Source organism: Anabrus simplex, chromosome 13 (genome assembly GCF_040414725.1).
Source record: "Anabrus simplex isolate iqAnaSimp1 chromosome 13, ASM4041472v1, whole genome shotgun sequence".
Taxonomy (NCBI): domain Eukaryota; kingdom Metazoa; phylum Arthropoda; class Insecta; order Orthoptera; family Tettigoniidae; genus Anabrus; species Anabrus simplex.
Genome location: NC_090277.1, coordinates 10,521,337 through 10,593,425, shown reverse-complemented (window position 1 = coordinate 10,593,425; position 72,089 = coordinate 10,521,337). Strand labels below are relative to the sequence as shown.

Sequence of the window (72,089 nt, the reverse complement as noted above, 5' to 3'; positions counted from 1 at the left end):
AATTCTTATGTGCTTGTGTAATTTACAAAACCTCATTTTTGAGCGTATTTATTTTATGCTTTATTTTGCGAGCGTTTCGTCCTTTGCCTACGTGTATCATGTTTCCCGCTCACCACAGCAGCGTGTGGGCTTTATACAGCTGGGGGTTTGGGACGGCAATCGTCCTGCAAGCAAGAGAGACTAGTGCGCGCTAACGACTCACTTAATCGGGACGAAAAAATGAGTTTCTTATTGTGTTGTTCGTACGTTGTTGACATTGTTTCTGTTTGTAGTTTCGTCAGAGTTGTAGGCCACTTGTGTTTTCTTGCATTTCTATGCTTTCCTCCTCTGTCAACATCATATGATAATATTGTATGGGACATAATGAATTGTTTTGTATGTGGAAGTTTCGCGTATTTAAGTGCATAATTTTAATGAGTTGAATGTTTTTAAGGGGGTCGTGTCAGTGCCAGTTTCTGGTATTTTCTCTTCTCGTTACAGCCAAAAAAATATAACAAACGTTATCTCCAAGTCATCAGACATATCTATAAATTTCTGTTCATTTTACCGTCTGGTAAAGGAAATTACCATATTTTCTCGCATAATTTACGCCCTTGCATAATTTTCACATCCCAATCTTTTTGGGCCCAAAGTGGAGGAAAGGAAATGTTCACATATTTGACGCACCCACAACTTCCAACATCCATCATGCAGCTCCGGATGCGTTTCGAAATAAAGATGTCAGCTACTCAAGTAGCAGCCTTCCTGTTCCGAAACTGGGCATTCCAAATACAGGCAATGTGTTGTTATTAGCTGGCAGGAAATCCCACTCCACTAGTTCAGTGAGAGAATCAGCCCAGAAGTGACTAGTGACACACTATTCCAGTCTGATACAAATATATTTTACGAGTGTTCCAGGTACGGGACATTCTGTGATCTCAAAATTGTTTGTTAGTCCACAGTATTCGAGTAATACTGCATCATACAATCTCGCGGTGGTCAGTTACGCCGAAACATACGGAAGTAGGGAAGCGGGCTGCTAGTATTCAGTGTCCAAATGCAACGTGCGCTACTGCAGTAACAGAAAAGTGCATTTCAAGCGACCAGCAAATCTCCGCAAAGCATTTTGCGGACCAAGAGGCAGTAAGTTTCAGCAAGTAGAGGAGGATCTTCCTAACACATTGCGGACCAGTCCCGAGAAAACTCGTGTTTGCCTAGCCGAGCGTTGCGGACCGGTCCCGAGTTATCTCTTGTTAGCAGCAGACCCAGCAGACTGAACTTTAGTGCTATCTTTTGAGATATACGGGAACTATTTGGAGGTCAAGGGTGATAGAACTCTGTTACGTATGGTTCTACACAATCGATAGTCGCATTTGTTTTCGAGTATTCTTCATATCGTAGATTTTCTTTGCATTTCTTGACAACATGTTTACAAAGTTCGTCGCGAATTATGTGCTGATACAGGCTCCGAATATTAAGTGATGCTGAGTATTTAGAGTTCGACGATGAAATATCCTCTAACGGAAATGTTTCAAGTGATGACGAGGCAAGGTGTGGAACGCACGTAGTGCAGAATGAGTCATATATTTGTGTTACGGGTGTAAATATTCTAAATATTGTAAATAATGCAGTGTTTTCTGACGACTGGGTTATGGACAACAATGAACCTAGGTTAGAGGATTTTGAAGGTGCTCCTGGTATAAAGGTATGGCCTAATGAATCTGGAAACATAGGACAAGTAGCAGGACTTATGTTTGGTGAGGAATTTTTTCAGTATGTAGCTGAAAAGACAAACTTACACTATGAGCAGAAATCACATTCTCATAACTTATCCCCTAAAACACTAAAGTGGACTAATGTCACTAGCAGGGAAATTAAAAAATTAATCCTCTGTGTATATTGATATGGCAGGTGAAGAAATCATGTCTGAAAGATTACTGGCCAACCGATCCCCTAATAAAAAGACCAATATTTCCGAAAACTATGAGCCAAAATAGATTTCAGGAAATACCCTCCATTTCAACAACTATTCAGGAAGGCCAATAGAAAAATACACAATAGTCCTTCAAAAGCTATTGAAGTTCTGACGGTTTATTTGTATGCATGCACTCCAGCTTAGAGGTAGTTAGAAAGTGGCCGGGAACAGGGCTGTGTATGGGGCGAACGGCACCCGGTCCGCAATGTGTTAAATATATGATTTTGTTACGCAACGTTGGATAAGCCGTTTGTCATAAAATGCTGTATTTTTAAGAATGAGAAATAGCTGCTGTACTTAGAATCAGTGTCTCATATTTGAAGGTTAGCCAAGGCTTGATTATTTATATGAAGAGAAATGGACTTCCTCTTCGATGAAGAACAACATTATGCCAAAAAGTGTTGAATGATTTCCACCATTTTCATCGCTTTGTGATTGAGAAGCGTAAAGTGAAGGAATATTTAATCTCCCAAATATGAACCGCAGGTCAGACTCCAGTCACTTTCCATATGCCATAGAGTCAAACAATCTATACAAAAGGAACCCATCGAGTGTTATCGTACGCACTACCGGAAGCGAATACAACGATGTACTGCATTGCTTGCTGTAACAGCTGTTGGCAGAGGGCTTGCACCTTACATTGTTCTGAAATGGAAAACAGTGCCTAAAGCAAAATGTCCACGAGTGATCTACGTTCTTATTCAAGGAAAAGAGTGGATGGTCACGTCACTCATACAAGATTGGATACAAACGGTTTGGGGTAATCTAGCAGGGTCCCTCCTTCAATGCCTGGCCCTTCTGGTGTTGGACAGTTTTCTTTTTTGCCGGTATGTCATTGTTATGACATTACATAAATTGTACTTGTATTAGTTCATGTTTATTTCACTTCAGGACGTATTGTCATCTCATAATGGAAAGTAGTGATGGGTCAAACTAGCTCTTTTGTGGGAGCTAGCTCATTCGCTCCCACTCCTAACTGAGAGTCGTTCAAAAGATTCGACTCTTGAGAGCGGGTAGGTTGGAGTGAGCCCAGGAAGACGGCGCTCTCTGCCTCCAGGTTCGTTTGTTCAATCGTTCTTCTGGTTTAGGGTAGACGGCTCTTTATGACTTCCGGTCGCTCTTCATGACGTCCAGCCGCTCTGTATGACTTCCGGGAACGAACAAGATAGCGCAAATAGTTTACACTTCCCACACCAGATGGCAACACAATGTCCAGTTTAGAACGCTACTCTTGAAATAAAACAAATGACTGGTAATATATGCACTACTGGCAACATTGGCAATTAATCTAACGATAAAGCTTTATATACAGTAACGAATAAATGTATCACAAATATACAGTATTAATGGATTACATCTAATATTACTTTATCTAAGTTCCATTCTTCTTAAAATGATGTCTTTCAAGACTGAATGCGCCGTAACAAGACATATTTTGAGATATTGGCACTACTTACACATTAATAAATAATTGTTAAAAAATGTAATGTGATGTAAGTTACTATAGTATATACTAAGGCATGAGTTATTTATTCATGAAAACCCAAAAAGTGTTATTTTACATTTTCTAGATTGCTCATGACTTCCGTTTTTATTTATAGGAACGAGATAGCGCATGATAGTTCACCTTTCGCACAACAGATGGGAACACAATGTCCAGTTTTGAACGCTACTCCTCTGGAAATAAAACAAATATATACACTGCTGCAACATTGGCCATTCATCCCATGTTAAACCTTTATATACAGTAACGAAGAAACATATCACAAATATACAATGTTAATGGATGACAGTTAATATTACTTTGCCTAAGTTCCATTTTTCTTAAAATGATGTCTTGCAAGATTGAATGCACCATGGGGGACATACGGTCAAGACATTGGCATTACTTACGTTCGATCCCGGCAGTCTATTAAGACGAGTCTCTATTCCTGTTCACGTAGTTTACATTTCACTAAATAGATGTCATCAGAATATCCTCTATCGACTGGAGCTACAGAAATCAGAAAGGTTTTCGCTCACGTTGGAACAACAGATTCTTTCATTAAATAATGCAGTGTAGGAAACATAACTGATTAAATGCGATCACAAATGCGATCAGCGCAAATGTACATATCACTATGTATAAAATCTCTTAGTACGGTACGCACATTATTTTTTTCATTTTTTCACGTACAGTATGTTACACTCTCTTATGTTTTTTTTTTCAAGAACGATTACACAGTAGGAGACGTATGTGTTCGATATATTAGCACTCCTTACAAGATTACACTATTTCTTCTTCTACCGCTTTTCCAACACTTGTGGGTTCGCGGCTGCAAACTGTTTCGCACATGTGGATTTGGCTCTGTTTTATGATAAATAATAATGTTATTGGCTTTACGTCCCACTAACTACTTTTATGGTTTTCGGAGATGCCGAGGTGCCAAAATTTAACCTCGCAGGAGTTCTTTTACATGACAGTAAATCTAACAACATGAGGCTAACGTATTTCAGCACTTTCAAATACCACCGGACTAAGCCAGGATCGAACCTGCCAAGTTGGGTTCAGTAGACCAGCACTTCAACCGTCTGAGTCACTCAGCCCGTCTGGCTCTGTTTTACGGCCGGATACCCTTCCTGACGCTAACCTTATGTGGAGAGATGTAATCAATATTGCATGTTTCTGTGCTGGTTGGTAGTGTGGTGTGTTGTCTGAATATGAAACTGTTAAAATTAGGATAAGAAGAAGCAAATGGTGTATCTTCGTTGAGTTGAATTGATATAAGAAACACGCTGGTGTTTAACAGTTGGAACACATAATTTAAAACAAAATTCATCCTCTGATCTACTTAGTAGCAACCGTGGCAAATATTACTGACTTTCAATAAGAAGAGAATCCATTTCAGTTCCAGATACATGCCGATTTTAAAAACTTCTTATCATTACAAACAATTTTTTAGACAATATTGTAAAATATACTACAATAATTTTAACATGTGCTTATACTTCCCATGCTAAATTTCTTAACTACTGTTTCAAATAATTTTTTTAAAATATCACAACATACCTCATCTCAATTTTTCATAAACAATAGTGTCATCATTCTTAATATAATTGTTTGTTTTAAGATTAACTAATGTGCTGATGATGCCCAATAAGAAGGGCGAAACATGTCCACAACTTTTCGATCTTTTATGATTATGTAACCACAAAACGTGGTACTGTAGGTATTGAATAGGTGAATAATAAGTTTATACTTTGTAAATTGAATGTAACAGTTGTTTCTTTTGTAAGTGACTCCCCTGTGGTTACTGTCGTTATTGTATTCAAGGGTGACTTGCAAATGGATTTATGATGTCCTGTGTTATTACAGACTCAACATTTCTGATCTTTCTTTCTACAGTCTTTCATTTTGTGGTTTTTGGCTAAACAGATGAAGCATCATCCATCTTTCCTTAATTTTATGATGCCCAATAAGAAGGGCGAAACATGTCCACAACTTTTCAATCTTTTATGATTATGTAACCACAGAACATGGTACTGTAGGTATTGAATAGGTGAATAATAAATGTATACTTTGTAAATTGAATGTAACAGTTGTTTCTTTCGTGACTCCCCTGTGGTTACTGTCGTTATTGTATTCAAGGGTGACTTGCAAATGGATTTATGATGTCCTTGTTATTACAGACTCGACATTTCTGATCTCTCTTTCTACAGTCTTTCATTTTGTGGTTTTTGCCTAAACAGATGAAGCATCATCCATCTTTCCTTAATTTTTCTGATCTGGCTGCAACTGAGACTATTTTATGGCGTTCATTACTCCAGTGGCCTCTTCTATCGCAAAAGGCGCATGTGATTGGCTTTGTTTTTGCTTCATCAATGTACGTTAGTTTAGGTGGATTATTTTGCTGTTCAGCATGCTTACTCTTTTTGTATTATTTCTTTCTTGTATTGACTGGTGTGTAGATTCATTGTTGTAGAGAGCTCTCCTCCTAAACTGTTACTGAACTCGTTCAACTTCTCTGATTTTTCTTTGCTGAGTACCCATTTGTCCAGGAAATTCAGCAGGGCATCCAAGTTACCATCATCGCCCTGCGTAGTGTACCAGGCAAATTTTGTTTCATCTGGAAAGACGTGTAAAATTTCTGCAGATAGAAAGGAACCAAGCATGCAGGCATCAAAGCCAAGTCCTTTAAGAGCTGCAGTATTCATCTGGCAACTGGTATATATGCTTCTCAACTTGGTAGTAGTTGGATCTGAATTTTTTCTCAAGGTACGGAAGAAATTGATATGTTCCTATTGCTGTAATTTAATGTTGTCGAAGCGTTCCTTCAGCTTCTGAAGTGCAATCTTGTAATTTTCCTCTGACATTTTCAGCCCACTGATGAGATATCTGGCTTCTCCTTCTACCAAGTTTCATAGATACAGATGTTTGTCAACTGGCATAATTGCCAAATTATTATGAATTGCTGATAAAATCTTGGCCAGTCTGAAAAGGTGCCAATGAAAGGTTTAATTTCAAGCTTAGGTAAGCGTGGTCTCACGATTGCAGACTGAAGAATAGTTGTGTCATTCTTTGCGTTTGATTGCTGCTGGGGGAAACCTAATTTCTTTGATCTTCTTGTTTGCTATTGCAATTAGTTTTCGACCTTCTATTTGACGGTTTTCACACTCTTCTGCATCCTGTTCGTTCGCATCATCTTCCATCAATGCCTGTATCCGTTTCTGAATTTCGCTCAAATCTAGTAGTATTTCATGTAATCTTTGCACTAATATTTCCATTTCGATGTCATCATATCCCTCTTCGATCGCTGTTCATAGTCTTTGAATAAGTCTAGTTTCTGACAATCTGGTTCCTGTTCGAATGCGTCTTTCAGTCTGTAAAATGTTTGCATTTGAAACTGTAAACTCAGCAGTAGGTGCATTAATATTCGTATTTTCGTTGTTTCACTGAACTGAATTATGCACGAATACCGTTAACGAACAATACACACACTTGTACATGGACATAACCATATTCCTGTCTTTAAAATATATCTGTAATGTAATTAGTATTTCACTGCAACCTGAAGTTACACTGCATTTGTAAACAGTCCGGGTTTCCGCATTATGTTTTTACGATGGTTAAATCTTAAGCGTTGGTTTCGTATAGTACTGATCCTGTTAACAAAGGCTTTACACACTTGTAATATTCACAGTTTTTGGGACGCACTTTGAAATGTACACTGATGTTTCGTAACACTTGAGTCTGTTCGTAATGTACATAATTATGTATGTTCCTTCAAATGTATATCCGTTGCTTAAGAAATTGAATGTAAGTAGAGATCTTACTTGCGTTAGCTGGTTTCTTGTTGATACGGGGATGTTGAGTGATGCTGCTTACTGTTTTCTGTCTGCGTCTTTCTTGCCACTGATCGTTCCACAAACGGGTTTCGGCACCATTATGTAATGTTTTACTTAATAAGAACACTGAAATGTCATAGGTTGCTGATTTATTTTTACAAAATAATCATAATCTGCTACAACATCATCAAAACATCACCATGACTACTATACTATTACTTTCATGGAATCCATATTAAGCAGATAGCAAAGAGTATATCAACGCCCATGGAGGCTTAAACTCCTTAGCTATGTAGCGAACAGGTACTGTCAATTAGATAATTCTCCACAAGAGTAGCCTTCTGTGGCCATACAGTAAGACTGCCTTCCAAAAGGCTGACCAATTACCTCTCTATCTTCTAGCAGAACAAGATCTGTACCACTTAACTGACAGAAACTTGATGTTAAAGAAGTGGGAATATCAGATCTTCAAGATAGATGGTTTGTACAATGTACTCTGAAGGAATTTCATGGATTTCAGGAAATGCCCTGGAAGAAAGGTCCCCCTGGACTGATGAAAGAAAGTAGTTACACCGGCAGAAAGTGCTCCAAGAGTGGGCGAAGATCAAAGCCCAACATTTGAAGAAGTGTGGTCCAATGTAGGCCCATTCAAACCAAGAAGAAGAAGAAGAAGGGATAATGGGAAAAAGGGTGGAAAGAAATTTAGAACAAGAGCAGTAAGGATTTCAATAAGTCAGGACCCTACATTCACCTATTATCACTCATGGATAAATGGTGGAATTATCGCAAAGATCTGGTGGTAGTATTTCTTGAACTAGAGAAATGATCTGAGGAAATCCTGGGAAGAAAAGGATGTGAAAGGGAATCAAGGGAAATAGTGAAAGCAATGTATAAGAATTGTTCCAGTTGTGGCCAGATTCTAGTGGAGAGAATAGATTGGTTTAGAAACCAAGCTGGACTAAGACAGAGAAGTGTGTTATCTCCACTTATGTTTATTCTGGTTATGGGTGAAATTCTGAAGGAAACAAAGGTAAAATGTGGAGGGGATATGAAAATATCGTTGTTTGAGGCTCTATAGTACAGAAGTGCAAATCCAACTAGAAGATTTCAATGAAAATATTGAGAAATGTGGTATGGAAATCAGTGTGCAGGAGAGCAGAACTGTGGTGATGACAAGAGGAAAAAGAGAAGGAAAAAGAATCGCTAACTATCAGTGAACAAAAGCTTGAGGTTGTTGATAATTCAAATATTTGGGAAGTGAAATAATGAAAGATGCATGGTTGGATAAGGAGATCAGCAGGAGGGTACAAGTGGGAAATACATTCTACCAGAATGTAAGGAACCTGATGTGGAACAGAGAAGTCTGTATGAAATGTGAAGAGATAATGTACAAGATCCACTATACCGCTATATTACTGTATGCATCAGAGACTTGGACTTTGACAACAAGAAATGAGAGTAAAATTCAGGTCAGCGAGATGAAGCTCCTCAGGAGTATGGTAGGGAAGGCAAGGAGAGACAGAGTAAGAAATGTTGAGGTCAGAAAAGATTTAGGGGTAGAAAAAGTGAATGATGGGACGGAGAAAAATGCAATGAGATGGTGTGGACATGTTATGTCGATGGAGGAGGGAAGGATACCAAAATAAGTGTTGGATGCTAAGAAAGAAGTAAAGAGGGTAAGAGGGAGGTCCAGAACAAGATGGATGGACTCTGTCAAGAACAGTATAAGAAAAAGAAAACTGGACTGGAATACAATTACTGAAGAAAAGTGATGAAAGGAGAGGCAACGGTGGAGAAGTGCCATCATCACCCCAACCTGGCAGAAGTTGGACAAGGGGAAATGAAAATGATGATGATGATGATGATGATCACTCTACAGTATCACATTTATCCCAGGCCTGAAATTGTTGTTTTTCATCCCTTGTTATTTCTAACACAGATAAGAATTGTGGCCACAGGAGGCCATTTGGGGAAAGTAGAGTTCTTGTACATCACAGGGCCATTTGCACCTTTGGGGAGCAAGGTGTGAGCTTCAGGAAAATTTAGTTTTGCTTGATTGATGACCTGCATGAATGCTGACTTATCCAGTGAGATTGTACTTCTATTTTGCTTTCCAGCTTATGTTAGAAATTGATTTTGTTTTGAGATGAACTGTGAAGTATAGTGAATATTTGCCGCATGACGGCCTACTTATAGACTTGGAACATAATTGTGTGAAGTTCATTACCATGGTACATGATAGCCTAGTTACATGTAGGAGAAAAGTCTTCAAACATGAAGGAAAGTTTCCATAGTTAGAAAAAATACTTTTGAAACAGTTTAACTAAACACATGCTGCGAACAACCCAGTAGAGTGAAATATAGCTCACGAGAAAGTATCTCACCTTGCTGGTCAAATGTACCTACTGACGATATTGCTGTTTTCACTGTGTGGAATGAGCATGGTCTACTTTACAAATTTGTGCAAGGAGAAGCGGTCACTGCTGAAGATATCTCCGTCTCAGCTACTGAAACACCATCATTATTGCTAGTCCAATGATTTCTTCATTGCTGATGAAATGGGACTCTCTTTTTAGCCTACTTCCAGGCAAGACTCTAGCATGTAGGGAGAGATGCTGCAGTGTGGGTGAAACACAAACATTAGGAGCTTGCCCTGCCATATAAAGACAACACCAATGTAAGGATGATGTTGTCCTTATTTGAAGAATTTTTGCATGCACACTGTGCCACAATGGGGTCCAAAATCTGCAAAGTATTACTGTTTATTGCGCAGCGTGCTGCACATCCTGTAAACATATTTACAAAGAATTTAAAGGTGGTATTTCTCCAGGAAAACTGCACGAGCCGGCTTGAGCCTCTTGATCCGAGTGTTATTCACTCTGTAAGTGTCAAGTACCAGACAATGTACCTATAAACAAGGTTGCCCAACATTGACATTGTTGGAATGTTGGGAATGGTGCTACGCATTTTACACTTTCTCAAATGTTTCTGGTACTCTGTTGATCAAACCACTTTAGCAGCTGTTTCCATATGGCAGGACATAACTGTCAGTAGTGTGGAGAATCATTTTGAAGGTGCTAACGAGCATGGAAAACTTCACTTCGGTTAAGTGTGGCAATAATATTGATGTTACATTCAGACAATCTGTAACATTTTTGATGACTATTTGAAGGAGACGAATAGATGGAAGGAGTAATATATCCGGCTCACCAACTGTAGCAAATGTATTAGAAGTGGGGGGAATAGTAAGAAGATATTTATGGTCTGTATATTAGTGTTATCATTTTGTACATATCATCATTCATCATTCTCTTTTCTCCTTGTCCTGCTCCTGGCAGGTTGGGTTGTTAATGGCACTTCTCCACTGTTACCTATCTTTTCACCACACCTCTTCAGTAACTGTATTCCAGTCCAGTCTTCTTTTTCTTATACTGTTTGCAACAGAGTCCATCCATCTTGCTCTGGGCCTCCTTCTTGCCCTCTAATACCTGTTTTGATATCCTTCCCTCTTCCATCCTCATAACCAGGGCCAGGATATTTTAAAAATTCATTTGCGCATATGCAAATGCATATTTTGAATGTTACCGCATATTTTGAGCGTTAGTGCATATACGGACATATTTTTCTCTTATGTGTGCTCGATTATCTAAGATTTCTGAACGAAATGAAAAAATCAATGAACTCTGTATGTTGTACATCCTTTGACAACATGAAAAGCCTTCCCTGATCAAGGAAAACGCTTTCACTGTCGCAATATAAGCAGGTAGACGGATGACACTTTTCATAATAGCTATTTCCTTCTTTCAGACATTACTCTTTCCTTCTCCTTACAGTAGTCTCCCGAGACTTGCTTAAACAGGTGCGTTCATCTGTTAACTTGCTCTTCGTCTGCTGCAGCGTTTCACCTGATAACACTGTAAAAATGCCTACATTTTTGCCAGAAGAATGTTCCGAGCTGTGAGAGCCAGTGTTCAAGTATTACCCATTTACGCCCGTCGACGTAGAACGATCATTTTCAGCATATAAATTAATTCTGGCCGACAGCAGAATGTTATTGACTCGTGAAAACATTGAAGAACTGTTGGAACTTACTGACATGCATCATTTTGCAAGGAATTAAAGATGTTTATCAATTTGACACTGAGTTAAAATTAAATAATGCATCTGGTAATTGTATTTTATTTTATTTTTAGTGCATATGAGCATGCATATTTTCGGAGTTTTTATTGCATATGAATCCGGGCCCTACTCATAACATATCCAAACTATACCAGTATATGTTTTGTCCATCCCATCACTAATTTTTTCTTCCCCTATCTCTTTTCTGACCTCCACATTTCTTACTTTGTCTCCTTGTCTTCCCTACCACACTCCTCAAGAACTTTACCTTACTCACCTGAATGTTACTCTCATTTCTTGCTGACAAGGTTCAAGTCTCTCATGCATATGTTCATATAGGGGTTTAGTCATGTATATTATCTCTTTACATTTCATAGGAACTTTTCTGTTCCACACCTGGTTCCTTACATGCTGGTAGAATGTACAAAGGAAAGTTTTGCAATAAGCAGAAATGGCTGGATGGACACACCTGTTATGGTGGGGGATGAAAAGAGGGGTGAAAGCCGGTCTGACAGACAGCAAGACGCAACCTTCACACCAGTTGTTACCAAGCACTGGGATTGAAAGTAAGTTAAGGTGTCACTGTGGTCCAAAGGTAAATATCACGCAATTATCCGCTACGATTTTGCTCGTGGATTAACTGTTGACCAGTGCCTGAAGGCTAGGGAAAGATTGTCCATATCGAACAACAGTTTTCTGCAGGTATAAAGAGTTCCAGAGGGGAAAGTGTAAGAAAGGGCCAGGAGCCCTGACTTTGCCACAGTAAAATCGCTTTAATAATAATAATTTTCTACAACTATAAGTAGCACATTAATGATGGGAAACACAGAATGTATCAGCATAGCACAGGAAATGTTCAAAAAGCCCTCACTTAGCATTGATACATGAATCAGCCCACCATCAGCACATCTGGGATTCAGTGTGACGGCCAAGTGAACCCAGTTCCAAGAATATGTCTTCTGTCAAAGAAATGGTTAGAGGGAGTATACCAGGGTATCCATTCTGTTAAGACAGCTAGTGATAAGATTCAATGACAATACAAAGGATCAATCTGCAGGATGTCAATCAATATTCAACCTTACTTTCATCCACCAATAAGAAAAAACCCATAAGTGTTGATTTTTAAACACACAAAATTGTTTTAATTGCCTACATGGCTGTGGGGCCCACACGAGTCTCTCCAGAATATCTGAAAATTATAGGAAGCACAAAATTATTTTGGGCTTATGCATGTATAAAGAAAGGCATCACATCGTAAAAGCACATGTCTAACACACCACACTAAGTGATGGAAAATACAAAAGGCATTGCCTTGAATTTGAACATGTGCTCACGTTCATGGATCTGTGATTGTCTGTGATAATTTTGCACTGTTGTGAAACTTGCATCCTCATACTGCCTAGACAGTGATTGTCAATCTCCTGGAGGAATAAGTATTTAGTATCTATTAAGAAGTGCATTAATTTTCTGATATTGAATGCAATCAACAAATGGATATCATGATATTAAATCAAGAAACTCTTGATTAATACCTCATTGGTGCTACTCGAAAACCAAACATAATAAGTTAATAAACCCTAAATTCAATGGTCACTGCAGATTTCTTTTGCAGAAAATCATAGCTGTGTTGCCCATGTGTAGCTGCTTTCATAAATGGCCATAACTTGAAAACGTAGCTTACTTTTTTTACTCACCCTCGTATATAGAAGGTAGAGTAATACTTCCTTGAGGAATTCCCCTGTTAATGATAACAGTATCAGATAATGCTTCACCTACTCTAATTCTCTGAGTTCTATTTTCTAGAAATATAGCTACTCATTCAGTCGCTCTTTTGTCTAGTTGTAGTAGTAGTAGTAGAGTAGTAGTATCTTTATTACTTTTCTCCAGATCTACAGTAAATTACCCAATTGATCTGTAAAATGAGAAAAAATAACAATGTCCAGCCTATAAGCCAGAATAAATTAAAATAAAATGAACAGCATACACTGTCATATGGCCCATGATCAACTCCTTATCGGGGATCTGATGGGCATGGCAATATGGCAACAGGATAAAAAACAATAAAATGGAGCAAAATAAAAAAAAAGAACATCAGCAAGCGGCACATGTAGTTTAAAAAACCGTGATATCTCTTCCGGCTGGGCTCGCAACATAGCATATTCCAGACCACAGACTGACCTCACTGCTGACCTACTCATTTTGCAAACCCAGCTTTAGCATTATGCCACCTGTGATGTTGATGTGCCAGAATCTCCTCACTTAGCGTTTTAATATGAACTACTTCCTAATTACCAAATGCCATTACCTGACTAGCTCACCAAAATAATCTTTTCTCGTTCCAACCTTTAATTCCGCATAGCATTCTTCACCCAAAATTACCTTCACACTTTCCTTACACGTCAATCAACATTTTATAATTTAAAATCCAAACAAACTCCACATTTTCAAATTCTCATCCATCTCCTCAAATAATCAGTCCTCCAATTGTCTTAACTACAATTACCAGAGCAACTTTACATACCACCACATCTGCCTCTTAATCATAATCACTCTTACCTTCACTTGTAATTCAAATATGCTCACAATCAAATACCACACTTAAATTCTGCCATCACGTGTAATCACTCTTAGCGAACTTCATTCAAAAATTATCATCAAACTTTCCAATCTCGTATCCATCCTAATCAAACTCTTATCCTTCAACTAATCACTCTTTTAAAACCTTAATTATACTCAATTCATTAATCATTTCAATTACAGTACACTCTATCCTAACTCAGATGTAGCCACAATCAAACTCCATATTAAATTCACTAATCATTACAAAATCATGCAAAATAAATTTACTATTTCCCCTCATCTTGGACCAAAATGAAGAAGTGATACTAAGGTGATTAGAAAAACTGCACAAATCTGAACTGGATTCTGTTTTCTATTGCTCCTGAAAAATATTATTATTTGTGTTTCAGTGTGGAACACCCTGCAGAAATGACTGAAGGGATGTTACATTCGTGTGTCCATTGCTGCAAGGCATTCCAAAAGAAAAGTGCTTTGACCTGCCATTTGTTGGGGCACACAGAAGAGAAGCTTCATATTTGTACAATATGTAATCGTAAGTTTGCTCTGAAAGAAAATCTTCAGAAACACCTGGTAACTCACTCTGATACAACGCCGTTCATGTGCTCAATTTGTGGAAAAGCGTTTAAAAGATACAAGTACTTGAAGACCCATCTTTATACACACGCTGAGAGCCAACCTTTTAAATGTTCAATTTGTGGACGTGCCTATAAAAGCGCCGTAGATCTAAGGCGACACAACACTATACATAGCGATAGTAAGCCATTCTCCTGTTCAATATGTGGAAATTCCTTCAGAAGATCGTCTGATATGAGACGGCATCAGAAGACTCATGATGAAGCCAAATGTTACTCTTGTTCAATTTGTGGATGTTCTTTTAAGTTTGGTGGAAATCTAAAGAGACACCAGTATGTGCATACCAAGAAGAGGCCGTTTTCCTGTTTAATATGTGGTTATAGTTTTAAAACTGAGAGAGACTTGAAGATGCATAAGACCACACACAGTGATGTCAGACAATTTAAATGTTCAATGTGTGGAAATTCTTTTAGAAGGCCATCCGATCTTGTCAGACATAAGAAGAACACACACTCTGAACGGTCTATTTCTTGTTCGATTTGTGAAAAAGAATTTAAGAATGAGCGTACATACAAAGCTCATATTGTGACGCATACTAGATAGATATTGTATCTTTATAGTACTTGATTCAATGTGGGTCCAGTTTTGTCTAATATTGTTTGGTGGTTCTAGTACCTTTATCCTGTAGCACGTGGAACAAGGCATCTAGAAATCAGATTTATTTTCCAAAACATTACAATACATACTGCATGATGGTTTGTACAATAATGGTACAGGAGAATTATGTCAGCCAGCTTGGCTTGTATTGGCTGCTAGTGAAGAGCAGTAAGTGAAGTTCATGTAGTTCAATTTGTGGGACATAGCAGAGCATTTGCTTTGTTATATTATAGTTTGATCACTGAAACCCAGTGTATGTTATTACTACTACTTGTTTTTTAATCTGTCAGGATCATGCAGATTGAACTTCATGCAGTATTTGAACAACAAGGAAAAAAAAGCCGTACTTGCTATGTAAAACAAATGTTTCAGTTTTCACATGCATCCCACTGATAATATTGTTACTCCCATTGTTAAAATGGAATGTCTCATGTTACAGTTGCCAAATTGAAATATAAAACTAGATGATGCCTTGCTTATTGTGAAATTGTTGGACATGTTATTGGTTCGATATGAGGGATGATGCATGGCCTTTTGTGCAGTGAAATCAAGCATTTACTGTCGGCACAGAAAGTATGTGTGGTCGAGTTGAAATGCTAATAAAATTTGAACCACTCCACCAATCTAAAATGCAATCACATCTTCGTAAATCTTGTTTTATTCTGCATTCTTTGGTGGTATGTTTTGTGTACTTTTATTATGTTTCTTGTAAAAGTTATATTAGGTGGAATGAAAAAGTTCTTTATTATCTTGCCTGTTTTTTGTAAACAAATGTTTAGAACCATTATATTAAAACACACTGTCTGATATTCATGAAATTTAGATGGATTATGGAATGGAATATTATAAACACATTTATGAAGTTTACAAACTTTGGCAAACAAGTTGTGATTGTTTTTGTAAAAGGCTGCCTGTTTGATATTGGGTGGCCTTCCAAAACTGAGATGAGTTCATCAGAAAGGTCTGAAGTTTTTGTTTCAAATCGTTGTGTAGCAAAAACATACAATAATTTATGTATTTTATACCTTTTCTTATTTGAAAGCTAGCAATTGGCGCTCCGGCGTAAAATCGGCTTGCTTTCACCAGGGGTGGTACAACTAACAGATAAGGCCAGTTGGCAGAAGCCTGAATGTGTTCGCTGATATTCTGGCGCTCTCGTGTTACATTAGTGAAAGTTTCTAATTGACTTGTCACATATTAACATATTCCGACCTCCAATGGCAGCTTTAAAAATGTTTTTATTTTATTTTCATAGTTTTTTTTATTTTTACATTTTGTAATTTAGAATATTATGTACAATGTATATACAGTACTGTGTAATTGTTACTATTTACAATGTAAGCATATGTTTGCATAAGACATTTATTCATCTACATCTGATATATCATCACTGAAGGGGAAATTATCATCGTCAGTTTTGGAACCCTAGTCGCAAGATCAATAATTAGAGGCTGTATCGTGAACGTATTTTCTGGGAGATGATCTCCCAATATTAATTCTCCATTATCTATACTTGCATTACACACTTTTTCCAAAATTTACGTGTCACGGAATGTAAAGTTTTCTCACACAGATCTCTGATTACATTTCACGGTTCCCTTCTTGTGCATTTCCCATATTAACACTTGCTATTTTACTTTTCACATAAGCCCAAATGAGTTCTATGGCATTTAACTTGCAATGTGCGACAGGCAACCAAACCAATTCAACAGCTTGTAGCAATTCTTTCATGATTTGGGCAAGTCATTAGCGGAATTCCAAATTAATTCTTAGTGTGATCAATCAGGGCTGCTTTTGTTACTATATTGAAGTTAAAGACATCGGGAGGCAGGGAAATGTCCCATTTCTCTATTCAGGAAATAATATTAGTCTTCAGCCAAGCCACCACTGGATTTTTTGTATACAGGTCAAGCATCGTACGGTCATGTGCCTGATTAATCACAATAGCCAATTTTGGTGGGAATTTCACTAAAATCGTGTGAAACCATTCCTCAAAATGACGAGAATTCATCTCCTTGTGATAGTCTCCAGTCCGTTTCTTTCCTACAAAGCAGAGTTCCGTCCTTTCAAAAAGCTGTCTTCACTACCTATATGTAGTGTAATTACACGTTTTCTAGCACCAGATGGGGTTCTAAACCCCTTCCCCATCCAAAAACCTGTAAATGACCACAATAGTGGTCATAGTTTGAGGAATTACAACTCAACTCTGCAATTATGTTTTCTTACCAGGCATGCTTAACTATGTGATTTTGACTGCACCAAACCTTTTCTGTGTGATGCACTTTATACCAACTATCTCAGAGTTGTAGTATTTTTCTTAAAAATGCATGCCCCGAAGCAGCAACAGAAACTGATTCCATAAGGACAGGCTTTTTGTTTAATTTTTAAACCTAAAACCCATGCTTTTAATGAGTTGGGAAAGCTTTGTACATTAAATAATTGGGAAGTCTGCCATAAGTTTTTTTTCAAGTTTACTCTTTAATTTTGTAATAGTTGGAACCAGTTTCACCAGAAAGAACTCTTGAATAGACCTGCGAAATACTCCAATAATGAATTGATCCTCCTGAATACTTGGCCGTCTGCTCGATAGCCTCTTCCTCTTAGATGTGGTCGATAATTTAGCATAATCATTTTTCGTATTTTCAGCTTTAACTTTCTGCACTGATCAGAGTGAAATACCAAGGCAATCTGCCACTAGTTGGCACACTGTTTATTGGTTTCACATAGCCTTTCTTCACTCTAGTATGAAAAAGCAAATTGCACTTACAATCAAATCATACACTTTTCGTAAAACATGACCTCAGAGACATTTTTAACTCTGTCTTAACTGAGCAATACAGACAGTGATGCTGAAAGTCCAGATGACTGCAAATAACTACACCACAAATAAGTCTGGAAATACCATAATTCTTCTGCTTGTAATCTTATCGTGAAAGGGAGCGCACACAGCGGGGTTTGCTCAAGCTACTTGACATGCCAGGGTGCATATTGCTCTCTTGCTTTCAAATAAAAATCAGTAAAAAATACAGAAATCATTGTACGTGTCCAGTACACAATGATTTGAAACAAAAAACTTCAGACCTTTCTGATGAACTCAATCTCGATTTCGGAAGACCACCTAGTATCAAACGGACAGCCTTTTACAAAAACAATAACAACTTGTTTGCCAAAGTGTGTAGAGTAATTAAACTTCATAAATATATTTATAATGGTGCGTTCCATAATCCTTCTAACTTTCATAAAAATCGGTCAGTACTTTTTCATATAATGGTACTACAAATTTGTTGTTTACAAAAAACAGGCCAGGAAACAGGTACTTTTTGCATTCCACCTAATATAATGTCAGAAGAAACATAACAAAAATATGCAAATACCACCAAAGAATGCAGAATAAAACAAGCTCTACGAAGGCAGGATTTTATTTTAGATTGGTGGACTGTTTCATATTTTATTAGTGTTTAAACTCGATCGCATATACTTTCTGCGCCGACAGTAGACAAAGTGTCAGTTTGAGAGCAGAACATCAGCAATCAAAGAGGATGCACTGAGATAATGTAGATAATATCAAAGCTAATAATTTTAAATGTGGTGAATTAGGTCATATAAAATCTGTGTGCCAGTCTTCAAATCAGAATAGGCCTAAGGCATTCAGAACAATGAATAAATGAAAATGTGTTCCCAACTGAGATTTTAAATACAGAATGTGACAGTAAATTTTTAATAGTAGATTCAAAGGCAACAGCTCAGAATTTATTCTTGTATTTATGATCCAAATAATACTTTGGTGACAAATATTCTGTGAATGCAAGGGGAAGGGATACAATTTCATTAAAATCGAGGCAGCCGATTATGGACAGAGGTTATTGAGTGGAGAGTAGAATGTCCTTTACCTTCCAGATGCTACAAGGAATCTCTTTTCTGTCACAGCAGCTTGTAATAAGAAACTGTATTTCACATCTAACAATCCTTGTAAATTTCTGAATGGAAAGGGCATTACAGTGGGTGGTGTTCATTGTGGCAGTTATAAAAAAACTGACTGCATTAATGAATGCATAGTTAAGGATGTCAACAAAGTGAATCTCGTTTTGGAACAAACTTTACAAACCTGGATTTGAAAGTTAGGGAACAAGAAAGCAAGAAATATTTGAACCTTTTAACAAAGCTTATAATAATGACTAACCATAGAATCATAAAGTTTCCTATCCCAGACTATGCACCCCTGTAGTTTCTGTGCGAATTTCTAGACGCTAATGAACTGTGCTTTCTCCCCCCATCTATTCTTCCCCAGCTATCAACTATCAGTGCTGACCTTGGTTTCAATCATAAAGGTCCAGTTTACCGAACTCGATAGCTGCAGTCGTTAAGTGCGGCCAGTATCCAGTAATCAGGAGATGGTGGGTTCGAACCCCACTGTTGGCAGCCCTGAAGATGGTTTTCCGTGGTTTCCTATTTTCATACCAGGCAAATACTGGGGCTGTACCTTAATTAAGGCCATGGCTGCTTCCTTCCCATTCCTAGGCCTTTCCTGTCCCATCGTCGCCATAAGACATATCTGTGCCGGTGCGACATAAAGCAAAATAGCAAAAAAAAAAATCCAGTTTTTTGCTCGCTGCGGTATGGCCATCTGAGAGACAAAAGTTTATGATTTGTGAAAGTATTCATGATTTGTACATAACTGTAAATAGTGTGAATATTTGGTTCATTACAGTAATGTTTTTGTACATAATACGTAAGTTTAATAGGATACTGAATGAAAAATCTAACGCATGATGATGAATTGATTGTGACAGTAGACGGAGAATAACTCTTCAGGAGACATTAGTGGTAAAGAAAGTCAGACAGTGATGCCGGCCCTACCTTATTGCTCAACTGCTGAGAAGATGAAAGCAACCAACTTCGAACTTCATGTCAGGACGCACATCAGACGAGTAATAGTAATTAGCATTTGGAATCTGACAGTGATAACGATAATGACTGAAACAACGGTAGCCACTCAAATATAATTGTTCCAAGGAAAACGATTCTCAGAAAATGATACGGTCATAAGTGGTCTGCAAAAAAGCCACAAAGGGCTGGAAGCTGAACACCAGATTGAAATATTATTTATATGAGACAAAGGCCAGTAAATGATAGAGCAAAAGTGGAAAGTCCATTAGATGCTTTCATTTAAGATTTTCTGATGATATGCTAACAAAAATAGTTACACCAATGTTGAAATCACTGATAAAAATAAAACAATACAGAAATATAACCTCAACCAATCGCACAACTAATTTTGTTGAAATGAAATCTCTCATGGGTCTGTTAATACTGTCAGCTGCTCAGAAAAGTAACCATGTTAACTCTAAAGAACTCTAGTTTCAGTTTCAGTGGATCAGTGACCGTTTTGACTTTGTGATAAACAGTCTTAGATTTGAACATAAGTTTGCACCTATACGTGAGCTTTGGGATCAGTTTGTTTCAGTCTGCACTCGTAACTATATTCCAGGAGGGTTCTTGACAGTCGATGAACAGCTGATTGCATTTCGAGGCCGCTGTCCATTTTGCATATATAAGCCCAAAAAGCCCAATAAATATGGGATGAAATCATTTTGTTATGTGATGTTAAAACGAAGTACATGCTCAGTGCGATCTCATACCTTGGTAAAGGTAATAATCCAACAAACCTCCCTTTGGCCATGTATTTCATGAATGAAATTACCCAGCCAATACATGGAACAGAAATATTACCACCAACAAATGCTCACCTCAGTTCGTCTGGACGATTCTGTGCATTGTGACCATAACCTGATAATCATTGGAACAATGAGAAAAGACAGCCACAGATACCACCTGAGATGAAAACAGTTAAAGGAAGAAAGTTTGGGTCCTCCATGTTTTGTTATGATGGCATAAAAACGATGGTATCCCATAAAGGAAAACCAAACAAGAATGTAATCCTCCTTTCGACATGCCATGACGTAGGAACAATAGCAGCCATTGGGAAACCAGATATGGCGGAAGACTGCAATGGGACTAAAGGTGTCATGGACACTTTCGATGAAATGTCAGCAATGGTGCTCTCTTTGAGAAAAACGAGAAGATGGCCAATGTGTATCTTTTATAGTATGATTAATACGTCACTTATCAATGGAAATATTATTTATGTGCATATGATGGTTTAAAAAGGCCAAAAACCACTTTCAAGGCAAGAGTTTGCAAAGGATATATCTGGAATGCTCATGGTTTTAAAGCTGCAAGAGAGACTTCAGACACCAACTTTGAGGCGCAGCCTGAAGAGGACCATCGCTGAAATTTTGAAAAAGATGGCATTCCTGAAGAGCCTCAACCAGGTACTGCTGAGGAAGAAAAATTTGTGTGTTTTGTCCATCAAAGAAAAGAAGAATGACCCTATTCTTTTGTAAGACATGCCGAAGGCACATGTGTCTTGATCACCAGGCAAAACTGTGCACTGAGTGTGCCTATTGAAGAAAAACTGACCAGAGAGCATTGTCATCACTACATATGATAGTTCAAGTATAATATTCTGTATTGTATGTAAAATGTTGGGTTTATGCTTATTAAAGTGCTTTACTTGTTGGTAGTCTGACAGACAAAAGTTTATGATCAGTGTTACACTGGAGGGACTAAACAAGCAATGATCATAAATTTGTTTTGCAGTCAGTATTCATAAATTATTTAAATTAAATAATAAATATATTTTATTAGAGAAATATATAGTAACAAAAAGCCATTTACAAATTTGTTAGTGGATGAAATATTATTATGATTATGGTATATAGAATTTCCAAAATCTCCAATGAAAGTTTTGAATGGGTTTGCTGAATTCCAGAGAGTAATTTTGATGATTTGCACTGTTGTAGATAGTCTGTGGAGAGGAGAATTTGCATAAGCACATATTCTAAATTTGTTGTTTTAAAATGTTAAGTTTCTCCTACTGTAGATTTTAGGAACATGATATTTTATACGGGATTCAGATTTAGCTGTTCTAGCATTTATAATTATTGTTCTGAGGTGGCCAGTATGAATCTCTAACTTTCTAATGAATATCTGGTTCCTGATACTGCTTGCATCTTAATGTCAGCAACTTAACCTTCCCTACGTCCATCCTTATCGCATGATATCCAATAGTGTCACCTGCCCTCTCAGGCACCTTAGTCAGTAGATCTTCCTGATTTGTTGAAATGAAGAATGTCATCAGCATCTACAAGATAGAATGTACACTTGTCTGAGCCACAACTATCGAGCTTGGCTTGTATAATACAAACATGAAAAGGAAAGGTTTGCTTCAATCCTACTGCTATCTTGGCCTCTCCTACGCAAATCTCAAAGACAATGCTTAGGATGTTTGTAAATATACTCACTACTGCAAAACCCCAAACCTCTGGCAGAACACCCTGCTCAAATGGGTGATAGGACTTCATTTGTCAGTGTAGCACATGCTGTCATCAATGACCTTAATAATACTCATCTAGACTCAGAGAGCTCGCTGATGCTATGCGGAATATTGAACACTTTCGCGCATCGCCATGTTGTTGTGGGTGCTTCAGCTTCGAATGCATGGCTGGCATTTGGTAATGTTTACAGTCCCTTGCATGTCTTTGATTCCAATCATGTCTCTTAGTGTATCTGGAGTGATAATATATCCTCATATATTTTCAAGGGATGCAGGAGGTTATAACATTACGGTAGTTAAATTGATCGGCAATATTAAAAGGTATTAAGATACGCCTTACATGTGGAATGGAAAGATATTTACAAGCATGAATTTCTCTTCACAGGTGAGTAGAAATTGAACCGATATAAAATAACATTTAATTCCCATAATCGAGAAATAAACACATTGTAGGGTGGTTGATTCAGAAAACGCATGGGCATGAAATTTAGAATGTCTAGTCTTTTTCTTGTTTGCCTTTTTCCAATTCAACAGGGATAACTGTTTAGAACTAAACAGCTGTTCTGAAAAAAAAAATATTTTTCGTACAGACTGTGTACCGGTATTACAAATTTGATAAACCTGGGCCTACAATCCATAAGATACAATTGATAACATTTGATAAAACCCTTTTAATATGAGGTTAAGGTATTGCTTCAAACAATTATCTGAAATATGATTTATTGGTATCGTATGGTATGTCTTAATTTTTCCATTTCAGTTTTCACACTTGCTTTGTTATAAAACAATACAATTGTTAACATGCTATTCCAGAAATCTGACAATATAAAGTCTAAATAAATCTCATTACAATATTGTCAATCCTAGTCTGCATTAGAAAACTCTGATCAAAGAAACTGCTTAACTATGGCATTAATCTTTTTCAAGTTTTTTTGTCTGCCTCTATGGTGTAGTGGTAGCCATGATTAGCTGCCACCCCCAGAGGCCCGGGTTCAATTCCCGGCTTTGCCACGAAATTTGAAAAGTAGTACGAGGGCTGGAACAGGGTTCACTCAGCCTCAGGAGGTCGACTGAGTAGAAGTGGGTTCAATTCCCCCTTCAGGCCGTTGTTCAGCATAGCAGGTGAGGCCGCCTGTGCGAGGTACTGGTTTTCCTCCCCAGTTCCATTTCCCAACCAAAAGTCTCGTGCTCCAGGACACTGCACTTGAAGCGGTAGAGGTGGAATCCCTCGCTGAGTCCGAGGGGAAAACCAACCCTGGAGGTAAACAAATTAAGAAGGAAAGAATCCAAGTGCTTTACTTTCAAATTAATTTATTTTATTTCTGGTGTAAATCATGGTGGTCATATTAGAGGAAAATTATAATGCACTGTCAATTTGTATTTGTGCTCAGATAATGTTAATTCAGTTTGAGTTTGTAAAAGCAGTAATATTTAAGAGGAGGGTTTTATATCTTAAATTATAACATTCTTACATAAGCCTAAATCATTCAGAAAAACTCAAGCTAACCCTAGACATTCATTTCAAGAAATACACAAGAGAGGCAGACTATCACCAGTATAACGAACGTCAGGCAGCATTTACCTAAATCTAAATCACACAGAAATTATAATTTAACTTCTACTCATTCAATTATGTTATTTTATATCCAGACCAAACCAAACTCCATGGCACAACAGGCCTGAAATAGGTCATGGCCTACAAAGTGACCACTGCTCAGCCTGATGGCCTGCAGATTACAAGGTGTCACGTGGTTAGAACGACGAATCCTCTTAGCTGTTACCTCATCATCAAATTGCTCACAATTGTAATCATATAGGCTGATTGGACCTTGAACCAGCCCTCACATCCAGGTAAAAATCGTTGACCTGAACGGTGATTGAACCTGGGACCTCCATGTAAGATGTAGTCAACGCTACCCCTACACCGCGGAGCTGGCATTTCATATTCAGAAAATGATAAAAAATGTGCCTGACTGTTTAAAAAAAGAATTTCTGCAGTCACGTGCTTTTTAAACAATCTGCTCAGAGAATTAACAAAAAAAGGAAACCTGCGAAATAAAACCTTTCTGTGAAAGGTACATTCCTCTCTGATATTATATGATAGATTATTAAAATCAATCAAAGGCATTTATATTGACAATTGGGCTTCAGTGAGAATTGATGGTAGAATGAGTTCTTGGTTCAGGGTACTTACAGGAGTTAGACAAGGCTGTAATCTTTCACCTTTGCTGTTCGTAGTTTACATGGATCATCTGCTGAAAGGTATAAAATGGCAGGGTGGGATTCAGTTAGGTGGAAATGTAGTAAGCAGTTTGGCCTATGCTGATGACTTGGTCTTAATGGCAGACTGTGCCGAAAGCCTGCAGTCTAATATCTTGGAACTTGAAAATAGGTGCAATGAGTATGGTATGAAAATTAGCCTCTCGAAGACTAAATTGATGTCAGTAGGTAAGAAATTCAACAGAATTGAATGTCAGATTGGTGATACAAAGCTAGAACAGGTCGATAATTTCAAGTATTTAGGTTGTGTGTTCTCCCAGGATGGTAATATAGGAAGTGAGATTGAATCAAGGTGTAGTAAAGCTAATGCAGTGAGCTCGCAGTTGTGATCATCAGTATTCTGTAAGAAGGAAGTCAGCTCCCAGACGAAACTATCTATACATCGGTCTGTTTTCAGACCAACTTTGCTTTTCGGGAGCGAAAGCTGGGTGGACTCAGGATATCTTATTCATAAGTTAGAAGTAACAGACATGAAAGTAGCAAGAATGATTGCTGGTACAAACAGGTGGGAACAATGGCGGGATGGTACTCAGAATGAGGAGATAAAGGCTAATTTAGGAATGAACTCACTGGATGAGGCTGTACGCATAAACCGGCTTTGGTGTTGGGGTCATGTGAGGCAAATGGAGGAGGATAGGTTACCTAGGAGAATAATGGACTCTGTTATGGAGGGTAAGAGAAGTAGAGGGAGACCCAGACGACGATGGTTGGACTCGGTTTCTAACGATTTAAAGTTAAGAGGTATAGAACTAAATGAGGCCACAGCACTAGTTGCAAATCGAGGATTGTGGCGACGTTTAGTAAGTTGTTTGAAAGGCATAACAGTCTATAATGATAATGTATGTATGTTATTTTTGTTAGTAGTGTATCTTTCAGTCTCCTTATTCAGTCTGTTTTGCTTATTTTATTTTTCATGTGTGCAACCTATAGGTTATACGAATGATTTGTGTAGATTGTTCATTTTTATACATAAGTACCTCTTAATGTTACCACAGCTGGATGTTATGTATATTTATTGCATGTGTACACGGTAGCCGATGTAGGCTCTCATTAATTTAGTACCGTGAGTGTTTTCATATGTGTTTATAAGTTCATCTTTAACTGAAGGCTTTGCCTTGTCACTGCAACCATTGATCTCTTCTCTCTGCATTCCTTTTCATCTCTCCAGAACCTTGGCATCCCATCATCTCAACTACATCTTCAACGATCTTCTTCCATGGTTTCCCTCTGCCGTTCTTTTCCATCACCTTGCCTTTGAACAAGTTGCTTAGGAAGTCATTATGCTGGAGAATATGACCAAAAAGTGATGTTTTCTTGTTTTTATCATTGTTATGAAACGTCTCTGCATGTTTATTTCTCTAAGCACTGCTTCATTAGTTTTCTTCTCAGTCCAGCTGGTTCTTGTCATCTCCCTCCATAGCCACATTTCCACTGCCTCTAGTCGTTTCACATCCTCCTTCAAGAGAGTCTATCCTTCACAGACATATAGCAGCACACTCCAAATGAATGTTTTGATAAACAATTTCTTTTGTTCAGTATGTAAGGATTTATTAATTAAGAGCTGCTTTTGCTCCTCAAAGGCTTTCTTACACAGGGAAATAATTCTTTTTATTTCAACAGTGCATCTGTAGTCATTGGTAATAACTGTTCCTAAGTAGCAGAACTTGTGCACCTGTTTTATTAAAATATTTCCAATTCTGAGCTGTGCCTCTGGCTTCATTTTAGATTTGTTTACAACAATAACATTAGTTTTATTTATATTAAGTTGGAAATCTTTTACGATGGATGTTAATTTGTTGAGCATGATCTGCATGTTCTTCTCATTGTCAGCCAGAAGTGCAATATCATCTGCAAATCTAATACAGTGTACAGTTGTTCCATTTATTTTAATGCCAGGTGTTTTTGATTTTAAAATTTTCATGGCCTCTTCTATGTACAGATTAAATAGAAATGGTGATAAGGAACACCCCTGTTTTACTCCTTTCCTAATCCTCACCTTGCATACTGTTTCATTACTTTTGATGTTTATTCTTTGATTGATGTAGACGTTTAGTATTGCTTTTCTGTCGTTCTAGTCCAAATGAATATCCTTCATAATTTTGAACATTCTTTTCCACTGAACATTGTCAAAAGCTTTTTCCAGGTCCACAAAAGCTATATATGTATTTCTGTTAAGCTCTGGTCTTCTCTCCAAGATGGTTTTAAGTGCTATAATAGCTTCTCTCTTTCCTACTCCTTTCCTGAACCCAAACTGATCATCATCTTGATTCTGCTCAATTTTCATTTTGATTCTGTTTTCTTAAATGCATGTGAATATTATTGCTGGATGTGAAACAAGGCTTAGTATTCTGTAATTGGAGCATTCCATTGAATATTCTTTTTTGTGCAGAAGTACTGCTTTGCTTTCTACAAAATCCTCTGGCATATCTCCGTTTTCACAGCAGTACTTGGTGATTTTGAAGAGTTCATCCTTCAGCTTTTTTCCACAGTTCAGCAGGCAGTTTGTCTGGTCCAGGAGCCTTATTCAGGGGAGCACCCACAACATAGTAGTATGCGCATGGACCCATCTTCCGCATTCACATGCTTCTGTTCAGGAAGTGGTGTGCGGCCTTGGATATCATCACATGGAAAGTTGTTTCAAACCAGTCTTAAGACCAATATTTAGTGAGAAATAATCAAAGAATTTGCACAGATATATGGCATTCCACCTCACACAGGTTCTTCTCAACTGTAAAGCCCTGCCCCTACCCTGCTTGTGTTGACTAAAGCCTCCAAATATTTATATTGTGTCTTTACAGCACTTAAGAAAGAAAGAAAGGTTTTGTGGCTCAAATTACTGAACCACTTAATTTCTGGTACACCCTAAATTAAGTGAAAGAAAGAATGGAAAATCTTTGATATTTCCTTTCATGGATGGCCTGAGTCTCGTCCTTGGCTGGTATAATGCAAACATGAAAAGGAAAGTTTTGCTTTACTCCTGTATGTCATTTAACTGTGCTGCTATCTTGGCCTGACCTATACTGATCTGAAAGACGATGCTTATGTTGTTTGGAAATATACTTGCTACTTCATGTACTCCAAACCACCGGCAGAATTCCATGCTCAGATGGGAGGTATGACTTCATTTGGCAGTGTAGCACAAGTGCAAACGCATTGTAATTAGCACCTACATTGTCACAGTGTGCTGTGTTTTCATGTGAATGTGTATGCATAATCACATGTGTGATCAACAGAGGCAGTTACTCTATGTGTGGGCTGCAAACAAAGTGATGTTGTTTGAACAAGGAAGCAGTACAGGAACCACTGACAATTTGCCACCTACAGGTCTTCCAAGGGTTATGACTACACTTGATGACACTTGCCTTTGAATTTCTTCAGGGCCGATGACCTTCAATATTAGGCCCCTTAAAACAACTAGCATCATCATCATGAATTTCTTCATAGGTAATAAATTTCATATTATTTCATAGAACAGCAATATAATGGAACAAAAGCTAAAGGTTTCCACTTATTCAATACTATTTTTCTTAACGTTAAAAAAGTTACATATATTTAATGAAACTAGATTTGGTCTTGCTAGAGACCATCATCAGTCAAAATCAATAAGAGTTAAGTCCAAACATGAATTATACTGAAAGTTCATAAATAAAGGTAACCCGCGAGTTGTTGCTAGCTGAATTGTAACACGAGTGGTCACACGTGAGACTTTCTCCCACATTAAACTTCGTTTAAAATAAATATATCTTTCACAATTTTTTGAGGTGTAATAGTGAAATGAAAGACTGAAATGAGATGCAAAGTCTGCGTTACACATTTAAGATACCTGAAAAAAAAAAAAAAAAATGATTAGCCATGACGAGAGTAGTGTCAGACCTAAGACGAAACGCTGGTTAATAGAGCAAACGCCTTAAAATCCTTACATCTAATATGTTTTTGACATACTCTATTGGTGAAAAATATCTAATTCCCTCGATGGGAATTTAGAATTTTCCATTCACAATTGCTAGCGGGGCAATAATTCCATTGTGGAGATTTATGTCCCGTATGCAGTTATCAGACTGTGCCTCATATATAGGCTTCTGATAAGCTCACCTGCATACACCCAGCGTCTGTGTGTAGGGTCCGACACATCCACACTGACGAGTCTAGTGTCAGACCTAAGGCGAAACGCTGGTTAATAGAGCAAACGCCTGAAAAGCCTTACATCTAATATGTTTTCGACATGCTCTATTGGTGAAAAATATCTAATTCCTTCCATGGGAATTTAGAATTTTCCATTCGAACTTTCTAACAGTCGCAATACAAATGCAAGAATAAAGTACAATAGGTCTTCTCTCTGACATTTGAGTTATCTGAAGTTCGTAACATTGCTCATTACCCAGCATTCTTCCTCGACTAATAATTTTTGAAGACTAATTTATCAGTAACTGCAAATGGAGAATGTTATGCGTGCGACCTAAGTCAAATACTTAACGCCTATAGCAGGAAAAACTTTCCTTCTCAAATTCAACATAACACCAGCACCACTGGTTGCACGATGAGAGAACCTCTCACACAGGCTGCACGATCTCATACGAATCTTTGTTCCGTGTAAAGGAGGGAATGCTTACCCTTCAAATGTGGATTGCCTTACGACAGTTGTAAATTCAGCTAGAAGAGGGAACAGTCACCTCCCTTGCATCACTGAGAAGTAAACTCACAATACAAAATAATGTGAGAGAAAATTTCATATTCTGAACATTCACAGGTCAAGGTAAGACATGAATGTAGATAAAATTTATGAATTTGTGATTTTGACATCCATAAACAGTCTTCTTTAATTTAACCCAGGCAAGTTCAAAAGGTTTCACATTCAGGTAAAAAGCAACTTTGTGATTACAAAGGAAGTCGTTAATAAGACCCACACATTATCGTACATTTAAGCCAATCCTGCTATTTCCACTATGACTTGGTATTTGTCATCTATGTCTGGTGATGGTCTCTAGCATGACTGAAACTAGTTTCATCAAATATATGTAACTTTCTTCTGCTACGGGCTTTACGTCACACCGACACAGATAGGTTTTATGGGGACGATGGGATAGGAAAGGCCTAGGAGTTGGAAGGAAGCAGCCATGGCCTTAGTTAAGGTACAGACCCAACATTTGCCTGGTGTGAAAATGGGAAACCACGGAAAACCATCTTCAGAGCTGCCGACAGTGGGATACGAACCATGTAACTTTTTAAGGTTACAATAAACAGTATTGAACAGGTGGAAACCTCCAGCTTTTGTTCCATTATATTCGAAACAGCTGTATTCTAGAAACAACTGTTCTGCCGAACTAGGAATCCACATTATAAAACTTCAGCAAAATACAAAAAAAAACACAAAAGATTTCAGTGAACATCTCTAACTCTGAGGTTTTTCAGTACATTAACATTTTCCAGTTATTATTTACAAAACTTCCTTCAGTTGAAAATTTCCACAATGGACAAATCATAATGAAAGAAATGAAATTATAATCTTCGCCTACAGAAGTTTCGTTGATTACATTGCCATCATAATGTTTTTAAACTATAAGAGTTATAACACATAGCAATTATTTCTCGGTAATGAAATGGAACCTCATAAAGCTAACAAAGACATAATTTGTAGTTCCAGAACCTCTAAATTAAACTGCTTCCAAAACTTCACAATGAATCATGGAATATTCTTTCGAACTCCTATCATTTTGATGTCCTTCAGTCCAAATTTATCTTTATAATAAATTGTGGTTGGTTCATAGATAGCTTCTTTTCCCTATCAACATCTTCTGACTGGTTTGTGAAGATTTTTATATATCCCACTCCGTCTGATTCCTCGTAGGCTATGATATCAGTTCACTTACTGCTACACCTGAAACAGATAACTGTATGGAAATTTTGCCAAAATAGTCAATGTACAGACATACGATCATTACAATTATATTTATATAGACAGTTATATAATTCATTACATGGACCATCTGCTGAAAGGTATAAAGTGGCAGGGAGGGATTCAGTTAGATGGAAATGTAGTAAGCAGTCTGGCCTATGCTGACGACTTGGTCTTAATGGCAGATTGTGCCAAAAACCTGCAGTCTAATATCTTGGAACTTGAAAATAGGTGCAATGAGTATGGTATGAAGACTAAATTGATGTCAGTAAGTAAGAAATTCAACAGAACTGAATGTCAGATTGTTGATACAAAGCTGGAACAGGTAGATAATTTTAGCAAAACTACAGAAAGCGGTACTCAAGGTTTAGTAACACAAGCCACCGCTAGGTGGCGCATGCCAGTTCACTGTTGCACTAGTAGCACTGAAAGGGAGCGCCGAGAGGAACGACAATGCTGCCAACTTTTCGAGTTTCATATCCGTATTGAACGATTACACATTTACAGATAAGAAAGGGTTTCCACATTGTCAATACTATTTATTGCGAGGATTAGCTTACAGTACCGGTTTCAGCCCTAAATGGCCATCATCAGGTGCACATAAATACCTTTACATATATGTCAAGCATTAAATGATATTGCCCTTTCTAAAGGGAGATGACGTGAGGAAGACACATATCTGAGTGTGTCCAAATCGGGCATATTCAGTGTGAATTAATTACATGTTATGATTTTCGCTTTCAAGTAATTGAGTATAAAGCTATCTTCTTTAGGACTAGAATTTGTCTGTGAAATCTAACCTAAGCTTAAATCTAAGTTACAAATACAGTGAACACATTAAAATACACAGTATATATTAAAATTCATTAAAATAATTATAAAACCTTTCATAGATTTGAATGTGTGTGTCTCTCGTGTATCTTCATTCCCGTTTTTGAGTCCAAGGTTGTAAATAATTCAGTACTTGCGATCGTAGATGATGATGTGCTTCTCTTATGAATTCTTATTATTTACTTCAATGATGTCTTCACATGTATGTGTGATGAATAACTTCCATTATTAACAAATTCCGATTGTGTAGACAGAGTTAAGTATGTGCAGCTGTGATTGGAGTCTTATTCGTTAAGTTTGGAGGCAGATGATCTTGGTCATTCGTGTGTTTTTTCTATATGTTAAGTTGTTATGGTTGTTATGTTTATGGACGCTCTAAAACTTTTGACAGTGTTGGACATGCGCACCTCCAGATCACATTGCAGTCGGTTGGAGTGCCTGAAAAACTGACAAGACTCCTAATTGCTCTACAAGATGGAAATGTAACAGATACAGAACCGAAAACAGGGAACAAAACCCATCAAAATGAATCACAGCGTCCTTCAAGGCTCCCCTTTGTCACAGGCATTATTTAACATCGCTACCAATCATATTGAGGAAGAACTATCTGAAGATTCTTTACCAAGGAATTACGGTTACTCGATTACAAATGAGCAGCTTACCTCATAGAATGCGTTTCACTGTCGATATGGTAATATTTGGGAAAAACACCGAATCTGCTGCCGAACTAGCCAGGATCACCCCAGAAAGATTTAAGGAACTCGGCCTGAACATCAGCGCTTCAAAATCAGCTTGTCTTTCTATCAAGAAAGGTCAGCTAACGGAGGAGAATATAATCATAAACGACGACTGAAATTAAATCACAGTGCAACGGAAGTGCGATTCGTTATTTTGGTGTAAACTTCAGTAATGAACATAAACTGGATCCACAAGACGTACTTGACAAGATGCAAAACAAGATTGACACCCTTGTTAGCTGACCACTGCTGCCATCTGCCCAGAAATTTTCAATTATAAATAGTTCAATATCACCTACTCTTACTTACTAACTCCAAGTTACTCACCTAAACAAGATCCCTCAAACTTTTGTACCAGATGTAGATAAAATATTAAAGAGTGGAACTAATGAATTATTACAACTACCAGCAGACATCCCAGATCATATTGTGTACACCGAAAGGAGGTACAAAGGCCTCGGTTTGTTTCGTGCCACTTGGGAAGCCAAACTACAGCATATTAACATCTGTAATAAATTAACACTTGCAAATAACAGGGTACATTAATGCAACTAGGAACCTGGAACAAGAACATACAACAGACAGAGAATTTCAGTCATGGACGGAGCTGCCGCTCAACGGAACAGGCGTTGGACTCTTCCAGGAATACATGCCAGGGAACAAATGGATAAGACTTCACCAAGGCTTACCCTGTGCGGAATGGAGAGGGGCCATCAAGATGACAGCGAATGTGTGCGTTGTTCTATCCGTGCTGGGAAGGTCCCAGGACAACACTCTCAGTCGGCATTGCCAGAGAGAGCACGAAACTCTTGCCTATGTCCTGGGTGCCTCTCCTCATGGGGAGGTATTGAGAAAATACCGCCATCATACAATATGACATATGACCGCGTCCTTGCTGAGGGATCACAGTTTTACGGTGCAGGAAGAGGATTCTGGCCTAGCTACGGGCGGGAGTAACAGGCGTATTGACATGATAGCCTTTCAGCCAGCTAGCAAGCAAGGACTAATCTTAGATCCCACAATATGCTTCCAATCGCACGTTGGCCAGGCTGAAGAGGTGGACACCGAGAAGATGTCGATTTACCAGCCACCTGTGAACAACTATAATGACTTACTTCATTTAGACAATATATCTGTCCATGGACATGTGGATCGGAGCTCGAGGCACAATCGCTAAAATTCTTGTACAGCTGTGGGATTCTCTCGGTCTCAACTGGACACGACTTCACGACATCGCTATAACTGCAATACAAGCTCCAGTAACCATATTCCGCAGTCATCTATACAACATTTGAAGAACCATGCTTCATTCCAAACTTATTCCTGAGCCTTGCGATGGTTATTTCTATCTGGCAAACTAGCAAACTCACCAGTAACTTAGAAGACAAAATACTATTATTATTGTTATTGCTATTTTATTTGTATTCGAAATTATAAGATATGTAAATGTACACTCTTGTACTGGTTAAGTGTAAGAGAGTACCTTGAGACCTAACTTCGCCAGCAATAAAGGCATTATCTATCTATCTATCTATGTAGTCGACATACCTTGTCCTTGTGGCAGCCTCCTCATGGTGGAAGTTGTATAAAAAAATAAATACATTGATACAATATTTACCCAGCATGGGTTGCGATGTGAGCTTTATATGTACGTTCATTCTTCAATTCATTTCTACATGTTAACAAGGAAAAGACATTTTACTGTGTGTATTCTTGTGTCTACTTAGGTCGGATGACCTTCTGGAAGAATATCCACATATTGAACATGAAAATGGCCTCTCTTTACTGTGTATGGTATTATGAACTTTTAAGCTGGTCTGATTTTTAAAACAACCTCCACATATTGAACAAGAAAACGGCCTGCTTTTGGTATGTACATACTGGTGTCTTTTTAAATTTGAAGAGTGTCTGAAAGTACTGTTACATATCGAACAAGAGAGAGACTTAGGTTCATGATGGATTTCCTCATGACGTCTTAAATTATATTGTCTTCTAAATTCTTTTTTACAAATCAAACATGAGTAAAATTTGAATTTAACATGTATATTCTCATGCCGTCTCAGATCAAACGACCTTCTAAACGTAATTCCACATACAGAACAAGAGAAAGGCCTACTATCGCTATGTACGATATTGTGTTTTCTTAGCTCTCTAGTACTTTTAAAGGAACATCCACAAACTGAACAGATATGTGGGCGACTATCACTGTGAGTATACTGGTGCCTCTTCAAGTTCTTTGACCTTTTAAACGCCTTTCCACAAACTGGGCATTTAAATGGCATTAATGCTGAGTGAGTTACAAGGTGTCTTCTAAGATTATCTTTCAGAGGAAACTTCCTGTTACATACTATACAATAATGCGCATTCTCGTCTTTGTGAGCTTTCAAATGGCAGTTCAAAGTACTTCTCTTACGAAATGTCTTAAAGCAATGGATACAGGAATGCACCTTCCCTCCAGTCACTTCTGTAGGATGCTCCACACTGAAATATAAAAATAAAATTTTTCAGGAACAATAAATAGGACAATCCAGTTCAAATTCATTCTGTTGTTTGTCTATACTTTAGTACTACCTCTTCAAAATGAGGTCTGAGATGAGACGAGATGAATTTATTTTGCATGATTTTACTGCACTCCTGATGCCAACCATAGGAGCTAATGAACATGAAATGAATGATAGGGAATGAAATTGGATAACGATGTTGCAGGAATTGGAACTGCCTCGGAATTTTCTAACAAGAATCAGAAACTGCAGAAAACTATTCTCTGGATTCACATGTCCGAATATAGAGCTTGGCTCCACATCTGTAGCACATTAAAAAGCACAGGCAATCTGCTCGGCATTTAGAAAAATATATAAAGGAAACAATTATGTTTATTATCCTGTTTCAAACTATAATATATATTATTTAAAATTGTGCCAAAACAGAATTTGCATTTGTCTGTGCGTGAGGTGGGGTATGTTCAAGACATCCATCCGATTATTCTGTAAAATTATGTCTGATATAAAGAACTTGGCTGAACTCTGTCCAGAGAGTTAATTTCCATATGCATGGTTCCAAAATGCACAATAAGAATTTTAACACTGTTATGGTAAATTGGCTTAGGAAGGCATTCCTCACACAAGACCTCTTCTGTAGGTGGGCAAAAATGCAGGGATGACACTGTAGCTCTAAGCATTCACTTAATTCCTGTGGATGATTAAAGATTGTATATTACTCAAAAGAAACCTGCAGTGGATTTTAAATTCAAACTTGCCTCCATTAACTTATTTTGGTTAATTTTCAAGTAGGGCCAGTGAGGTATCAATCAGGAGTTCCTGGAATAAATGTGATGATATTGTATCCATTTGTTGATTGCAATTAACAGTTGAGAATCAATGCACCTCTTAATAGATACTGAATACCTATTCCTCCAGGAGAATGGCAATGGATGACCAGGCAGTGTGAAGATGTGGGATTAATAAGAGTGCACCATTAACACAGATATTCACAAAATCCCCAAATGTGAGCACAATTTGAAAATCCTCGTGGTAGTGCCACTTGTACTTTTCCGGCACCTGGTATGGTGTGTCGGATATGTAATTTTGTGATGCGATATCTTTCTTTATACATGTTTAGGCCCCACTGCAGTTTGTATTTCATATACTTTTCAGGCATTCTGTACCGTTTCCTGAAGTCACTTGCATGAGCCCAGTGGTCACGTGTGCATTTAAAACAACTGATTCAAATATCAATAACCTCTAAAAAGAATTATTGGTGGATGCCAGTTAGCTTCAATATATACTGAATTCCAGCAAATCAATCATGTGTATGTCATTGAATCTTCCTGCTAGTTGCCTTTACAACATGGATACCATAATGTACTCTCCCTCACTGTTTCTTTCAGAGCAGACATATTCTTTGAACTGGGTTCCCTTGACCATTTTGGTAAGCCAAACCAATGGATCCAGGTTGCCCTGATGTATCCCTGTGATGGCAGGTTGTTGCAAGCATCAGAGCTAAATGAGGGCATTTTGGTAAGCCATCCCAATGGATCCAGGTTGCATGATGTATCTCTGTGATAGCAGGCTGTTGCATGCATCAATGCTAAGTGAAGGCATTTTGGTAAGCCATCCCAATGGATCCAGGTTGCATGATGTATCCCTGTGATGGCAGGCTGTTGCATGCATCAATGTTAAATGAAGGCATTTTGGTAAGCCAACCCAATGGATCCAGATTGCCCTGATGTATCTCTGTGACAGCAGGCTGTTGCATGCATCAGAGCTAAATGAGGTCATTTTGGAAAGCCAACCCAATGGATCCACGTTGCCCTGATGTATGCCTGTGACGGCAGACTGTTGCATGTGTCACAGCTAAATGTGGGCATTTTGGTAAGCCAACCCAATGGATCCAGATTGCCCGGATGTATCTCTGTGATAGCAGGCTGATGCGTGCATCAATGCTAAATGAAGGCATTTTGGTCAGCCAACTACATGGATCCAGGTTGCCCTGATGTATCTCTGTGACGGCGGGCTGTTGCATGCATCAGAGCTAAATGAGGGCATGTTAGTAAGCCAACCCAATTGATCCAGGTTGCCCTGATGTATCTCTGTGATGACAGGCTGTTGCATGCCTCACAGCTAAATGAGGGCATTTTGGTAAGCCAACCCAATGGATCCAGATTTCCCTGATGTATCACTGTGACGGCGGGCTGTTGCATGCATCAGAGCTAAATGGGGGCATTTTGGAAAGCCAACCCAATGGATCCAGGTTGCCCTGGTGTATCCCTGTGACGGCGGGCTGTTGCATGCATCAATGCTAAACGAAGGCATTTTGGTCAGCCAACTAAATGGATCCAGGTTGCCCTGATATATCTCTGTGACGGTGGGCTGTTGCATGCGTCAGAGCTAAATGAGGGCATTTTGGTAAGCCAACCCAATGGATCCAGGTTGCCCTGATGTATACCTGTGATGGCAGGCTGTTGCATGCGTCAATGCTCAATGCTAAACGAAGGCATTTTGGTAAGCTAACCCAATGTATGCAGGTTGTCCTGATGTATCCCTGTGATCATGGGCATTTGCATCTGTCAGAGCTAAATGAGGTCATTTTGGTAAGCCAACCCAATGGATCCAGGTTGCCCGAATGTACCCCTGTGATGGCGGGCTGTTGCTTGCGTCAGAGCTAAATGAGGGCAATTTGAACATTTCTTGTGGTATGTTGGTACATTCTGCTTTTCCGCTTTTCCCATGATTAATGTACTAAGTAGAGTTGTAATGAATGAGGTCTAACAAGGAAATGAAGAATTCCTGTACCCACTTTCATGTAAGATATTTTTTCTCTCCATTGGAGGAAAGTATCCTGATAGTTTACAGAATATAAATCTCATGTTTAATCTGTATTAACGGTTGAACTTTTTACAAATTGAAAAACTGTATTTAATTATCCTTCTAATCAATAAATGACATACATCTAGTTAAGGTGAGTTTCCGATTAGACATGTTTAAAACCAAACGTACTTCATCCTCAGTACAATCCATTATAATAATATAAAAAATTAGACACATGACTGTTTACAGTGCTCATTAAAAATTTTCTTTAAAAATCATGATGAAATTAAAATATGAGGTAATGGTCATTATACAAGTTTTTGTGCTGAAGGCCTTCCTCGTTGCCCCTTGATGCAGTTCAAATATATCTGTATACTGTTGACTCCCAATTATTGTGTTAAGTAAGTTTTGTAAATAGGCACCTTCAATTTTGTCACAGTTGCTCAGAAGGCATTCTGAAGGTGTTCATCCACTTCTGAAAGATTTTGTCTTTGTTAGCAAGCTGTTTTACAACATTTCTCCTACCTACAATTAGACTATCAAAAGACAAATGTGCACCATGCTACTGACTTCTCGCAATTATGTTCCTACTATATAAGTAGATGATTGTGTGAAAAATATTTACTACATCTCACTCCACAGTTCATGGGAGAACAAAATAAATTAATAACTTCTGACTGGAAAGCAAAATACAAGCAAGTCTCACGAATTATTCAGCATCCTCACAGATCCCCAGCCAAGCAAAACTGAATTCTCCTGAAGCTTACAGCTTGCTCCCCATAGGTGTAATTGACCCTGTGATGTAGAATAACTCACTTTCCCCAAATAGCCTCCTGTGGCAACAGTTCTTGTGTGTGTAGGAAATAACATTCCGTAAACAGAGGAAGACAAAAAACTCATTTCAGGCCTGGGATAAAAGTGGTCATACTGAGCAATAACAGCAAAAAACTGCAATGAGATGAGTGATGTGTTATTATACAGGTTACATCAAAACTCAATTGCAAAACTTCACCAAAGGATTCCTTGTATTGAGAGAATAACAAAACAGTACAACATGAGTTCAGAACAGCATAATTACAAAGTTATCTGACTTTTTCTTGGCCACCACACTCACCTGACTTAAACTCCTTGGGGACGCGCGAAGTCTGCTGTGTATTCAACTGCTATTGTTGGTGAGCCAACTCTCTGTATGCACACTATTACAGTTTTGATCATAGTAGGCTGTCAATGTGAAAACGAGTTAAGTCCAGTATTCAGGCAGGGAGGTCACTTCCAACATTTCATCCGATACATCAACAGTGTTTAAGCTGGTGTAACAGATGTATCCAGGGTAACAGTACTGGGAGCCTGATATTGTTGAATTGCACTAATGTTTAAAAAGGCAGAATGATTCTGTATTAACCATTTCCAGACTTATGAATATTTTTTTGTTTCCTTTCATTATGAGGAATCCATTCCTAAAGTTATGCCATTGAGTATTGTCACGCTCTATATACATTTAATAGAGTGAAAATTGCATCAGGTCAGGAGTGATCCTGCTACCGTATGCGACAGTAGATGGTACTACCTGCGACTGTCTGGCTGAGGGTTGGGCGGCCGACACCAAACCCGACAAACTAGGGGAAGACCAACAGCTATGGGTGGAGGAGTTTGCCCGTAGAAGGTTTGATCAGACCCTTGTGTAGGAAATGACATATAAATTCATCAGCTGCTGCCCTGCAGTGAGGTAGGGGACTGCCAAAGGCTAAGGGAGAATACCCCTGACAGAAAATCCCCAGCAGTGTTAGCCTTAGCAAGTCAACTGAAGGGTTATATCGACTGCTTTCAACTACAAAACGAGCCTCAGAACGCAAAAATACCAGATAGACACATCTTCTCAAACATCTGCAATGTATGATGACCATAAGGCTGATGTTCAAGTACGATGTTCTGAGAAGCAGCCCAAAAGAAAGAGTCCTAAACACAGAATTGGAACATTAAATATCCTGACCCTGACTGGCAGAAGCGAGGAGCTTATAGATATGATGGAAAGGAGGAACCTCGGTATTCTTGGCCTGAGTGAGGCAAAGTGGAAGGGAAGAGGAACAAGAAAGCTAAGAAAAGAATACAAACTACATTGGAATGGAAATAAAACAGAAGCCAAAAATGGTGTAAGTTTTATATTAAGAGAGGACATTGATGTCATCAGTGAGGTAATATATGTTAATGAAAGAATTATTAAGTTGAACATCTCTCTTAACAAGAGTGTGCTGACAGTAGTCCAGGGGTATGCCCCACAGACTGGCTGTAATGAAGAGGAAAAATAACAATTCCAAACTGATTTAGAAGAAGCTATAGAAAGAGAGGAAAATATCATAGTAATGGGAGATCTAAATGCTCAAGTTGGATCAGACAGGCTTGGATATGAAAATGTACTAGGTCCACATAGTTATGGAGACAGGAACCCAGAAGGAGAAAGTCTTCTAGATCTCTGTGTAAGGAATGGCTTGAGAATAAACAACAGTTGGTTTCAGAAGCAGCTAAGTCATAAACTAACAAGATACAGTTGGAATGGAGATACTAAAACTCTGATAGATTATTTTATATCAGACAATGAAGCAGGAACGAAACGACCATATACCAAGTGAAAGCCTGGACAGTGACCACAGACTTCTTCTCACAACAATAAAGCACATTGAAATTTATAGACCTCAGAAATACAGGAAACCAAAAATCAAGGTATGAGAGCTAAAGAAGGCATAGAAACAAGTTGAATACACAAAAAAAAGTGACCAATAAATTACCATCAGATGCATTACAAGAAGGCAACATCGAGTGGACTAGGTTCAAAGAAAGCATTGTCGGAGCTGCAGTAGAAGTTTGTGGTGAAACTAATAGCAAAATGAAGGCAAAAGAAACTCCTTGGTGGAACGATCGGGTGAAGATGGCTGTGAAAGCGAAAAATGAAACCAGGAAAGCCAGAGACAAAGAAATGCAGAAAGGAAGTCAAAGGAATGAATCTTGAGTAAACGAACTGCAGCAGAAATACAGAGATCAGAAGCTACGAGTAAAGAAAATTGTGGCTGAAGAAAAACAGAAAGCTTGGACTGATTTCACAGATAAACTAGAGCAAGACAGCAAAGCTAATTCTAAACTACTTTACCGAACAATACGAAATATAAGAGACAATGAATACATACAGCAATACAGGAACCAGATGGTAACATAGTTAGGGAAGAGACAGAAATAAGAAAGATCATGAAATCCTATTTTGATAATTTATACAACAGTACTGGGAAAGACTCCAATGATGTAACCACACACGTCAGTTTAAGCTGCAATGATGAGCCTGAGCAAGAGAGCCCGCCAATATGGAAGGAAGTAGAGACGGCCCTCAATAGTATGCCCAAAGAAAGATCAACAGGATTTGATGAAGTCAGCGCAGATATGATCAAAGCAACTGGTGCAATAGGAATACAGTGCCTTTATAGAGTAATTAATGCAATATGGAAGGATAGGAAAGTCCCAGATGATTGGAAAAAGGGAATAATAATACCTCTCTTCAAGAAAGGAAGCCAGAAGAAATGTAGCAATTATAGAGGGATCACTTTATTTTCTCATGGTTTGAAAATATTTGACAAAATACTTGAAAAAAGGCTAAGGAAAATAATAGAACCACAATAGAACAATATGGATACAGAGAACACCGACCAACTACTGATCTCATATTTGCACTTAGAATACTGTTACAAAAGCATTGGGAGAAGGGGAAAGACTTAACACTAGCGTTTTTCGTTCTCGAAAAAGCATTTGATAGTGTTCCAAGGAAGACTATATGGGAATGCTTAAGAAAGAAAAATGTACCCAAAGGGCTTATCCAGAAAGTTAAAATGCTTTACGAAGACTGCTGCAGTTGCGTACAGATAGGAAACGGTAATTCTGATTGGTTCCAAACCACTAAAGGAGTGCAACAAGGCAGTACTCTTTCACCCTTACTTTTTATCACTGTCATGGATGAAGTCATGAAAGAAATTAAGCAGAAGAACACTATGGACATCAATGCTTTTGCATTTGCATTTCCAGATGATGTAGTAATTTGGGGAAATACAGAGAAGGAAGTCCAAGAGAGGCTGAACACCTGGAATGAACATTTGAAAGCACATGGATTAACAATAAATAAATCGAAAACTGTTACTATGTCTGTCAACAGACAAAAGAAGAAAGGAAAAATAATGCTGGAAGGTATGCAGCTGGAAACAGTAGACCAATATAAATATCTTGGGTGCATCATTTCAAGTGATAACAGAATACAGCATGAGATTAACAACCGCATTCAAAAATCAGCTCAGTTTTACCATCAAGTTCAGAACCTCCTCTGGAATAAACAAGTTCCCTTAAGATCAAATCAGATTCTATTCTAATCATACTTCACCCCCATAATAACATATGGCCTAGAAACCTGCACAACAACCCAACAAGTGGATAGCAAACTACAAGTCGCAGAAATGAAGTTCCTACGAACTATGATACAGAGGACATAAGGGGACAGGGTAAGGAATGAAAGAATAAGGGAGGAAGTTGGTGTGTACCCATCCCTGAATGAAAAAGTGACAAGGGCCCGTTTGAAATGGTTTGGCCATGTAAAACGAATGGACGATAGGACAGCAAAACAATGGCTACACACAGTCGTGGCCGGAAAACGACCGGTAGGAAGACCTAGGAAGAGATTGCTAGACCAAGTGAAAGAGGACATAGGAACAAGAGGAGTCAGCTGGGATGTCCTCTTGAGAGAATAGTGGTACATGGATAGACAGAAGTGGAGAGTGCTCGTATACCATACCCGGGCAACTGGAGTGGAAAACTGATGATGATGAGAGTGGAAATTGGGACTTCAAATTCACGAAGGACTAAGCCAGAAAATATCTTACCGAGTAACACACTAACAAGGTGTCACTAAACACACATGAAGTATATTTTATTTATTATATTCACTTACACATGTATTGTGTTTACCAGAAACTTGAATGCTGCATCCTGTATTTCTTTCTTCTCATCCTGTGGAGAGAAAAATTGTATTATTATATTCACTTACACATGTAATGTATCTACCAGATGGTTATGTGCTTCATCCTATTTCCTTCTTCACATTCTGTGGATAAAACATTTTTGTTATAATCATTTACTCATATAACTTGTACCAGATATACTTTCTGCAGGGTCTGGGTCTTCACATATAATGCAAAAAAAGATTATTACATTCAGTCTCAACTTGTACAAATCTAAACTAATATTGTAGAGAAAGTTTGTTTGTTAAAAGTGTAATTCCATGAACCACTCAGCTTATTTGTTCCAGATTTTTATGGGCAATATGCACGTAAACTTTTGCAAATGATGATCAAGTTGAAATAACTGTGCAGGAGAGATGCTTAAGAGAGAATACGTTGTCTAAACTATTATAGATACATCAAACTCATATCGGTGGAACGTGTAGCTGTTACGGCTTCAGCAGGCACACTAGAGTATGAAGTAAAGCACTGCTAATTTTTTCAACACTGTAGCCTTTCTAAGGCTGAATGCTTGTCTGCTATTCTTGCAGTGTGAGCTTAGTAGTTGGATGTGACATTTGGAGTCTCTGTGAGGGCACCTGGATGACTCTATTGTTGTTTCAATTCAGAATGAGTCTCAGGCTGGCTACAATATTCCACATGCGCCTGAATGTAATTGAATATATAGTAGTAATCTGACTGTTCAAATGATTTCTTGCTTGGATATATTAATAAATTGATATAATCGGATGCACTTGGGCGATGTTGTCTTCTATATTGCTGATGTGCTGTTCTGTTCTGACCCCGTTCCGATCTTACATCTGCACCCACTCCTTGCCTGGCCGGTTCCCACGCCAAGGAAACATGTAAGGACTCTACCACAGCATGCCTACTCATGCACCCTGACACCATAGTCTTTGGCTGTGGACTGATTATACACACACCAACTCTCAATATAGCGGGAGGCAACCTGGTATCTCAGGGTACATAGAGTTTCTGACCCCTCAAAGTGGATTTCGGCTGTGATGAATGCCCTTGCTGCCCAGACTCTGCCCAGTCATCTTTCCTGCTTTCACACATTTTTTTACAATTTCCTTTACATCGCACTGACACAAATAGGTCTTATGGCGACAATGGGATAGGAAAGGACCAAGAGTTGGATGGAAGCAACTGTGGCTTTAATTAAGGTACAGCCACAGCATTCACCAGGTATAAAAATGAAAAACCCCAGAAAATCATCTTCAGAGCTTCCAAAAGTGGGGTCTGACCACTATTTCTCAGATGTGATCTCACAGCTGTGCACCCTTAGCAACATGACCAACTCGCCCAGTCAATCAAACACCATTTCAATGACTGAACATGAACCTTACCTCAAGATTCATAATTTTTTTTTTCTAAGAATAAAATTCTTAAATATTTACTGTTTCTTTTAGAGCTCTAAAACTTAGGAGGGAGAGATTGGTGATATTAGTAGGGCTCTCTGTGATTTTCAATTGCCTTGCACCTTCCCACTGCTCTGCTATCTACCAACAACTATTTGAACTTTACCATGTCAACGAAGTTAAATGTATTTTCATAAGATGTCTTAACTGGTGATTCCTAGTACCACCTATTGTGCAGAAGTGTAATTAACTTGATTGAGATTTCTTTAAGGTTCGATAACCTGATTTCCTTGGAGTTGTTTATGATTTATTTCGGAGTTGTCACTACTGTCTTAAGCTTTGATCAACCAATCTGATTAGTGCATCGATATAAAGTTTCACCAATCACATCTTTGTTTGAGAACAGTCAGCCAAACCCTTTTATAAATCCACGAGTTCTGAGCTGAAGGAAGTCAATCGTGATGGGGGCTGTAAGAGTGCTGCATTAACAGAGAAAGTCTCCTTTAGAACTGATGTTGGGGCTGGAGGCTAACATAAGATAATCTAACCATATGAACTGTATATGGGTGTGACAAAGGGACGATTCCAGTGTTTCCCTTTAGCATGTAATGGTTAGGTCAATCTGGCTGCCTGCGGACTTTACGTAACCCACGACTGTGTACTCTCATTTCCTTCATTCACACTGTTTCCTGGTGACTAAAGGTAAGGGTGTATTCTGCCCGAAGGCAGGTCCGAACCTCTGCAGAGGTGTACCTGAGGCAGAGTTTACGTATGGTAGGGTGGCCAGTTCCTTTCCGCTCCTCCATTCCCTTGTCCCCCACCAACAGCTCATGGCAACCCATTCTAATCTTGACCATGCCCAATTTTGCTTAACTTTGGAGATTACACGGGATCTGGCATTTCAACATGGCTATTGCTGTTGGCTCTGGTGACTAAGTTTCTGTTTTATAAATTTTTTCCCATTTCAGACTTCAACTTGTAATTTCTTAGTTACCAAAAAGCATGGCCTAACCTCTATGTCATTGGACCATAAGTCCTACTAGGTTTTATCAAATGTCATGTCCTAGGAGTACTTGAGCAGATTCAGTCTCCACATTCATTACTGGTCTCGGCATTTTCATTTCTTTCCTTGGCCACGTAGTTGCTAGTTGACTGTAGAAGGGAGCGGATGTGTTTGTTCAGCGATGAGTATTTCCTTGTCAGCTTGGCACGCGGCAATTGGGATATGGGAAAGCAGGAAGGGGGTTGCAAAGTGTGTACTAGAATGCAGACCTGCAGCAGGCAGTTACCCGATAAGTGTTATATTACTGACACTCATTATTATTACATTACTAGTTATAGGAGGCTTGGAGTTAGCTTCAGAAGTCATGGTGAACATGAAAGTTAATATATAGGATGTAAGAGGAACTTAAGATCTGGTGCTAAGTGTGATACGTACAGAATGTGGTATCACTTCAAGTGTGTAAGCTGCAGAACCTGGACAGTGATAAGAAAAGAATGCCATGTTATATGGGTTTCATTAATGGGAATATGAATAGCAACAAAGCAAATATTGGAGAAGAGATATGCGGCTATTCACCTTTTAACACAATACAAGTAAAATGTAGGTTTCATGTCTTGTGATAATGTATTGTGTAAGGGATTTTAACCCATTCGCCTCACATTTAAATACCGCTCTACGGCCATCGTCATCACACTATTATTTAGAAAATCATACAAAACCAACCAGTAAATATTCCTTTCTGAAAATTTGCATGCATGATAAAGAAGTAATAAACTTACCAGTGCCACTATTTTAGTACGTCTGCCGGGTGTGGTACACCTCAAAACATTCTTCTAAGTGAAAAGCTATGCCACACTTTTTGCACTGCCAGCAACTTTCACTTCTTTTATCCTGGTTGTAGCACACAACACACCTTCTTGTGACTTTTGATTTCATCTCTGTAGGGGAATAAGCATGAGAGAGTGGGCCCATGATTTAGCTTGTAATCTGGTGGGAGTGGTGCTCGCTGAAGTTCGACCTCGAACCAAGTACTCAGTCTCTAGTAGCTGCTGTGCAATGCTAGTTCTGAAGTCAATATAGCTCCTCTTTCTGTTAGCAGCGATCTTGTGATACACAGTGAAGGAATTGAAAATACACATATCAGAAGGTAAAAGAATATTTTCCTATACCCTTTCACTGTGTGTCGCATGATGGGGAACAGAGCTGTAACCTGATCCTGAAGGTCAACACCACCCATCCCCTTCTGGTATTCAAGGCCACACTTGGGCTTTATCACTTCTTCCCTCGGGGTTTGTCCTCTCTTTCGCCCGAGTTTGCCTGTCCCTGTGTTTAGTGGTGAGAAAACAAACATCCTTGTTATCTTTCCACTTCACACACAACATACTGTTGGCAGCCCACATCTCATACTCTCCACGTCTTACTGATATCGCGAGGCATGTCTTTTCAGTTCTGTCTAACAGTTCCAATTATATTCATCTGCTTGTCGTGCAGCCTTTTGAATAAATCTGGGGAAGAATACCAGTTATCTAAAAACCAATGTATGTCCTCGGCCTAACAAGGGTTCACACATGTTGAGCACGATGTTTGTACTTCCTGGCAGACTTGGATCTGTTACATCATCACCTACATAAATTTTGAAAGACAGACAGTAGCCTGAACTTGATTGACAAATTTTGTAAATTTTTATTCCAAACCTAGAACGTTTAGACATAATACATTGACATAGACCTGCTGTTATTTCTTGATGATGCCACTCTTTGATCTGTGGAGAATATTAGATCTGTGCGAAGTGCGATGTTAGGCGATTCTATCATACGGCATATAGGACAGGAAAATATCTCAGCGAAAGTGATGTGCTTGTCAGGAATTTGAGCAGAAGAGTTGAACAGGAAAATAGGGGATGAATGCAATGGGAATGAGGAAGTAGTAATTCGTCACATAGGATCTAATGATTTAAAAAGGTAGCAATACTGGATTGGGTAAGTTTCTTAGACTGTTGCAGGTAAACTGTGTAAGTATTCGTAATAAAATCACAAAATTTGAAAACTCAGTAGATGCGAGTGATGCTGATATAAATGTGGGAATGGAAAGCTGGTTACTGGACAATATATATAATTCAGAACTATTTAAGTAAAAATTACTGATATTTAGATGGGATAGTGGGCCAAAATGATGGGGAATTTTCATTTGTGTTAGGTCAGAGCTAAGCAGAACATTAAAAAGGGTCCCCAATGACTGCAAAATAATTGGGCTGGAGGTAAATAATGCACTCAATAAATAAAATATAATCATTTTTGGAGCCTATCACCCACCAAAATCAGGTTTAAACAACTATCAGATACGGGAAAATAACTATAATTGCAGGGGATCTAAATCTATCGTCAGTAAACTGGGCTGGGTCAACTACACAGTGGCTATTGCAGGGAGATGTTAACTTACCGTATTTACGCGAATAATCCCCACATATATTTAAAAAAAAAACTGAGGCACTAAATTGGTGTGCTGGTTTTATTTGCGTGAATGTTGACAACACGCTCCTGGCTCTTAGTTTTTGATAATGAATGTACAGTTATGCCTTTGTGTAACCACACATGGCAGAAAACAGCCCCCAAATGTCATATTTAAATGGAAAACTATTAAGACTTCCAATTTATAAACTGCTTTTACATTAAAAAAAGTATTTTACACAGCAATGTAAATTCAAAATTTCTCTGTCATGATAGAATGTGTCTTCTGGAATGTGCAGGGGTAGCTTTCCACACTTTCACTCACTTTGGTGAACACTGGCGATTCTCTTTGGTGATGCCGACAGTTGGTGAAAAAGCATAGCTCATAATTACACAGCAAACAATATTTTCAATGCCAATGAAACTGCATTGCTTTCTTATGCTTAGCCCAAACAGACTTTTTAAAGGGAGATGAGGTCACTGTACTGTGTTGCGATGCAGATGGAAGTGAAAGTCTTCATCCCCTCTTCATGGGAAAGTTTGGCAGGCCACAATGTTTTAAGGGCGTCGGGTAATTTCTGTGCAAATACAAGGCATCTAAAAATGCATACAATTCAGTAATCCAATGAATAAAGTACTTGCACAGAGGAGCCAGATAGACTTCTCGTCTTTGAATTTTTTCCTTTTTTCTTTCATTACGTGTGGTTACGTTTGTCAGTGTGTTATCCAAGTGCATTATTTGAACACTCTAAATGCACCTTGTCGGATACACTTTGGAAATAGTTCTTTTCCATTGCATTTGAAAGTTTTAAACTGGGAATCAATGTTAAACGCATGCAGCAATATTTTTTGATGCAGCAAGGGTTGGCATTTCTGAAGTACGAGTTGGTGGTTAATTCGAAATCACGTAATTCAAAGTCCAATTTTTGTGTCCCAAGGACTTCAAATTAACAAGGTTTTACCATATCTGAGTTCGCTGGTGTGTCTGTTTCAAATGTTTACATTGCACGGAAAAGAATTATCCATCACCGGTCGTGTTAATATCTACATAAAGGAAAGACCGTGTGTGAAAATTATTTTAGACGTGGTGTGTAACGAATTTGTAAGTGATTTAGGAGAGGATAGTTGTGATGCAAGAGACAACAAATCTTTCGATCTACAGAGAATTGAGCCTACAGCAAGTTCAGATTAATGAAATACCTATGCCTACTTGATAATTTTCATGGCAAATATATTTTATAGAAGTGATAATGTATTTCTCAAATATGTTTGGGCAAAGCAGCTACATCCATAAATTTACACATTCATAATTGCGTTAAGACCACGTGGACATCGTGGAGTGATATGAAATGTTTGTTTAGGCCTAGGTTACACCTTCAATGGAAGGAACTTTAGTTCATTTAATTTTTTTCAAAATGAGCCGTCCTAAAATCAGGATGTAGGGATTATTCGCATAAATACAGTACTAGTGTGGAATAATGGCCTTTCCCAAGTTGTTACAAAGAACACATGTAAAAGAGCACTTCTAGATTAGTGACCACAGTGCAGTGGTACTCGATCTCTCTTGGGGAACTTGTAATACAAGGTGTGTGGGAATTTGTAAGAATATTTGGTGCTATGTGACTCCCTAGATTTTCAAAATTATTTCAGGTTGTGCTATAGTAATTGGTTAAAGGAGGGCAAGGGGATGGCTAACATTTGGGAGAATTTCAAACCCATTTTAAATAATGCACTGAATAAATTCATTCCCAAAATATAATTAGGGAAAATTCAGATCTTCTGTACTACACCGTGAATATTAGGAAGCTAAAACTTAACACTAGGAGAATGTTCAACAGAAGAAATAACGATACGTGCAAAGCGGAATATAGAAGCTTGAAGAAGCATTTGCTAGCAGAAAAGAACATGACTGAAGAGAAATATCTTGATAATATCCTAAATGAAAATTGAAATTTCCGGAAACCCTTTTTTAAACATATACACATACTGAAAGGAGAGGACAAGTCAATTCCTTTTCTTTGTGTAGGAGAGGATTTATTGGCAAGAACAGATACAGATAAAGTGGAAGCATTAAATAAACACCACGGAAAACTTTTTAGTGATGATGATGATGCTTGTTGTTTTAAGGGGCCTAACATCGAAGGTCATTGGCCCCTGAAAACTTTTTAATCTGGCAGCATAGTTATTCAGGGATCATTTTCAGAAAACTAACAATGATTTCCAAATTAAACATTCATTATTGCATAAATATCCAATGGCCGTAGCAGTGTGAAACACTGGGTCCCATGAGATGTCCAACGTTAAGCAACAATTGGTGTGGTCGATTTGGATGGGTTGCCATGCATTTTTGGTGGGGAGTAAGTCAATGGAGGAGCAGAAAGGAACTGGCCACCCTACTGTTCGTAAACTCTGGCTCAGGCACACCTCTACAGAGGTTCAGACCTGCCTTCGGGTGGAATACACCATTATCTTATTGTGTAAAGTTCTCTCCAAACTCAGAAAAAAGAAATCCCGTGGGCCAGATTCTATTTCCGGAGAGACACTTAAACTCGAGGTATGAGGCGATCCTACCATACTTTAATAAGAATCTTTAACATATCCCTTAAAAATACAAAGGTTCCTGATGATCGGAAATCGGCCATTGTAGTTCCTATTCACAAAGGGGGTAACAAGAGCAAACTTAAATAACCACTGACCAGTAAGTTTGATGTCAATCGTATGTAAATAAATGGAGCAATTAATAGTAGATTATTTGAGTTAACCCGCCAGTGGTCGCTACGATGAACGTAATGCGAGTGGTCGCACGTTGAACAAAATGCTCATGGTATGATATGACGGGTTTACATATTAAATACCAATCTATTCCAAGTGTAAATGTATTAGCACATTAAATGAACATAAGAATAAATCCCATTGGTTATAAAAAACAGTAAATATTACAAATAAAGTTAAAATAGTAATAAATCTCAAGTGGTTATAACTGTATCTGGAAAAAACAATTCCCAAATTTCTAAAATAGTGTGTGCATCTTTTGCAATGCCCTTTACACAAGGAGGAGGAGTCACTCTATTTTCAACACAAATACGTGAGTGTCGATTTTTCCTTGGTGGATGTCTGCCCCACTTTGTCACCTTATCCTTCAATACATAAACATTGTCACTAAACATGAAATTATCATTTACCTCCAACATATGTTGTTCACCAGCTATAGATTTTTCTCCACGTACGGTACCATCAGCACGTTCTTCTGGCACGGACTGTTCATTATCCGTAGTATGTTCACTGTGTTCACTTTCACAGTCCCAGTCACTGTTTTTGCCCTCAAATTGATAACTAGGAATTTCATCAAACTAAGCTAAATAGTCACGACTTGAAGCCATTGTCAGGCACTAATTACACAACACATGAATAAAATAAGTTGCAAAGAACTGTTTCAACTATGAAACAACACACAACAATAGCAAAACTATTACACACACACAAATTAGTGCAAACGTGACTGGTCGCGCGTGAAGCAAAAGGCTCACCCTTGACGGCCAGTGATAATTTCTCCTTCACTGTGCCTTCTCAAGGTCACAGATGTGTGTTTCAATGCATCCGTTCTTCTCACAAAACTGCAGTGCGAAGGTACACCAGGGCTCAAGTTCAAAACTACATGCTGTTTAAAAGAGCAGTTGATTTTCAATGACCGTGAGCATTTTGCTCATAAAGCGACCACTGGCGGGTTAAAATGGGACTCTTCTGGAATGATATTTAAGGAGCAGCATGGATTTATGGAAGGCTTCTCCTGCGAAAGACAGCTCTATCCCATATATCAAGACATATTAGATAAGCTCGACAATGTGTCAACGATTGATGCAGTAGTAACTGGTTTTGCTAAGGCATTCGATCTTGCGCCACATGATATTCTACTTAACGAATTAGTGCATACGGACATTGACATCAGAGTGCTAAAATAGATACGAAAACTCCTCAATGGAAGATCTCACTTGGTGCAAGTGGGAGAAACACTATCATCTCCAATAAATCTTACATCTATCGTGGCTCAGGGTAGCATTATTGGGCCAATTCCTTTCATACATTTCATTAACGATGTGTCCGATCTGAAAAAATCGGAAGTCCGTCTCTTTGCTGATGATTGCATCATATACCTGGAGATAAAAGACAGAGGAGGAGAAGGAACTACTGCTTCAGTAGGATGTAGATATTGATGAAATATGGTCACATGGGAAAAAAAAAATAGTAAAATCCACAGTGGAAAATGCAAGAAATTGTGTTTTGGTAGAAAAAAAGACAAGAGAGTGGGATTACGAACTTGGAAGGGAAAGTGTTGTTGAACTTTATAATTGTAAGTACTTAGGTGTTACTATTAGAAAACAAAAACTTAAACTGGTCACAGCATGTGGAAAATGTAGTTAAGAAATCCTGGAGATCATTACATTTTATTATGCAGAATCTCAAGAAAGCTAATTCTGGTGAAAAAAAGTAAAGCTTATAAATGTTTGGCAAGAGAGATTCTCGTACGCAGATCTGCGTGCTGGGATCCATACAGGGTAGGTTTAATGAATTCCCTAGAAAAAGTTCAAAGAAGAGTGATGCATTTTGTAAACGGGAATTGGAGGTAAACCATTAATTGGGAAAGTCTTGAATCCAGAAGAACTAGAGCTCAACTGTGAGCTACACAGATAAGGCTGCCTGAAGTAGTATTAGGAATACTTCCTGAGAAATGATCACAAGTGTATACTGTAATTAGGGCCAAAAACCAGCATACGGATGTGGGCAAGTTTTCCTTCATAAACAGGACCACAAGGGATTAGAATAAATTACCTGGAGCAGTCCCTTCTAGTATTAAAACATTTAAGAAGATCATTAGTGCTAGTGCGTAAATCACGGACACGGAATTTGTAATTACCTACACATTTTTTAATGTCTGACTGTTTTTCACCTGTTCCTGTTAAATAAAGGACATGATATAAAATGATGTTATATAATATTTTAAGTGTGTAACGATGGAGTTACATGCCTTGATAGTCCAGACAGACGACTGACATATTTGATCAAATGTATACAGGTTTATCTCAACTTAATTATTAGTAGTATTGTTATTTTATTGGTATCAACTTCTTTTGTTATTATGGTTTTTGTTGTTTTTAACAACACTGTCATTAAGAACAGAACGTATCTCAATAAGAAAGAATGGAATAGACTTGCCAACAGTACCTGGGAAACTGGAAGTGTAAAATGATGTTGATGATGATTTTATAATCATAACTTTTATTTGTATTATTATTGATACTTCATTACTACAATTGATAGTTACTAGTACAATTATTATTATTATTATTATTATTATTATTATTATTATTATTATTACTACAGAAATACAGTGGTTTAATTTAATTCTGAAATTACTAAGTTAATTAGGATTTTATTGCTCTATTCTTATATTTATCTTATATTTTTTGGAAACATCTTTAATATCAATTTCATATAAGGGGCCATCTTCATTATTGCTTTCCTCTTCGCTTGACACTCAGAATCAATATAGTGTAGTTTACTAATTTCATTTTATTGCGTAGTTTTCTGTATTGTGCCCCTGTATTTTTTCTGGATCTTTCGATCCACTTTCAGATGTGAGTCCCTGATTAAATAAGGATAGCAAGTGAGAAAGCTGTTCAAGAATTTTAAAACAGATAGTGGGTTATACTGAAAGTAACTAGAGGTTTGATATGATTTCATTTTTAAATTAATTTATCTAAAGTAAATTTAAGGCCCATTAGGTCACATACTCTGTAATTTGTAAAATGAGGCTGTGATGCAATGTTACTTTAATTTGAGAGTTCAATTCCCCTTTTTCTTTTTTTTTTCTAGTTGCTTTACGTCGCACCGACACAGATAGGTTTTATGGCGATGATGGGAGAGGGAAGGACTAGGAGTGGGAAGGAAGCGGCCGTGGCCTTAAGGTACAGCCCCAGCATTTGCCTGGTGTAAAAATGGGAAACCAGGGAAAACCATTTTCAGGGCTGCCGACAGTGGTGTTCGAACCTCCTATCTCCCGAATACTGGACAATGGCCGCACTTAAGCGACTGCAGCTATCGAGCTCAGTCCCCCTCTTTCTACAAGTTGTGGCTTGTTCTCTTGAACAGTGGTTTAATTTAATTCTGAAATTACTAAATTAATTAGGTTTTTATTGCTCTATTTTTATATTTATCTTATAGTTTTTGGAAACATCTTTAATATCAATTTCATATAAGGGGCCATCTTCATTATTGCTTTCCTCTTCGCTTGACACTCAGAATCAATATAGTGTAGTTTACTAATTTCATTTTATTGCGTAGTTTTCTGTATTGTGCCCCTGTATTTTTTCTGGATCTTTCGATCCACTTTCAGATGTGAGTCCCTGATTAAATAAGGATAGCAAGTGAGAAAGCTGTTCAAGAATTTTAAAACAGATAGTGGGTTATACTGAAAGTAACTAGAAGTTTGATATGATTTCATTTTTAAATTAATTTATCTAAAGTAAATTTAAGGCCCATTAGGTCACATACTCTGTAATTTGTAAAATGAGGCTGTGATGCAATGTTACTTTAATTTGAGGGTTCAATTCCCCTTTTTCTTTTTTTTTTCTAGTTGCTTTACGTCGCACCGACACAGATAGGTTTTATGGCGACGATGGGAGAGGGAAGGACTAGGAGTGGGAAGGAAGCGGCCGTGGCCTGAAGGTACAGCCCCAGCATTTGCCTGGTGTAAAGATGGGAAACCAGGGAAAATCATTTTCAGGGCTGCCGACAGTGGTGTTCGAACCTCCTATCTCCCGAATACTGGACAATGGCCGCACTTAAGCGACTGCAGCTATCGAGCTCGGTCCCCCTCTTTCTACAAGTTGTGGCTTGTTCTCTTGAACAGTGTAAAAAATCTATTTTCCCTTCTCTTATGGGATTTAATTTGCGTTTGTGAGGGTTGGTGCCTCATTAAATAAGCCGAAGATTGCATGTTATAGGAACTAATGGTAAAATATTGACACTTAGAATGGTAGGAAATAGTAGTCCCTTCTCCCCTGTTTGTAAATTTACTTTCACTGTAATTTCTGAATGTTGTTATTGTTTTGGAGAAGATCCTCCAGTAAGAAAAGAGAAAAATATTGCAGTAGATTTTGATGTTGAAATTTAATTTTTGCTCAGGCATTTACCCTTCATACTTCTTTCCTTCTCTGCTCCATGGAAATATCCTCAACAATGTTATTGTTTTCTTAGAAGTGAAGCTTCCACGGTGTGAAGAATTATTTAATTTAATTTCTGGGTTGAACCGTGCTGTAGATGTCTGTATATCACGTACAGTTTGCCGACGTTTTAAATACATTGCAGTATTCTTTGTCAAGGCGACTGAAATACCCCTACTCGATCCGAGGTAATCAGTCTCCCAGGCAGAAATTGACCTTGGTCTTTTATATCCTAGCCTTTCTGGATGACATAAGCCCTGGCTGTCTCGTGAGTATTCTGGAAAGTATGTGTCACAGACAGGTAGTGGGGGCATGCCCACGCTGTTACGTAATGGGGTTTCGGCCCGTGTGTTTATGTTGTGGTCTGTATGTCTTAACCTATGAATGATAGGCATCTATGAATGATAGGCATCCAAGAATTACTGATTTTATATCCTTCTTCTAAATTTATGTTGTTTGGATGTTTCTTGATTTCGATAGCCTCGCAGATTTTTCTTTCCAGATTCCAAGGGATAGCTGCTAGGATCTTGTTAAATGATATTCCATGCCTTGTTTCATAGGAATGCTTGGCTACCTCTGAAATACCTGTGTTTTGTTTCTTGGGGTGACGGATATGTTGTTCTAGGCGGGTGGAGATCAGGCATTTTGTTTCACCAACATAACAAGCTCCGCAGCTACATTCAATGTGATATACTCCAGAGGCCTGTAATTCTATTGTGTCTTTTACTGGTGGTAGATAAGAGGCTAGCTTCCGGTGAGGTTTATAGACAGTTTTTATGTCGTATTTGTCCAGTATATTGCCGATCCTATCAGTAGTATTTTTAATGTATGGCAGTATCGCTGTTTTCGGGCAGGTCAGTTCTTCTTTCCCGTTGTTTTCTCCTACGGTGGCCTTTTCTTTGTTCTCTTCTGATTTTTTAAGGACTTGTCAGATGTTATTGAGCGAGTAGCCATTTTTCATGAGGGTTCTCGTGAGGTGTTCTCATCTTCCTCAAGGTGCTCTGCATCAGATATTGCTATGGCCCAGTTCACCAGTGATGTTAGGACAGCCTGCTTTTGTGATGGGTGATGATGGGATGAGGCGTGTAGGTACCTGTCTGTGTGAGTGGGTTTCCTGTATACTGCGTGACTCAGAGTCCCATTGGAGTTGCGTTTTACTAGGACATCTCAGAACGGTAGTTTTCCGTCTACTTCTATTTCCATGGTGAACTGAATATTTACGTGTATAGAGTGAGATGGTCGAGAAATAGCTGTAGGTTATTTCTCCTGTGAGGCCAGATTACGAATGTGTCTGCCACAAAATGGAGAAAACACACTGATCTCCACCCGCCTAAGAGAACATATCCATCACACCAAGAACCAAAACACAGATATTTCAGCGGTAGCCAAGCATTCCTACGAAACAAGGCACAGAATATCATTTGACAAAACCAAGATCCTAGCAGCTATCCCTTGGCATCTGGAAAGGAAAATCCGCAAGGCTATTGAAATCAAGAAACATCCGAACAACATAAATTTAGAAGAAGGATATAAAATCAGTAATTCTTGTATGCCTATCATTCATAGTTTAAGACATACAGAACACAACATAAACACACGGGCCAAAACCCCATTACTTAACAGCGCGGGCAAGCTCCCACTACCTGGCTGTGACACATACCTTCCAGAATACTCACGAGACAGCCAGGGCTTACGTCAGCCAGAAAGGCTAGGATATAAAAGGCGAAGGTCAGGGCCATTCTAGTAGTGTAAATTTCTGCCTGGGAGACTGATTACCTCGGATCGAGTAGGGGTATTTCAGTCGCCTTGACAAAGAATACTGCAATGTACTCGAAATGTTGGCAAACTGGGCGTGATGTACAGACAATTACAACACGGTTCAACCTGGAAATTAAATTAAATAATATTTCACACCCTGGAAGCTTCACTCCTAAGATACAAAACCTTTACGGGGAGGATATTCTCAAAGCTACTAGGCATTTTGACAACCTTCAAAAGAAAATGAGTATTTACCTGGCTCGACTCACCATTCTGAAACGCTGCAGGGACAACAGCATTATACCAGCATGTGTCAGACTCAAATATCACACCAAGAACCGACGGACAGACCGTATTCTTCATGAAACCAGCATAAAACTCCTCAGAGAACGGATCAGTTACACCAGACAGACTCTGGACCACCTCAACAATAAATTATTTCACCTCCACCTGCAACTTGCCAGCACTTTGTCTCTCAATGACTGCACCATGTTAAACAGCATTAGCAACACACAATCCTAGCGTACACTGGAACTAGCCACTGCCAAGCAAAACGAGAAATTCAACCGCCTCCTACAAAAACAGAAACCGAAACCACCTGTTCCACTGCAGAAGAATGTAATAATTAACCTCACAGACAAGCCACTCAGTGAACCTACTACCTTGGTCTTGAAAAAAGGACTCAACTACGCAGTAGCTCCGAATTGTATACCGGTGGAAGAAATAAGTAGCAAAGTTGAAACTGCAATCCGACACCTTCCTACCGAATCTGCAGAGGAGATCAGACAGGATACATCATGTCTACTGAGAACCGCAAAGCCGCCGCCATCCAATTTGACCAAAGAATAAATTCATGCCCTAAAAACACTACGTCAAGATACGGAAACAATTATCCTACCCGCAGATAAAGGCAACGCTACGGTGATAATGACATGCACAGACTACACTCTGAAAAAGAACAATCACTCACCGATTCTACATACAGAAAAATAAGAAACCCTACCAACTGCATTAAGAACAAACTCCACATACTAGTAAAAAATTCCAGTACCCCAGCCGAAATACAAAAGAAGGTGATATCCTCGGACCCTATACCTCCTAAATTGTATGGCCTTCCTAAAAATACATAAAGAAGGCATAAGTCTGCAACCTATCGTGAGCGCTATAGGATCTCAGACGCACGATATTGCCCATTACCTAGCTGGACTACTTCAGCCACATACAGGACACACTGAAACCTACATGAAGAACTCCCGACATTTCATCCAGCTCCTTAAGGACCAATCAATTGAAAGTACGGACGTATTAGTAAGTTTTGACGTCACGTCACTTTTCACCAAGGTGCCGCTAACAGAAATATTTCCGCTATTAGAACAGTAACTTCCAGAAGACCTGTCAACACTAGCTAAAGAATGCCGTAACACCACTTATTTCTATTTCAATGAGGAGTTCTACGAACAGACACAAGGGGCCACGATGGGGTCACCACTCTCTCCAGTAATAGCAAACATGTATATGGAACACTTCGAACAGAAAGCCTTAGCCACATCTACCCTGAAACCAAAACCTTTCCTCCGTTTTGTGGACGACACATTCGTAATCTGGCCTCACGGGAGCAATAACCTACAGCTATTTTTCGACCATCTCAACTCTATACACGTAAATATTCAGTTCACCATGGAAAGAGAAGTAGATGGAAAACTACCGTTCCTGGATGTCCTAGTAAAACGCAACTCCAATGGGACTCTGAGTCACGTAGTAGACAGGAAACCCACTCACATAGACAGGTACCTACACGCCTCATCTAATCATCACCCATCACAAAAGCAGGCTGTCCTAATATCACTGATGAACATGGCCATAGTGATATCTGACGCAAAGCACCTTGAGGAAGAGAGAGAACACCTCACGAGAACCCTCATGAAAAATGGCTACTTGCTCAATAACATCCGATGAGTCCTTAAAAAAATCAGAAGAGAACAAAGAAAAGGCCTTCGTAGGAGAAAACAACGGGAAAGAAGAACTGACCCACCCGAAAACAGCGATACTGCCATACATTAAAAATACTACTGTAAGCTGTGGTGGGATAGAGAACTGCAACTGGATGTTGTGTGTTGCAAGAAGTTAGAGTTTGGAAATTTAACATATCTGAAGGATTTTATTTTGTTTGTAATATTTTGAGAAATGAAGAAATAAGAACTCTGGACTTTGCTGGAATATTTGTTTATGTAGCTGAAATACGTGTAATAATTTTTCTTCTAGGCAATAGGCATGAAATGTTGAACTGTATGAACATTGCGAGATACAAGAAGTATTTTGATTCTGAAATGATGTAACTAGTAAAATGTAATTTAAGAAAACCTCAAGATTGGATTGTTAACATTGCAAGAATGATCAAGTGATTTGTATATCATGATGTAATCTGGTAACATTTAAAAAACGTAAAGGTGCTTTAATTTGGAACAGCCTATACCGCACGCGCAGGTAGGGATGTTGAAATAACTGATGTAATGTATCTAGCGTCTGTAGCCAGGAAATGACCATGTATGGTCATGCGAATGTATTGGCGAAAGAGAATCTAGTGGAAATGGTTTCTTATTGGTTAATTGTAATCGAGCCATATCCGGTCTTCTTGCCGCCTTTGAAAAAATGATGCGTATGCTCGGCGTCATTTTCCATCCGACCGCCCTAGCGAGCGTTCGCACTCGAGGGCTACCCTCGGGAACTTTTGCCTTTCCGAGGTAAGTGTTATTTCTGTGCTATTTTCATGTTATTATTAATGTTTCCTGATTTCGTTTGATTTAATTTAATTCCTCTGCATTTCGGTATTTTCTTGCTTAATGTAATTTTCAAGGTTTAATATTCAACGTGTCCGAGTTTGCCCTAGATTCTCGTTTTCGTAATTTAAAGTCTTTCTCCTGTCTTTTAATCCTTTCATTTGTGTTTTGGTTTCGTAGTTATTCCGTTTGTAAAATATGTAAAATATCTGCTGCTCTGTTAGTTAACTTTGTTTCTTGTAAATTTTTATATTTGTTATTTTTAATATAATTGAGATAGAGGGTGCTTCATGTAAGTCTTTTCTCCCCCATAACGTCATACCTTGCATAGACCTCGTAGGGTTCCAAGCACCTTCCACTATCCTTTCTTAGTTGTCATTTTTAGGCCTGTAAGTGTTCCCTGTATTTGGTTTAATATTGCGTAATGTAGGATACTTGTCACGTTTCGATGGGAATTCATCGCCACCACGTTATTTGCAATTTCCTTATTCATATTATTAAGTATTATATTATTTATCATTGGTATTACTTTATTATTATTTTGGATTATCATTATTATTTCTATTGTAATATTATTATTTATGTACGCGGTCGAAATAGCGGTTACACTACAGATAGGATCGGCAAGATACTGGACAAATACGACATAAAAACTGTCTATAAACCTCATTGGAAGCTAGCCCGTTATCTACCACCAGTAAAACACACAATCGAATTACAGGCCCCTGGAGTATATCACATTGAATGTAGCTGCGGAGCTTGTTATTTTGGTGAAACAACACGTCTGATCTCCACTCGCCTAAAAGAAAATATCCGTCACACCAAGAACCAAAACACAGATATTTCAGAGGTAGCTAAGCATTCCTACGAAACAAGGCACGCAGTATCATTTGACAAGACCAAGATCCTAGCAGCTATCCCTTGGAATCTGGAAAGGAAAATCCACGAGGCTATCGAAATCAAGAAACATCCAAACAACATAAATTTAGAAGAAGGATATAAGATCAGTAATTTTTGGATGCCTATCATTCATAGTTTAAGACATACAGAACACAACATAAACAAACGGGCCGAAACCACATTACATAACAGTGCGGGCAAGCCCCCACAACCTGGCTGTGACACATACCTTCCAGAATAGTCACGAGACAGCCAGGGCTTATGTCATCCAGAAAGGCTAGGATATAAAAGGCCAAGGTCAGGCCCACTCTAGTAGTGTAAATTTCTGCCTGGGAAACTGATTACCTTGGATCAAGTAGGGGTATTTCAGTCACCTTGATAAAGAATTCTGCAATGTATTCGAAACGTCAGCAAACTGTACATGGTGTACAGACAACTACAACACGGTTATTGTTTCTACATCCCACTAAATACTTTTATGCTTTCTGGAGACACCAAAGTGTCTCACAGGAGTTCTTTTATCTGCCAGTAAATCTACTGACCCTGGAGCTGACATTTTTGAGCACCTTCAAATACCACCGGACTGAGCAAGAAGAAAGAAGAAACAAGAATTGTATAGTCCCATCTACTGTGTTATAGTTGCTTATATTAACTATTATATTACTATTATGACTACTACTGGGAATGGAATTCCACTAATTAGGGCTCAGAAAGTCAGTGCTGGAACCGCTTGAGCTACTCTACTGGCGATTCTTAATGCCATCTAGTGTATAGAAATGTGACTGATTGACACTGTTAATGTTTTAACAATTGATAACCCGATTTGCCCTCAGTTTTTTGTTTTATTCCTGATTTGTGACTACTGTCCGAAGCTTTGATCAACCAATCTGATTACTGCCTTTTTATGACAAACAGACTACCTAAATACACAAACAGATAAAAATCAACAGGTGTACATAAAACATCCCTGTGGTGACAGAGATCAACATTCTGAAACAGTGAGTACATATAAAGAAATAAAATTAAATACACATTTCCCATAATGAAACATTACCTTTTGAATATGCACAATCACTGACAGTATTGCAATAGACTTACAAGTACAGACCATCAAATTTGTTATATACCTCGCTAGATCAGAACATTCTCTGGTTACAACTCTGCAGAAAGACTGGGCTGACACATATTCCTATAACAATTTATTTTCATTCACCAGCCATTCTGTCAACTGCAAATTGCCAGAGAAGAGATATTTGAAGGAATTCTAATAATAATAATATATTCTCAACCACCGCGTTGCAGTCACTTTGATTATTAAGATTAAAAACTCCTATTATACAACTATAGGTGGTAAAATAATCACCTTGATTTCATATTCCTCCTTCAGTAATATTACACCAGCCTCTTCTACAACTTCATTGGTAAATACACACCATGGTTCAATCCTAACTTCAGCTACCGTATCATCAGCAGGTGGAAGCAGCAGATTAGGTACCTTTACAAAAAGAAAAATACAAGATGATTAAAAATATGTAACGTCTGCACACCAATAATTCAATTTTTAATTGTCAGAGAATAGAAATTTTGAAAGAAGAAACAAGAATTGTATAGTCCCATCTACTGTGTTATAGTTGCTTATATTAACTATTATATTACTATTATGACTACTACTGGGAAAAGTAATTACCTTTATTTCATACTCTTCCTTGACTGTGCTTAAGGAAGTCTCTTCAACAGTTTGGTCAGCAAATACAAGTGGTTCAATCTTTACCTCAGCTAATGTATCGTCAGCATTTGGAAGCAGCAGATTTGACATCTGGGAGAAATAAATAAATTGGACAAACTCAATGACAATTAAAAATATACAGTCTCTTCACAGCAACTGGGAAAAGTTATCAGCACCATAGCACATACCATCCACTCACTCACTCTCACTCTCCTGGTACTAAAGCCCATGAAGGACCCTGGCCTCTCCAATAGCATTCCCCCACTCCTTTCCTTCTCCAGCCCTGGAATCCTACCTACTCCAGATCTATTGAAATGTTGTCCAGCCACCTTGTGCTTGGTTTCCCTCGTCTTGACTGACTTCCAGGATGTTAGTCGAGAAACTATTTGTGCTCGGTCCCACTCCATCCTTATGATGTGCCCAATATACCAAAGTATCCTCTTTTTGGCCTCTGAGATTATCTTGAAGTTATTGTACAGAGCGTAGATTTTCTTTGATGGCCTTGATGCGTAACTCTCCTCAACTTTAAGCCTCGCAGATCTTCCTCTCCCTCAGCACTAGAGAGTTGTCACGCTCTTTTAGCATCCATGTCTCACTGGACGGATTGTAATAAGGTACACGGTGAGTTTAAATCTTCTGGAGAGCGTTGTAGTCTTCAGTAACTTCTTGAAAGCAAAGTGACACCTGTTTCCACCTGCTGCTCTCACCTTTATCTCCTTTGTGACCATGTTGTCCCCAGTCGTGAGGGCTCCCAGGTACTAGAACTGTGCCACTCCCTTGTATGTGTCATCTGCACATTCAAGGCCTCTCATGCCAAGAAATCTTGCTTTGTCTCTGGTGTTCACCATTAGGTCTGCAAGCTCAGATGTTGTGATCCCTCGTTCATGTGCTGCAAAGCTTCCATCAGGTAGTTCGCACATCACCCGAGCAGGAGAACATTGTCTTTGACAGCCCAGTATTGGAGGGATTTGTTGCAAATAGCACCACCTGGATTCAGTGGTATTCAATGGATAACGTGGTCCCGACAGAGGTTAAGCAGGGTGGTACACTATGAGTCACGTTGCCTGAAATCTATCTGCACTTCAAACTCTCTGGAGAGGTGCCCCTGGATCATCACTTTGGTACTGGTACAACTCACAGACATCAGGACAAGGTTAGTGAATTTCTGTTGGCACCTGCATCTCTTCCAACACCAGCCACAACCTTGATCTGTCCGCACTGTTGTAGGCTACTTGCTTTACATCATACAAACACAGACAGGTCTCATGGAGACGATGGGACAGGAAAGACCTAGGAATGGGAAGGAAGCAGCCGTGGCCTTAATGAAGGTACAGCCTCAACATTTGCCTGGTGTGAAAATGGTAAACCATGGAAAACCACTTTCAGGGCTGCTGACAGTGGGGTTCAAACCCACTATCTCCTGGATGTGAGCTCACAGCTGCACGCAATGTTGTAAGCCTCCTAGTATTCAACGTAGAGCGGATGAATGTTGATGTACTCATAACACTTCTCAAGCATGAGTCATGGGGTTAGTATTGGTCCCTTGACTTCTTGTGCTGGGACTCACAATGAAATTCACCCAGCTACCTCTCTGCAAAGGGCTTGAGCCTCCTAGCCAGCATCTTCAAAAAGATCTTGTAGGCCACACTGAGTAGTGAGATTACTGTCTTGTCAAGCTCCAGTCCATTGGCCTCTCCTCACTCTCCCGCACAGATGAGACCAGGGCGTGTATGCTATCTGCAAGCTCTCCTCATCTAGTGCTCTATTATTGCACACGAAGTCGATCACATCCACCTGGCCTCTGCCCCCTCAGTTCAGAAGTTCTTTGAAGTGCTCCACCTATCGCGACATGATCTGCTCCTCTCCAACCAAAAGACCCTCCTTGTCCTTGTAGTATGATCTTTCGGGCTAAAACCCATTCTTGATTTCCCTTTTTTCCGGGAACATGGCACAAATCTCCTTGTTACACAGCTCCTTGATGGCTTTGAGCTGCTTCTTCTCTCGCTGTCTTTTCTTCCTACTGAACACCCCGTTTGCTCCTACTCTCACTGTATGGTATACTTCTGTTGACCTTGTCGGTCATTGTAAGGTCTTGTCAGTTACTTTGGTTCTCCGTTGGGCAGCCTCTTCCCAATCTGCATTAAACCACTTGCATCTTACAAGTGGTTCTTGGAACCCTACAAATTCTGTCGTTGCATATGTGATGGAATTCTCGATTGTTCCACAGAGATCTTCTACAGAAGTGCTTTCTTGTCTCTTGCTCTGATCTGCACGTTTTGCCTGTACCCTCTGTCCCCATCTTTGATGGTGGCGATATTCTTCAAGGCTCAAACACTGAACCACCTCACCTTCAGGACAGAAACTTCCCTGTGTTTGACTAAGCGTTGTTTGCATTTTGTGACAACCAAGCAGTCATCAGAATCGATGTCCCCACCTCTCCTTGTCCTCACATCCATAACATGCAATCTATGCCTCCGGTATATCACTTACCGTAAAATGATATAAGTGAAAGTTTTATTAATGGTACCAAGAAAACCAGCCAGATACAAGTTATAAAAGTTCCCAGTAAGTTAGGAACAACCAAGCAGAGAAACAGTGGTGCTACAAAAGCAATACAAGAGCAAGTGTGTTTGTAAAATGTAGCTTATCATGAATGTGCTTTTCCTTGCCATCTCCTGCAAACCAGATCTTGTCGGTGATGCCATAAAATCTCTCAGATGATCTTACACATGACAGATCAGTAATGATAAATAAACATACGAACAACTGAACAGAACTTACCACCTTTTGTCTCCTTTCCTTGACCATTTATACTCTAAATATGAAGTGAACTGACTTATTTACTATATTAGAAAAAAATAATGAAAAGTGATATTTCTTAGCTTCCTTTTCTTAAACTTAATAATTTATCTTGTGAAATTACACAGGACCACAAGGATCTAGAATATTAAAAACATGTCTAAATTAATAGCCTACAGCTGTCACGAACAAAGGAAATCAAATACAAATACTAAGCAGAGATTTACATTTTGCAGCAAACAAACAGAATGAATGTAAATGATATCTTAATATGGTGAAGGATATTTCAGCAGCCCTAGCACAATGGCAATGATGACATCTTTGCTGACTCCCAGCCTGTTGCAGAAAAAGTTATATTATGCATCTGGCTATGAACATAAGTCAGATGACTACAAAGGCTTGGCAGTGGTATCCATCATGAATGAGGGAGATACACAGTTTGAAACTCTTCTTTTAATCTTTGTAGACTCCTCATGGCTCTGTCACATCAGATTTGAATATGAAGGTTGGATCGATTATATATTCATGTTTTGCTTTTTCACAGAAATCTATTACGTCTCTACTATGAATTTTACAAGATGCATAATTTTGAAGAGAAAATAGATACAAATATGAAATTTATCATGTGCAACAAACAGAGTTATGTAACCATTCAAACTTATCTGTCTGCTAAAACTTAAATCCTAAACACTCTAGTTGTCTAGAATGATACCTACAAGTGAAGAATTTACTGTTCCTTCAAGCCAGATTGGTTCATCTTTGATCTCTACTTCCAGGTCCATCTCACATAACGTATGAAGTATTTACAAGGTGCTGGTGTTATAAATTACTTGCACTGATCTGGCGCTGAAACATGAGCCAAAAAAAAAATATATATATATATATATTATAGACATGATATAAGCTTTTGGGCTTACGCTGTGTTGAGAAAACAAGTTTTTTTTTACGCGTTGAGTATTTTGTGGAGATTTAGAAGATCGGCAAATGACAGAGCTCCAACTCAACTGACAGAGGTCGAGGATACTGTAAAATGACAGAAATCACAATTTTTTAATGAAGATAATATTAGAAAAAAAAACAACGGAATAAAACTGTACGAAAAATAAAGGTATGCCAGACAATAAAGAGTCGTTCGATACTCACCATGCAAAAATTAATCACTCAAGAAGAGCAACAAACACAAACCTGCACATTTCGAAAGTAAACTGCATATTGTGAACAGCGTTTCTAAAAAAATGAGAGCCAGCGCGGTGTTCTTCGCCATTATCAATTAACTCCCGGTACAACTCCCTATCTCGAGCTAATTTTTATACTCAGAGAGAAGTCTTCAGTCGCCTGAGACAAGTTCCAAGTAACTTCATTACATAAAACTCACCGTAAAAATCTTCACCTGCAAAGTGGATAGAAAGTCACTCGTGAAATATAAAGAATTTTTTAGAAAAGAACACGTGGTTCAAACATAAATAGGACGCACAGTATGATATAAACGTTAGTCAGATGTACTGTTATTTCTGTACGCAATTTCCCACATTCTTCCGCCTTCACCGGGCTAAGTGGCGCAGGCGGTTGAGGCGGAATTCTTGATTTCTTGTGAGTGCGGTGAATACTTCGAGATTTAAGGTGGAAACATACTACTGTTACCTCATGTGAACTCCCGCTCTGCTGAGTCGGCGTGGAGGAGAATTGATGATGTCAGCGTCGCCAACTTGGGGGTTTTTCCCCTAAATTTAGGGGGATTTAATCGTCCTAGAGGGCAAGTTGGGGGGATAAAAGTGTCGGGGGGAATTTTAGGGGAAAAATTATTTTTGAGGAATTTTGAGGGGCTGTGTGAATGACATTTTTTATTTATTTATTTATTTATTTATGAATTTTAGGGGAAAAATTATTTTTTGAGGAATTTTGAGGGGCTGTGTGAATGACATTTTTTTAGTGTGTAAAATTTATCTTGAGTTTTATTTTTTCACTGTTGGCCAGCCTGTCTCAGACCTGGAGTTAATCACGCAACGTCACTATTTTCTCTTCTAGCAGCTCTTAACACACGATCCCTTCACATGCCTCGGGATTCCCTCTTCTTGTCTCTTTTATGAACGAAGCAGCCGCCTTACTCTTTACATTTCTGTTGACTACCAGTGGATAGGTGTATTTATATGAAATCTACTGTTTTCAATTAATAAGAACTACAAACTACCGATACGGTACATCAAAACATTACAAATATGCATATCTCTCACTTTCTCTCTGTATCTCCTTCTCCTCGATAACCGGAGCAGCATTTATTTACCCGGCCACCTGGACACACCCCACCACCACAGTCACCGAAACCTTACACCCAGCCACCTCCCTACACTCCACCACCTCAGGCAGCCGTCCTATATATCCACTACCCCTACTACTACCATAACCACCACTATCGCTTCCAACCCTACTCTCACCTCACCGAGTACTCCCATAACCACCATTGTTACGACCCACCCGTCCCCAATCATGATGACTACCTATCCAACCAGCTCACCTAACCCAACAGCCCGGCCAACCGCTATGGAAACATCTGTAACCGAAACAATCAGATCAGCAACACCACCACCAGTGCCCGAATCCAATAGAACTCCACCACCATCACCACAGGAATGCAACCCCAGCTGCGTCGTGAGGGGAGTTAATCCAGGAATCCCGATAAATCTCATGAGTCAGAAACTGCGCCTCGCCGGACTCCACCTTATAAGAGCCTCCAGAATCCACAACGAAGCCAGGCCCACCTTCATGCTGTGACTCCTGCTCCAAACAACAGAGGAAGTCCAGCGGCTTATCCTGCAGGGGATAAGACTCTACGGCCGACACCATCGAGTGGAGTCATCTCGTTCTCCCCCGCAACCCTCCTCCCGCACTTCCACTTCTCGAAACCGTGCCCAGCCCCCCAACCCGCAATCCCACCCTTCAAACCTACACAATCGCTCCTACCTTCTCCAGGTACTCCTCACATCCTTACTAAACTTTTCCTCCCTCTACCAACAAATCCTCAACCTACTTTTCCCAACCTCCCTACAGCAGCTACTTACAACAGTATTGTAGAGCATTATTGTATCTCATTATAACTATGTAAAATCACAATTGTAAAACTTATGTAATAAAAGCCCAATAAAATGCACGAGAGCAGATCTGCGCCGCTTAGCCAAGAAGCCCCATCTCCAAATCCCCAAATCACAGCTCCCCCCATTTTTAACTTCCAGCAATTCATATCCTCTAACCCCGTCAAATCTCCTGGCCAGAGAGAAGGCGTAACCTTCTAGGTGGCCCGGGGGAATGAAAACATCCCCCTTGGTCCTTATTCCTATTGGTACATGTTGAGGGGAATCAGAGACTTCGGGTCTCGCACATAGTTCATTGGTCTGTTTTGTCGAAAAAATGTCATGTAGGAGGAAAATCCCCGCAGTACGTGAATAATAATAATTTCGTGTGGCTATTTCTAGCCGAGTGCAGCCCTTGTAAGGCAGACCCTCCGATGAGGGTGGGCGGCACCTGCCATATGTAGGTAACTGCGTGTTATTGTGGTGGAGGATAGTGTTTTGTGTGGAGTTGCAGGGATGTTGGGGACAGCACAAATGCCCAGCCCCCGGGCCATTGGAATTAACCAATTAAGGTTAAAATCCCCGACCCGACCGAGAATCGAACCTAGGACCCTCTGAACCGAAGGCCAGTACGCTGACCATTCAGCCAACGAGTCGGACAGTACGTGAATGTAACAGTCTGATAACGTAACTCGAAGCAATTTTCACTGTGACTGTGCAGTTCGTGCAGTTGTAGCCTAATGTTATTTGCTTGATGTGTTAATAATTCTGTGGAGTGATGTATTCTTTTTTTTTGTGAATGTGTACCGGTGTAATATATAATGGCATCCAAATAGAAGAAGAAATACGTACAGAAGTATACAAAGACGTGGGAAACATTTCCCGTATTGTAAGTTATATATGAAATTTAATAAATTTGAGTATACTTAAAAGGTGTTAAATACCACATTACAAAATGCTCTCATTATTTTGTCATCATCTCAAACAGAAAAGTGTACATTTAAAAATACGGTACAATATTGCTAGCTAGACATGAGGTGTCAATGGTAACCCACAACTGATTTTCCTACAGTCCTAAGAAAGTAAGTCATTATAAACAGCTGTCTTGAGATGTTTGTAAATCGCTCATCAGTACACGGACACAGTGGATCAGTTTTGCTTTTATGGTTAGGTTATAAACATGTTCTTTTTCATCTTTGATAATTAGTGAGTAACAAATCTCTTCATCACTTTTCAGAATGGTTAACACCCGAAGCGTCTGGCCAAAGCATTCTGCAGATATTTCCACGCTAGACTCAAAGCTCATAAAAGGATTGCGATAAAGTTCAGATGGAGAGGATCGCAAAATCGTGCCAAGAGGTCAAACCTGTAGAAATTGGCAGGAACTTAAAATTGCTGGTTATGTAGCTCAACGTTGTTCCATTAAGATTGTTGATCATCTGGGGGAACTTATTTCTCCGTTAGAGTGTTCTACTTCTACTACTTTACGTAGTATAAAGATCCATAGAACAAAATATACCATGCTTATTAAGAACGTTATAGGCCCTTCTCTGCAAGAAAATTTGGTTCTCGAAATTGAAAATTCCCCTTACTCTATTATTATTGATGAAAGTACCAATCTTAACACTCAAAAGCTGCTTAGCTTTATGTTACGGTACATTTCAGTTGTTGAAAAGACATTGTTTCTACATTTTATTGTATTTTGTAACTGACTACTTGTGATGCAAAAACCATTTACAATTCACTGAAAGGATAGCTTGAAAGTGATGGCATTAAACTTGAAAACTTAGTAGGCATTGGGGTGAATGTTGTAAGTGTAATGTAGAGAGAAATAAGTCTGTAACAACTCTTCTGAAACACACTGTCCCTGACCTTATCGCCATGAAGTGCGTATGTCATTCTCTCCATCTTTGTGCCGAGAAAGCTACTAAAACTGTTCCTTGTCAGTTGGAGTTTCTAATCAGGGAGACCCATAAGTGGTTTTCCTAGAGTCCTAAGAGACTAGGCCATTACAAACAACTGTTTGAAACAATGAATAACAGTCGCAACCTCAAAAGGATTCAAGGGCTTTGTGGCACTCGGTGGCTCGCGAGATATGCTACCATTGAAACAACTCTGGAACAATGGCAAGATCTGAAATTGCTATTTTCCTTAGCAAGAATTGAGGACAAATGTTTCATGGCTGAACAACGTTATAATATAATGGACTGCTCTACGTAGCCTATAAAGCCCTTCTGGTGTTCCTCAAAACTGAGTTAAAAGCTGTATGCAGAATTAATATGATATTTCAAAGTGAGCGAGTTGAAGCAGAGAAAGCACTGAAGGATGTCTTTCTACTCTTTAAATCAGTACTCAAAAAATTGTTGTTCTCACTCAGCTGGAAAAGCAGAAGGATGTAGATCTCTCATACTTTGACTTTGAGAAGTACGTGATGCATACTTCAGGTATGTATTTAAGATATGATTTTGAATGTTTGGTGCAAATTCTGAAACCTGATGAACGCAACGATGTTCATGAAAGATGCAAGAAGTTCTTAATTGACTTGTGCAAGGAACTACAGAAAATATTACCAGAAAATATAGCAACTTTACAGACAATGGCAGGGCTACATCCTTCCACGGCAACATCACAGAAGAAACATGAAATACTTCAACTAGTCTCCAATTTCAGTGGTCCTAAAGTGGCTGGGAATATAGATGACACTGTCTCATAGGGGAACAATCTCCCAAGATAAACAATGGCACAACACATCAAGTACTAGGCCTTTGTGGGATGAGGTTCTTTAGGATAAAGACGCAGCTGGAAATGATCGTTTCTCTAATATTGGTAACTTTGCAATTAGGCTGCTAACATTACCAGTATCAAATGCCACAGTGGAGCACGCATTTTCAGTCTTTTCTATTATAACAAACAAATTAAGGAACAGGTTATCGTTAGAACTAATAAATTCTCTACTTGAATGTAGTTATTATTTAATAAGGAAAAAATATGTTGAACTCGTCTTCAACCATCCCCTCGAGTGATGAAAAAGTTTAGTGAGTCCATGTATCATTACAAAAACATTGAAATGAGTGAAAAAGAGGAGGTGCTAGAAGATCTCAGCAAATGTTAAGTGTTGTAACCAAGGTTGAAGTTTACAAAACACAACTTTTATTGCTTCACTTTATGATATTTACACAAATAACTGAAATTTATTTGAAGCAAAAAGGAATATTGAATCTTGAGAAAAGTCTGTCTTTATACAATATGTACAGGTTTACAGTCTTTATATACACTCCTATCTTGAAAAGATAGTCTTTGTGAATTGACACGTTGATAGTCGAGAACTATCTGGCACACTAACATAAATGTCTTTGAGAGTCCTTGTTTGTTGAAGTGTCTGAATTCCTAAAAAGCAAGTTCAATTGATTGAAGAAATTCCACCTAGCGAAACTAAGGGAGCTTGCGTAAATTAGGGAATGAAAATGGCATGTAAAAGAATTACGGAACATAGGCAGCGGAAACAGGTAAGGGAGCGGTGACCAGAGGTGAAACCTCGTACTGCCAGAAATTCAGTCCACCTGGTCGAAGCACATTTTCAAGAGGAGTAGCCTCCGTGCTCGACGTAGGGTGTATTCTGGAGCTGGACACCGGGGCAAGTGGGCAAGTGAGCAGGCAGGGAGCTCCTATTTATAGTACACTCGATGGTCAGGCACGCGCACTGAGGGCTGCGCGTCGAAGCTAGCAGAATGATACACAGGCGCGCGTGCAGCTGGCTGGCGGAGCGAGAAGGGAGCGCCGGACATACAACACCCTCCCCTCCTAAATACGCCGGTACGGCGTGAAACGGCGGCGGCGCTGGCGGCGACTGCGATGCTGGGGCGGAGCTGCTGATGGTGCTGTTGTATTGTCCGGGGCTGGAACTGGGCGGAGTGGCGCTGTCTCGTCCTGAAAGGAACCCATTGTTATTAAATGATCTAAAGCGCGTTCAGCAATAGATTTATCAGGTTTAGCAATAGCATCAATAGCTGGACAGGGGCGGTAGCGCAGACGTATCTGATCTTGATGGCGGCAGATACGTTTCTCCGTAGTCTGTATCTCATATAGACGATGACCCAAAGATCTGCAGATGACTCCAGGTATCCAGAGTGGGTTGGATTTGAATGTCCTGGTGTAGACCTTGTCGTTGAGGGAGAACTTCGTTGGTGAGGTCTTATGCTGGGTCGGAAGAGGCTGTAACAGAGAAAGTAAAGTTCTGTGAGGTCGTCCATGGAGCTTCTGTGCAGGAGTGATATTATCAGCGCCTGGTAGAGTTCTGTAGTTGTTTAAGAGTTGGAGCAAGGCTTGGTCTTTAGTTA

The 72,089-nt window shown here is 38.9% G+C and overlaps 2 protein-coding genes across 5 annotated transcripts in view; one reads left to right on the top strand and one right to left on the bottom strand.

The window, feature by feature from the left end:
• Positions 1-15,876, top strand: part of LOC136884867 (gastrula zinc finger protein XlCGF57.1) — a 19,799-nt gene extending 3,923 nt beyond the window's left edge. The window contains exons 6-7 of one of the 3 annotated variants that reach the window (XM_068230079.1): positions 11,776-11,993; positions 14,368-15,612. In XM_068230079.1, coding sequence (XP_068086180.1) covers positions 11,776-11,962 — 187 coding nt within the window. In that variant the 3' untranslated portion in view covers positions 11,963-11,993; positions 14,368-15,612. Of the gene's footprint in view, positions 1-11,775; positions 11,994-14,367 lie in introns of all 3 variants that reach the window. The other 2 variants (XM_067157159.2, XM_067157158.2) reach the window with 2 other exon arrangements.
• A 14,407-nt stretch (positions 15,877-30,283) lies between these two features.
• Positions 30,284-66,236, bottom strand: LOC136884687 (zinc finger protein 596). Of its 2 annotated transcripts, XM_067156956.2 has the most exons (7): positions 65,873-66,236; positions 65,404-65,533; positions 61,850-61,978; positions 61,526-61,657; positions 42,627-42,685; positions 34,759-34,826; positions 30,284-30,759 (listed from the first exon to the last, which is right to left on the bottom strand). In XM_067156956.2, the coding sequence occupies exons 2-7, from the start codon at positions 65,467-65,469 to the stop codon at positions 30,731-30,733; spliced, it is 483 nt and encodes a 160-aa protein (XP_067013057.2). In that variant the 5' UTR covers positions 65,470-65,533; positions 65,873-66,236; the 3' UTR covers positions 30,284-30,730. The 2 variants fall into 2 exon arrangements, with proteins under 2 accessions (XP_067013057.2, XP_067013054.2); XM_067156953.2 differs by lacking the exons at positions 30,284-30,759; positions 65,873-66,236 and having other exon boundaries at positions 33,982-34,826; positions 65,404-65,624.
• Positions 66,237-72,089: the final 5,853 nt, after the last annotated feature.

What these genes read in the sequence shown, in the direction of transcription:
- LOC136884687 (XM_067156953.2), bottom strand. Translation starts at nt 65,469, where the DNA reads ATGGACCTGGAAGTAGAGATCAAAGATGAACCAATCTGGCTTGAAGGA. An exon ending in GAACAGTAAATTCTTCACTT is followed by an intron (nt 61,979 to 65,403) that starts GTAGGTATCATT and finishes TATTTCTCCCAG; the next exon opens with ATGTCAAATCTGCTGCTTCC. An exon ending in AGGAAGAGTATGAAATAAAG is followed by an intron (nt 61,658 to 61,849) that starts GTAATTACTTTT and finishes CTTTTTGTAAAG; the next exon opens with GTACCTAATCTGCTGCTTCC.